We start from the raw sequence: 72,089 nt of genomic DNA, 5'->3' as shown, positions 1-72,089 counted from the left end.
CTACTCGAGTCATAGTCGATAAATCATTTACATCTCGAGCTACAGGACTTTAAATTAAGATCTGTTAATTTTCCCTGAAACTAGACTCATATATCTTCTTACCATAAAATTTCTAGAATTTTTGGTCTAGCCAATAAGTACAGTTTATTCTTCAAACTCTCCCCTATTTCGCTGTCCAACAGCTTTGACCTCTATCTACTAAAAATCAAATATCTCATAGTACGAGACTCAGATAATGTTCCTATCTCATTATTTTCAAAATAGACTTATTAAGGATTTCAATAATATAAATTCTAACTCATAATTATTTTTGTACAATTGCTAGTGATTTTCCCAATTCAGAACAGGGGATTCTGAACTTATTCTGACTCTGTCTCATAAGAATTCAAATATCTCATCATATGAGATTCCTTTTGTAACAGCCCAAAATTTACCCTAGTCGGGATTTGAGGTTGAAATTCGGCCAATAAGCTTGAAACTCTTAGTAGATGTGTTAATGTCATTAAAATGGATAGTAATGTAGGATATGGTGAGTGGTTAATTGCTTTTAACTTGAAAGTTGAGGTTAAAAGGGGTTAAGTGATTGCCGAATCTAATTTAGGGGTGGAGGATTGTGTTCATGTTATATTGGATAGGTAGAGGTTGTAATGAGGTTGAAATTGTTGAATTGTTAGCTTGGTAACTAATGAAGTAATCGGCCATATGGGGTAAAAATGGGATGTTCATTTTAGTTGTTGTTTCATTTTTGTGAGAAATGGGTCAAGTATTCATGAGATGAAATTGTGTGATTAGATAAATTAAAGGTAATAGTATAGTTGATGAATATATATAGATATACATATTCGGCCATCACTTAGGAGCTTATGTGATGTTGAGTTTAAGCTTTGCATATTCGGCTATATGTATATATACATATATATGTAAGCCCATTCGTGATATTACCTTAGGACTATGTATATATAACCGACAAAAAAATGGAGAAAACTAGCAAAGGTGAAGGCCGAATGAGCTATAGGTGGTGTGGATGCTTTAAATGTGTTATGAACAATTATAAGTTAAATTAAGGTTGCTAAATTACCATTGTCATTGCCGAATATACAAACATACATATGCATGTGTAATTGAAGTATGAATGTTTAGCAAGATGGTTAAACTAGTTAAATTATTGATTTAGCTCAAGGAGTTAAAGGAGGTGAATCGAGCAAAGGCAAAGAAAAGGTCATCGAGTAGCCGAGTTGGAACCGTCTTACCCAACACGAGGTAAGTCATTAAGCATGTAGTTGGTATTATTTCAAATGGTCATAATGTTTATGTATTGATGCTGAATGGAATGAATAAATATACATATATATATATGCATGTACGTATGTGATGATGAAATTGTTGAATGAAAAGAAAAGAGGTAAGATGTACTGAGTTGTTGATCTCGGCACTAAACGTGCGGGTATAACCATTTATGACCATGAGATTGGCGCTAAGTGCGCGGGATTAAATTGTACAGCACTAAGTGTGCGATTTGACTATGTTGCACTAAGTGTGCGAAATGAATATGATGCACTAAGTGTGCGAATTGACCATGCGGCACTAAGTGTGCGAGTTTGACTATGTAGCACTAAGTGTGCGATTTGATTACGTAGCACTAAGTGTGCGAGTTGATTATATAGCACTGAGTGTGCGGACTCAATATACATTCGTGAATCATTATGGACACTATGTGTGCGACACTATTGAGTCGATCGCGGACAGCGGATCGGGTAAGTGTCTTGAGTACATGGCTAATAGGTGCTATGCTTATACTTGGTGTTGAGCTCGGTAACTTTGAACCTATGTGACAAATATACTTGAAGTCACGTACATAAAATTTATCGTAGGATGGGTGAAAGGCCGTTTAGTCGTTTGATTGTAACGAAAATAAATTGATTTATGAAAATGCTTCAATGTCCTATTGATGAGTATATGGAATGTGAATGCATGAATTGATATGAAACTGAATCGATAGGTTGGAGGAACTATGGTATGGTTCGGTATGGATGGAGTAAATTGTCTCGTTCCATTTTGTTTCCTCTTGTGATAATGTTATTGATGGATGGTAGTGCATTGCTTATGACTTACTGAGTTATAAACTCACTCGGTGTTCCCTTGTCACCCATTATAGGTTGCTTGGACTCATCTATTTTTGCGGGGTCAGGCCGTCATCAAAGTCATCACACCGGATAGCAAGTTTTGGTACTTTCTTCTTAGTTGGCTTAGAAGAACATTTTGGCATGTATAAGCTATTACGTTGTGTTTGAACTTTGGCATGTAAACTTTAAGCCATGCGAAAATGGCACGAATGTTCGATTGAGTTGGATCAAGGGTAGGCATGAAATGGACCTAGTTACTTTCGTAACAGATGCTGGCAGCAGCAGTGTCATGAGATTGAAAAATCACTAAAAATAGTAGGAGTGGAATTAATTGATGAATAAATTATGTAATCGAAGCTCGATGAGTCTGTTTTCATGAGGAAGTAACAAAAAGATCATATGGGCAGTATATTAAGAGATAATCAGATTTTTGTGGGACAGGGCCAGAACGGTTTCTGGATTCCCTGCTCCGACTTTGGAAATTCATTATAAATTAACCAGAGATAATTAGGGGTCGTACCATATATGTACAGATTCCTCTCTGAGTCTAGTTTTCATAGAAACAAACGCCATCAGTATTGAAGCCCCGTGCAGGGAGATATCCAAGTCGTAATGGGCAAAGGTCAGTGTAGTCGACCCCTGCAACTTGGGAGACTTTGACTAATAAACTGTACTAATTGGCCAGACCAAAAATTCTAGAAAAAAATACATAGATGGGCACATGAGTCTAGTTTCTGGGAAAAATTACGCAACTGATTTTGAGTTACGAAACTCAAGATATGATTTTTAAAACGACTAGTACACAGATTGGGCAGTGTCTGGAAAATAAATTTTATAAGGGGTTAAAGTCAGTTAACACCTCGTGTTCGACTCCGGTGTCGGTTTCGGGTTCGGGGTGTTACATTTGATTGGTATCAGAGCTATGGTTTAGTCGTTCTAGGACTACCATAGCGCGTATGAGTCTAGCTATACATGCCGAATGTTAATGGTTAAATGTGTGATGACTTCTGACGGTTGAAATGTTTTTGTTTTGATTAGTAAATGGACCCCGGTGAAGAAAGAACCCTAGCGGATGACGTTGAGAGCGTAGCGGCTGCTCCTGCACAAGGGACGCCGCCTGTTGAACCTCAGTCATCTGCGAATAATCAAGGTGAAGGGGCTAAACAAGCCTTCTTTACCATGATGAATGAGTGGGTCGCGCAATATGCCCGAACCAACCCGGCTGTCCAACAATTCCCAAATTTGAATAATCCACCCCAAGAGCCTGTAATGCCATCAGTCGCTGATCCTGTGAGGCTGAGTAAGCCACCTGTAGACTTGATTAGGAAGCGTGGGGCCGAGGAGTTCAAGGCCATAGTAACTGATGATGCCGAAAGGGCCGAGTTCTGGCTTGATAACACCATTCGGGTGTTCGATGAATTGTCATGCACACCCGACGAATGTCTAAAATGTGTTGTATCTTTGTTGCGAGACTCAGCCTACTATTGGTGGAGGACCCTGATTTCCATAGTCCCAAACGAACGAGTAACTTGGGACTTCTTTCAGACGGAATTTCGAAAGAAATTTATTAGCCAACGGTTCATTGATCAGAAGCGTAAGGAGTTCTTGGAACTCAAGCAAGGCCGTATGACTGTATCTGAATACGAACATGAATTCGTAAGACTCAGTAGGTATGCCCGGGAGTGTGTAGCTGATGAGGTTGCTATGTGCAAAAGATTCGAGGAAGGATTGAATGAAGATTTAAAGCTACTAATGGGTATTTTGGAAATAAAAGAATTCGTAACACTAGTCGAACGAGCCTGCAAGGCGGAAGAACTTGGAAAGGAGAAGAGGAAGACTGAATTTGAAGCTAGAGATTATCGTAAAAGATCGACGGGTAAAGCTCCGTTCTCAGCTGTAAAGAAGTTCAGGGAGGACATTAATAAGTCGAGGGAGACTGCGGGAATTTCCATCAGGGCAAGACCATCGATGGGCTCCCGAGCTACTTCGGTAGCTAGTGTGGGCAATAATCGTCACGAGAAACCTGAATGTCCCCAATGTGGAAGACGACACCTAGGTGAATGTTAGGGCAAGTCTACTAGCAGGGCCTGTTACGGATGCGGTTCGAAGGACCACTTCATTAGAGATTGCACGGAGCTGGATGAGAAGAATAAGATTCAAGGTGCAAGACCTAGTGGAGTGACATCTAGAGGTAGACCACCGAGAATTCTAGGAGGCAGGGGTGGTAGTCAGAGGGGGGCCTCTGATACGGCCGATCGAGCCGAGAACCGTACTCCTGCTAGAGCATATGCCATTCGCGCACGAGAGGAGGCATCCTCCCTCGACGTCATCACTGGTACCTTCACTCTCTTTGATACTAATGTGATTGCATTGATTGACCCTGGTTCTACTCATTCATATGTATGCGAAACCTTAGCAACCAGTAAGACTCTACCTGTTGAGTCTACTGAGCTCGTAATTCGAGTATCAAACCCTTTGGGTCAATGCGTACTTGTTGATAAAGTGTGTAAGAGATGCCCTCTAATAATCCGAGAATCCTGTTTTCCGGCCGATTTGATGCTTTTGCCGTTCGACGAGTTTGATGTTATTCTTGGTTTGGATTGGTTAACCGCGCATGATGCGGTTGTGAATTGCAAAAGCAAGACTATCGATTTGAGGTGCGCAAATAACGAAATAATCCGAGTTGAGTCTGCGGACTTAAGGGGATTGCCAGCTGTAATATCAGCAATGTTGGCCCAGAAATATGTAAGGAAAGGGTGCGAAGCATACCTCGCGTATGTACTTGATGACAAGGAGTTAGAAAAGAAACCCGAATCGGTGCCGGTGGTTTGTGAATACCCGGATGTTTTTCTGAAGAGTTACCGGGTTTGCCACTTGTTCGGGAGGTAGAGTTTGGTATTGAGCTTGTACCTGGAACTACGCCAATTTCGATCGCTCCGTATCGTATGGCACTAACCGAGTTAAAAGAGTTGAAAGCTCAGTTGCAAGAATTGACGGATAGAGGTTTCGCTCGACCGAGTTTCTCACCTTGGGGTGCACCAGTGTTGTTCGTGAAAAAGAAGGACGGAACCATGAGGTTGTGCATTGACTATCGTCAACTGAATAAAGTGACGATAAAGAATAAGTATCCGTTACCGCGTATTGATGATCTGTTCGATCAATTAAAGGGAGCATCGGTGTTTTCAAAGATAGATTTGAGATCGGGTTATTATCAGTTGCGGATTCGAGATTCGGATGTACCCAAAACTGCTTTCAGAACGAGGTACGGTCACTACGAGTTCTTAGTGATGCCGTTTGGGCTCACTAATGCCCCTGCGGTGTTTATGGATTTGATGAATCGGATCTTCAGACCATATTTGGATCGGTTCGTAGTTGTGTTCATTGATGACATCTTGGTCTATTCAAGAGATGAGACCGAACATGCTGAGCATCTGAGGCTAGTGTTACAAATTTTGCGGGATAAGCAGTTATATGCTAAGTTCAGTAAGTGTGAGTTCTGGTTAAGAGAGGTTAGCTTCTTGGGTCATGTGGTATCCGCATCGGGTATTCGAGTTGACCCGAGCAAAATTTCAGCCATACTTAACTGGAAGCCTCCGAGAAATGTTACCGAAGTCCGGAGCTTTCTAGGACTCGCCGGTTATTACCGACGATTTGTCAAAGGTTTCTCGATGATAGCCACACCAATGACGAAGTTACTTCAAAAGGATGTTAAGTTCGAATGGACGGAGAAATGTCAGAAAAGCTTCGATCAACTGAAAACTCATTTGACTGAAGCTCCAATTTTGGTGCAACCCGAATCGGGTAAAGAGTTTGTCATTTATAGTGACGCATCCCTACTTGGGTTGGGTTGCGTATTGATGCAAGAAGGTCGAGTTGTGGCCTATGCGTCGAGACAATTGAAGCCACACGAGAGAAATTATCCGACCCATGATCTCGAACTAGCCGCCATTGTGTTTGCATTGAAAATATGGCGACATTATTTGTTTGGTGAGAAGTGCCATGTGTTTTCGGATAAAAAAAGTCTCAAATATTTGATGACTCAACGAGACTTGAATCTGCGACAAAGACGTTGGCTTGAGTTGTTGAAAGATTACGAGCTTGTCATTGATTACCACCCGGGAAAGGCTAATGTGGTTGCGGACGCCTTAAGCCGGAAATCACTGTTTGCTTTGCGAGCGATGAATGCACACTTGTCTGTTCTACCTGACAATGTGTTAGTAGCTGAATTAAAAGCCAAACCATTATTGACTCATCAAATTCGTGAAGCTCAGAAAGTCGATGATGAATTGGTTGCAAAACGAGCTGAGTGTGTTCCGAACAAGGAATCGGAGTTTCAGATTGATGATGATGGTTGTTTAAGGTTTAGAAGTCGTTTGTGTGTTCCAAGGAATTCGGAACTCATTCCGATGATTCTGAACGAAGCCCATTGTAGCCGAATGTCAATTCACCCGGGGAGTACGAAAATGTACAACGACTTGAAACGTCGGTTTTGGTGGCATGGTATGAAACGAGACATCTCCGACTTTGTTTCGAGATGTTTAATATGTCAACAAGTGAAAGCGGAACATCAAGTGCCTTCAGGGTTACTTTAGCCGATCATGATACCCGAGTGGAAATGGGATCGAGTCACAATAGACTTTGTGTCCGGACTACCATTGTCAACAAGTAAGAAGGATGCGATCTGGGTTGTTGTTGATAGACTGACTAAGTCGGCTCACTTTATCCCTGTGCGTACGGATTTTTCATTGGATAAACTAGCCGAATTGTATGTCTCTCAGATTGTGAGATTACATGGAGTACCTATTTCTATCGTGTCGGATAGAGATCCGAGATTCACCTCACGATTTTGGAAGAAATTGCAAGAAGCTTTGGGTACCAAGCTGCATTTTAGCACCGCTTTTCACCCCCAAACCGATGGTCAATCCGAGCGGATAATTCAGATACTTGAGGATATGTTGAGATGTTGCATCCTCGAGTTCAGTAGTTCATGGGAACGGTATCTACCTTTGATTGAATTCGCTTACAACAATAGTTTTCAATCAAGTATTAAGATGACACCTTATGAGGCTTTGTACGGTCGTAAATGCCGTACACCATTGTTTTGGACCGAGCTCGGTGAAAGTAAAATTTTCGGAGTCGATTTGATTAAAGATGCCGAACAGAAAGTAAGGGTAATCCGTGAAAGTCTAAAGGCAGCCACGGATCGTCAGAAATCGTATGCGGATTTGAAACGAAAAGACATTGAATATCAGGTGGGAGATAAAGTGTTTCTTAAAGTTTCGCCTTGGAAAAAGGTACTCAGATTTGGCCGAAAGGGCAAGTTGAGTCCGAGATTCATTGGGCCATACGAAATATCCGAACGAGTCGGTCCAGTTGCGTATCGATTAATTTTACCCCCTGAACTTGAAAAGATTCACGACGTCTTTCATGTTTCGATGCTTCGGCGCTATAGATCTGATCCTTCGCACATAATTAGTCCGTCGGAGGTTGAAATTCAGGCTGATATGAGTTATGAAGAAGAGCCGATGCGTATCCTAGCTCGTGAAGTGAAGGGGTTGCGAAACAAAAGGGTTCCGTTAGTAAAGGTGTTATGGCTCAAACCTATTTACCGGTAAGATTTTCGGGGACGAAAATTTCTTGAGTGGGGGAGAGTTGTAACAGCCCAAAATTTACCCTAGTCGGGAAGTGGTTTCGGGACCACAAAACCAAGTCATAAAATTTAGTTAAAATTTTATTTACATATCTTATATGTGTGATAGTACTTGTGTGAAAATTTGATGTTTTAATTTTTGTATTAGGAATGTGAATTTTGCTTGAAAGGATCTAGTTGAGAGACTTAGAAAATTTTGATAGGTAAATAAGTAAGGACCAAATAGTATTAAAATAGGAAAGTTTGGGCTTGCATGTCAAAGTGCCCAATTCTTGATAAGTGGCCGGCCAAGCATGACTCCATTCCTCCAAGTTTATGTTGTTTATTATTTAATATTGGTAAGTAAATTAAAATAAATTAAAGAAAGGAATTAAAAAGGAAGAGATGAATAAAATAAGGAGGGAAGAGGGAGTGTTCATCTTTTTTTCTTTGGCTATTGCCGTGAGTGAGGAGAAGGAAGGGAGATTTGGTTATTGGATTTTGGCTTGGAAGATGGCTAGAATGAGGTATGTATTGAATGATTCTTGAAAATCTATGCATGTTTGAGATGGTTAGTTCAAATTCTACTCATCCTATAGATTAGACTTAGGATTTTGAGGTTGAAATTCGGCCAATAAGCTTGAAACTCTTAGTAGATGTGTTAATGTCATTAAAATGGATAGTAATGTAGGATATGGTGAGTGGTTAATTGCTTTTAACTTGAAAGTTGAGGTTAAAAGGGGTTAAGTGATTGCCGAATCTAATTTAGGGGTGGAGGATTGTGTTCATGTTATATTGGATAGGTAGAGGTTGTAATGAGGTTGAAATTGTTGAATTGTTAGCTTGGTAACTAATGAAGTAATCGGCCATATGGGGTAAAAATGGGATGTTCATTTTAGTTGTTGTTTCATTTTTGTGAGAAATGGGTCAAGTATTCATGAGATGAAATTGTGTGATTAGATAAATTAAAGGTAATAGTATAGTTGATGAATATATATAGATATACATATTCGGCCATCACTTAGGAGCTTATGTGATGTTGAGTTTAAGCTTTGCATATTCGGCTATATGTATATATACATATATATGTAAGCCCATTCGTGATATTACCTTAGGACTATGTATATATAACCGACAAAAAATGGAGAAAACTAGCAAAGGTGAAGGCCGAATGAGCTATAGGTGGTGTGGATGCTTTAAATGTGTTATGAACAATTATAAGTTAAATTAAGGTTGCTAAATTACCATTGTCATTGCCGAATATACAAACATACATATGCATGTGTAATTGAAGTATGAATGTTTAGCAAGATGGTTAAACTAGTTAAATTATTGATTTAGCTCAAGGAGTTAAAGGAGGTGAATCGAGCAAAGGCAAAGAAAAGGTCATCGAGTAGCCGAGTTGGAACCGTCTTACCCAACACGAGGTAAGTCATTAAGCATGTAGTTGGTATTATTTCAAATGGTCATAATGTTTATGTATTGATGCTGAATGGAATGAATAAATATACATATATATATATGCATGTACGTATGTGATGATGAAATTGTTGAATGAAAAGAAAAGAGGTAAGATGTACTGAGTTGTTGATCTCGGCACTAAACGTGCGGGTATAACCATTTATGACCATGAGATTGGCGCTAAGTGCGCGGGATTAAATTGTACAGCACTAAGTGTGCGATTTGACTATGTTGCACTAAGTGTGCGAAATGAATATGATGCACTAAGTGTGCGAATTGACCATGCGGCACTAAGTGTGCGAGTTTGACTATGTAGCACTAAGTGTGCGATTTGATTACGTAGCACTAAGTGTGCGAGTTGATTATATAGCACTGAGTGTGCGGACTCAATATACATTCGTGAATCATTATGGACACTATGTGTGCGACACTATTGAGTCGATCGCGGACAGCGGATCGGGTAAGTGTCTTGAGTACATGGCTAATAGGTGCTATGCTTATACTTGGTGTTGAGCTCGGTAACTTTGAACCTATGTGACAAATATACTTGAAGTCACGTACATAAAATTTATCGTAGGATGGGTGAAAGGCCGTTTAGTCGTTTGATTGTAACGAAAATAAATTGATTTATGAAAATGCTTCAATGTCCTATTGATGAGTATATGGAATGTGAATGCATGAATTGATATGAAACTGAATCGATAGGTTGGAGGAACTATGGTATGGTTCGGTATGGATGGAGTAAATTGTCTCGTTCCATTTTGTTTCCTCTTGTGATAATGTTATTGATGGATGGTAGTGCATTGCTTATGACTTACTGAGTTATAAACTCACTCGGTGTTCCCTTGTCACCCATTATAGGTTGCTTGGACTCATCTATTTTTGCGGGGTCAGGCCGTCATCGAAGTCATCACACCGGATAGCAAGTTTTGGTACTTTCTTCTTAGTTGGCTTAGAAGAACATTTTGGCATGTATAAGCTATTACGTTGTGTTTGAACTTTGGCATGTAAACTTTAAGCCGTGCGAAAATGGCACGAATGTTCGATTGAGTTGGATCAAGGGTAGGCATGAAATGGACCTAGTTACTTTCGTAACAGATGCTGGCAGCAGCAGTGTCATGAGATTGAAAAATCACTAAAAATAGTAGGAGTGGAATTAATTGATGAATAAATTATGTAATTGAAGCTCGATGAGTCTGTTTTCATGAGGAAGTAACGAAAAGATCATATGGGCAGTATATTAAGAGATAATCAGATTTTTGTGGGACAGGGCCAGAGCGGTTTCTGGATTCCCTGCTCCGACTTTGGAAATTCATTATAAATTAACCAGAGATAATTAGGGGTCGTACCATATATGTACAGATTCTTCTCTGAGTCTAGTTTTCATAGAAACAAACGGCATCAGTATTGAAGCCCTGTGCAGGGAGATATCCAAGTCGTAATGGGTAAAGGTCAGTGTAGTCGACCCCTGCAACTTGGGAGACTTTGACTAATAAACTGTACTAATTGGCCCGACCAAAAATTCTAGAAAAAAATAAATAGATGGGAACATGAGTCTAGTTTCTGGGAAAAATTACGCAACTGATTTTCGAGTTATGAAACTCAAGATATGATTTTTAAAACGACTAGTACACAGATTGGGCAGTGTCTGGAAAATAAATTTTATAAGGGGTTAAAGTCAGTTAACACCTCGTGTTCGACTCCGGTGTCGGTTTCGGGTTCGGGGTGTTACACCTTTACTTGCATCATTTCCTTTATATAAAACTAGACCCAATAAGCTTTAATTTCATATCTTATTCAGTCTCTAACTCAATTTTCACAATTTTTAGTGGATTTTCAAATTCAGACTATTACTGCTGTCCAAAACTGTTTTAGTGCAAATTCATAGTAATTATCATAAGCTCATTAATCATGGACTCATCATTTCATGAAACCCATATCTCATTACACAATGTAAGTTAACATGATATTACAACACAATTCATAATCATAAGTATAAGGATGTTCATCTTTCAAACCTTTTTACTTGTTTATCATGTATACACATACATATGCATGAATTCGCTTACTCGTCATTTATCACATTTCAATAAGGCATCACTTATGAGTATAATGTACGTACCTGTACATATCCATAGCATATAAATTAACTTTACCTTTATCACCATGCCCATCTCGGGACTTTCATCGTATTATTCATTATAATACCCGTTGAATTTCTTGAAAATCTCGATGGATAGCTCATTTACCGTCAAGTCATACAAGTGATTATTTTCAAGCAAGCACTTCCGCGAACCTCACATATTACGGTGGGATTACCAGTTCAGGCTAAATCCCCCGTAATATAAACTTATAGAGCGATGTCAGGATTACCAGTCCATGCTAAATCCCTTGCGATGACATATTCTCAAATGAGATCGGATCTGAATTACCAGTCTAGGCTAAATTCAGATCCTAATTGGATTACCTGTCCGGGCTAAATCCTTAATGTATACATATTTTTCGGGAGGCTCAATCACTCAAGGAACACCCGTCCAGGCTAGATCCTTTTCTATATTTGAGATAAACAGATTACCCGTCCGGGCTAAATCCTTTTCTGCAACACATGCAAGATCTCAAGTCATGTAACCCATGGTTTATCCATCGGATTTCCCTTTTTATTCAACCGAGATTTTTCTCTTTTCATCAAGTATATCATTATGCATAGCTTATCATGCAATTTACATCCAATTCAACACATTTTCATGTTTATTTAGACATTAGTCCATGAAATAAACATGGTATTGCATACAATTATATTTAGGCATTTGTTACAATATATAATCTTTATATCAACTAAATAAATATCCATCACACAATGCTAACACATCAATTTAAGTTCAAGTATGAACAATAATATCATTGCATTATCATTGACATATGAACTTACCTCGGTTTCGAGTACAACTATTTATTTCGAGTTTGTGCTTAACCTTGTTCAACCTCGTTCTAGGCCCGAATCTTGTTTTTCTTGATCTATAATATCAAATTTAGCCTAATAATTAGTCACATTATTCATATGGGTCCAAAAATCATATTTTTATAAATTTGCATTTTGACCCCTAAACTTTTACATATTTGCACTTTTGCCGCAATGCTCGTAAAATGATTTTTATTTAATTTCCTTGAATTTCAAGCCTATCTGAATCATTTTCATAACTATGGAAGCCCCTAATTTCCACTAGATCGCCCTTTTATAACCAACTTTACAATTTTTACAAAACAGTCCTTTCAGACGTTTTCATCAAAAACCACTTAGTAAAAGTCATTTATTACACACCGAGCCTTCATATTCTACCTTTAAACATCAAAATACATGCATATAATTCATGGGTAAATTTTTAAACACAAACCCTATCTCAAATAAATTGTAGAAATAGTTAGAACATATTACTGGGACTTAAAAAATGCATAGAACGTTAAAAACGGAGCTCAGAATCACTTACTATTGAGCTTGAAAGCTTGGCCAAACCCTAAACATGGCTTCTCTTGGTACATTCAGTTGAAGCAAGAAGAAAGGGACACATTTGGGTTTTAAAATTTGTCTTTTAATTCATTTTACCCCTAAATGACCAAAATACCCTTTTTACTATTCTTTCAAATTTTACCCAACCAAGACCATTTTTGTCCAACAAGTTATAAAATGGTCTAATTACCATTTAAGGACCTCCCGTTTAAAATTTCATAACAATTAGACAGCTCTAACATTAGAACTCAACTTTTATACTTTTTACAATTTAGTCATTTTGACCAAATTAAGTGCCCAAGTGTCGAACTTTTCGAACAAATTTTCAAAAAATCATTCTGTGAAATCTAGACCATAAAAATATAATAAAAATAAATTTTGTTACGTCGGATTTGTGGTCCCGAAACCACTGTTCCGACTAGGCCTTAATTCGAGATGTTATAGATTCTAAGTTGATTAATTGAAATTTCTTTCTAATTAAACCCTTATTATTGCATTAACTCATGCTATGGATTCCCATATTAGATTTGACTCTAATTCGGTAGATTTATGCCGTCCTATTTCTAGGATTGCATGCAACTCCATTCAACTATGTAATATCTACTCTTAAATAGGATCTATTTAACCACTGATTTAAACACATCAAACATGGATCAATAATCTAAAAATATCAAACCAAGAATTAAGCACACATAATTGAGAACAAGAAATTAAGTATTTGTAACGGCCTTTTTTTTCAGTGAAATCGGAACAGTGGCTTCGAGACCACAAATTCGATCCGAAAATAAGCTTTATTTTTATTTCATTATATGCTCTGTATTATAATAGGCATGTCGTGTGAAAATTTTGATACGAAAATTTTATCAATTAAGTGTTTAATTACAAGGAGGACTAAATCGCATAAAATGTAAAAGTTGAATTCTAGTAGCTATAAGGATTAAATAACTATGTAATTCAAATCTAGAGGCCCTTATATGGTAATTAGACCATTAAAGAAAAGTATGTAGATTCTTGGTGACTTATCCATGGAAATATAGAAAAAGGGCAAGGACTAAATTGGAAATTGCAAAATACTTAATTAATTAAAAGATGAAAAGAAAATATCCTCTTAATTTCTCATCATCTTCCACCTAAAAACACATGGAAACCCTAGGAGAGAGAGAGGAAGCTTTCAAGGCCTAATTGGGTAAGTTTTCTTGTCCCATTCTTAGTAATTTTGATATTTTTGAAACCGAGATAATTTAGTCCCTCTATTTGAGGGATTAATTTGAAAAGTTATCAGAGTATGGAAAATGGTTTAAGGATGTATATGCTGAAAATTAGAAATTTATGGTAGAAAATGAAAGGTTGTTGATAGATAAACAACTTTTACAAAATGATTTTTGATGGAAACATGATTTAGAGACTAAAATGTAAACTTTTGAAATTAAAGAAAAAATTATGAATTTTTATGAATACAAGTGCCGTAAAATTTGTAATGAGATTTTGGTTAGGCTTGGAATAGGGAGTAAATTGCACAAGTTTTATTTTCTGAGCCTAGGGACGAAATCGAAATTTATAGAAAAGTTAGGGGCAAAATGATAATTTTTCCTAGGATGTAAATTGAGTCTTTTCAAATATGAAATGTGTGAAATTGATGATTAAATTTATTTATATAGATCTTGACAACACTAATTCAATGTTAGATCGAGGAAAAGAAAATGTTTTGGATTAGTAGATTTCTAATGCGAACAAGTGTCAAGGTAAGTTTGTGTTACTTAATCGGGCAAGTAAATATGTTTAAGTGAATGTTGTGTTGTATGGAATGTGATTTATATTGATGTACATTACTTGAATGCTATAATGAGAAATTTAATACATGCTTGAAATGGTGAAAAAGGGGTTAAGTCCTGATTGAATATTGGATTCCAATAATTATATGCGCTTGCTCGAAATGAATAAGGTCCTGCATTTGTTGCGGATAGGATTTAGCTCAAACGAGTAATCCTATTAATCTTGTTATATAAAGGATTTAGCCTGGATGTGTAATCTTGATATAATACCTCTCGAGTATACGTTACGATTAGGGTTTAGCCTGGACTGGTAATCCTAATTGAGTTCTTCTGAGCATAGGTTATATAAAGGATTTAGCCTAAATTGGTAATCCTGTTATAAGATATGTAGCTTGAGAGTATGTTTCTTGAGTTAGTGCCCTAATGGGTACCCTCAAGTAAGAATTGACGGGTTATGGAACCGTACACCTCGAGTGTACTACTTGAGCATCCATCGGAATTCCAATGATTCAACAGACATTAAACTCTTGACATGGTATGAGAATTATGAGATTAAATGATAATGACTTGAAAGAATATTGCATGATGAGCTCATCTATGTTTACTTGATTGTTATGAAGATTTTGGTGACTAACATGTTTGGTTGAATGCATGTGTTTAGGCAATGTTGCTAATGGATGGTAATATGATATTGTATGCTTAGATTTAATAACGGGATTGGTAAGTTTAGTTTCCGTTATACGAACTTACTAAGCATGTAATGCTTACTCCGTTTTATTTTTCCCCTATTTTATAGTGCTCGGAAGCTCGCGAGGATTGGAGATCACTGGAGCATTGTCACACTGTCAACTAGTCATTTTGGGTATACTTAGTAAAATCATTTTGGTATAATGGCATGTATAGGACAACTTGACCATTAATAGCTTGATAATGATGTTTTGTAACCTAGCCATTGGAATGGCTAGTAATGGTTCATTTTGGTATTACTAAGTAGGTTATCATGATATATATATACATAGGTGTTATGCTCAGTATATGTGAACAAAGGATGTTACTGCCTAGTTAATTCAAGGTAAGAATGTAAACACACATGCATGTAACGGTATGCTATGTTGAATGATGGAAATTACCTAAATTGAATGCTTGAAATGGTTGGTATTGGTTGTGTGTTTCAAGTGCAGGTCTTGGGTGAAATTTTGGGTGAGAAATGATGCTAGAAATGGCTTCTTTTTGTCTACACAGGCAGACACACGGGTGTGTGTCTAAACCGTGTGTGACACACGGCCTGGTAACATGGGCAGTGGTTAGGCCATGTGTCTCTTGCACCTCAGTTTTAAGAAACAGAATGCTCAGAATTGGGCACACAGGCAGAAACATGGGCGTGTGTCTCAATCGTGTGGTTGACACGACCTTGGACACGGGCGTTTTACACAACCGTGTGAAAACTGCACCTAAATTTCAAAAATTAAATTTGCCATACGGCTTAGCACACGTGTATGTGACTTGGCCGTGTGACTTCAAATTCTTCATGCCTTAAAAGTCAGAAAGTTACACAAGTTAGGGACATGGATGTGTGTAGTACACGGCTTGACCACACGGGTGTGTCCCTAGGCCAAACGGGCGTGTGAGCCTGCAACTTGGAAAATTTTTGAAATGTCCTGAAAAAAATTCTTAGAGGTTCCGATTAAGTCCCAACTCGTCTTTGATGCTTGTAAAGGGCCTCAAGGGTCCAATTAAGAGACGTTCTGAATAACCTCGAAAATGAATAGTAACTTACACGGATTATTTGTAAAATGTTCTAAAAATTCTGGTAATGCTCCGAAACTCTGTTCCGATGTCGGAGACGGGTTAGGGGTGTTACAATATTTGTTGCGTAAATAAGAATTAAACAACTGAATCCATCATAGAGGTCATCTCTCTAGGTATTTAGAAAACTAGTTCATGCTTGCAAATAAACACATCCAAGACATAGTATAACTGAAAAAAATAAAGAAACTCATGATAACTTCCTAAGAAATCAACTGGGAATCTTTAATCTTGACGGAAACCTACTTCAGAATTGGCTTTAATGATGTTTTTCGAGTTGTTTTCTTGAATATTATATGACGGCTCACGCATATCTTCTTATTTTTGTCATATATACGTCTTAAAATGCCTAAAAATCTAAAAATTGCAATTTTTTGTAGTTTGGTGTGCAATTATGTGAAAGTGACACAGCCTACCACACACCCGTGTAGGTCACACGGCTGTGTGGTCTAGCCATGTAGAATGGTTCAACTCGTGTGGGTCACGCAGCTTGCTCTAACACTCAAATTTTCACTCATTTTTCGTTCATTTTGCTTTCAAGTGCTCTATTAAGCATTAAAACATGAATTTAAAGGATTAAGAGTACAATATTCACAATTAACATAGGATAATCATCCAAAAACACATTAAGAATGAGGTTAAAACATGTTACTTTTAACACTTATTAAATATCCCCGCACTTAAATGTTTTCTTGTCCTCAAGCAAAGTTCTCAACCCACATTCAAGTTAACTTCCCTCGATTTATTGTTTCTACCGATAATGTCTTAAGATAATTTATAGATAATCATAAATTGGAAATTTAAACTCAAATGACACTAAAGAATATAAGCAATCCAAATAGAAACTTTTAAAGCATAAAAACATAGGCATCTGTATTGGAAAATGAGTTTGGAAAACGTAGAAGAAAATAAATTTAGGAAAAAACCAGAGTTTTAAAAATTTTTCCAAAACAAGATCTTGGTTGTGATATCTACAATAATAATCACTTAATCAAAATTGTACCTTTTTGATTCGTTTAGGATGAGAACTTTGACTGAGTAGTCTTCTTCGCTATCCTCAAGCTCATGTTTGCTGAATGTGGTCTCGCTTCGAATAAAAAAAAATTCACAAAAATTACCAGTGGGGTAATTTCGTAATTTCTCAAAAATTTTAGGTAAAGTTGTAAATCAGAAAAATATCTCTAGAATTTTTTTGAAATAGTATCTTTAGAGAATTTTCTCTTTACAATTTTCTCTTGAATTCAAGTATGTGTGAAATAATGACCTAATGCTCTCTTTATATAGGGAGAGTTTAGAGAGTTCAACTATGATTAAACTTAATCACTTTAATATTAAATTAATATAATATTTATCAAGATAAATATTTGATTAAATTTAATATTAAATCTTATTAAAATAATAAAATATTTAAACATTAAATTAAATTAAAATTTAAGATAATTAGGTTAATATTAAATTAATAAAATACTATTAAGATAAGTATTAAATTAAATTTAATATTAAACTATTAAAATAATATTATTTTTGGAATAGTTAATCTGAAATCAAATTCTCTGGTAGAGTCCCAGTAGGAGTGTAACTCTTTCACTGCTCAACCACCGAATACCAACCGATGCCAGCCATCGGGACACTGCCATCACAGCCACCGGTGCTGTTGTGTCTAGTGATGCAGGTGCGACATCCTTATGGCACCCTGAGCTAGTTCGGCTAATGTCGATTCAGTCTGGATCAATGAAAACTCGACCGATCTAATCTAGGCACCAGTTGGGCCGTCGGTCCAATTTCACTTATCGAGTTCGGTTCAACTAGTTTTTAGGTTTTGGTATCAATTTTGGGGTCTTAGGCCCAATTTATGATTTTAGGTCCAATTTTCTGGTTCAATTACCTATTGGGCCACTTGTTTGACTTCAAAATTAATTTCTCAAAATATCATATTAATTTTAATTAATTTGTTTAATTTTACTTGATCAAAATTAATTTTCCCAAAAATCACTTAGATTTTTCAAATTAAGTTTTCAAGAAAATTCTTTAATCAAGTTTTCTAGTTGAATTGTAACACCCCTAACCCGTAACCTTCGCCGGAATAGGTTAAAAGGCATTACCGGACTTGTAACTCAATTCAGAACAATCATGTAACAACCCAGTTTAAACCCTAGATAGAACAGTGGTTTCGGGACCAAAATTTCGAGGTCGAAAAAATTATTCTAATATTATTTTATGTGTTTACAGTATGTTAATTGATATGTGTGAAAGTTTTGTGTGAAAATTTTATTGTTTGTGTGTTCAATTTGCTAAAAGGATTTAATCGCGTATAATGCAAAAGTGACTTGCTATTTGTTAAAGTGCTATATTGCTATGGCTTTTATAATGTGAGGTCCTTATGTTTTTATGATACCATTGAAATTATGGATGGACACAAAAGCCTAAGGTTAGTGGAATTTAAATGAAATTAAAAAGGTTAAAATAGTAAATTATGTGTTAATATGATATTAAATAAAATAAAACATAAAAACATGGTCATGTTCATGGTTGTTGCTGAAATTTGAAAGAAAAAGAAAAGAAAAAGAGTTTCTAGGGTTCGACTAAGAAAATTTGTGATTAAGGTATGGTTTTTGATCTGTTTTTGATAATTTCTACGTTTTTTTGATTGTTGCTTTGTGTTCTATCAAGCCCATGCCCTAATTCATGAAATTGATTATGATTTTGAAAGATGTTATAGTTGAATTTGTGAGCTTTGTGATGTTAATTGATGAAATATGAAAGTTTGGTGTTGGGTTAATATGTTTTGTATTGGGATTTTTGATGAATTTGATTATTATGAGTTAATTTGTGAAAATGAGAAACTGAAGGGTCAAAATGTGAAATAAGTGAAAGTTATGGGTTCCTAGAGATATATGAAAATTTGGCTAAGCATGTGAAATGTGAAATTATATGTATTTTGTGATTTTATGAAATAGGGACTAAAATGTCAAAATGTAAAAATTCAGGTGTTAAATGCCTTAATTATGTGTTTGTGGATTGAAATGAATAAATGAGTCATTAAATTAGTGAAATCTCAATTTATATAGATCAAGAACGAAAGAAATCAAAATTTGATAGGGGAAAGTCGAAGGTTGTAGAATAATCGACTCATTTAGCCGTTCTCATTTTCGAGGTAAGTTCATATGCAAATAAACGTTATTAAATTGAATAATATATGTTTGATTGTTGTGGAAATGTATCGAATTGCTATGAGAGCTGAATAATTGAATCCAAGAAAGTATTGACAAAGTTACAATATCCAAAAGCCTCGTATGAAACATAGGAATAGCATAGGATACATATGTCATGACATAGGATTCCGAGGTGTGATATCGTGTAAGACCACGTCTGGGACATCGGCATCGACTTATGATTCACGTGTAAAACCATGTCTGGGACATTGGCATCATATATGATTTCGTGTAAGACCCTATCTGGGCGGCATCGATATTTGATTACATGTAAGACCATGTCTGGGACGTTGGCATTGTACGAGCTTTTCGGGCTTTTTGAGTATCCTTATTATTTCCAAACGGTTTAACGGGCATTATTGAGAAATAAGTGATCAAGTGAATGTGTATCCGATTTAGGTACGTACATAAGGTATATGAAATTTGGCAATGAGAGGTAAAAATGAATATGATCATTTGTGATGTGAACTATATGAAAATGTGATGTGTTTATAAGCAAGTGATTATGAACAAATGAGCTATATGAGAAATATGATCTTGTAATTGTGTTTTACCATGATTCATATGAATAAATTGGTCTATAATTGTTTATGTGATAAGTTTATTTGTATATGGCTTACTAAGCTTTGGAAAGCTTATTTTGTGTGTTTTTCAATTGTTTTATAGATTATTGACGCTACCGCGAGCTCAGGGATCATTAAGGATCATCGTCACACTATCGAACAATATTTTGGTACTTTTGAAATTGTAAATATTAATGTATGGCATGTATAGGCTAGTGAGTAAATGATATGTTTTGTGTTAAGATTATAGCCATGAGATTTGCCTTATTTTTGTTTGGAATTTTTATTATGTTTTTTTAGCTTTATAAGTTGGCCTAAGTTATGTGCTTGGTAAGTTTATTATATGATGTTTATAATGTCTTTTATGTTGGTTTGAATTGATATGTTTGGTTGTCTATAAGTGTGAAAATGGTGCTATATTGGTTGACTTGAATACTTGTGAATAGGGTGGCAAATTGGCTTTAAAATGGCTTATTTTTGTCCACACGGGGACGTGTGACTCAGCCGTGTGTGACACACGGTCATGTTAGACGATCGTGTGTCCCTTAGGGTAGTCCTACGATTAAAAGTCAGTTTCGAGCGTGGCCAAGACACACGGGCATGTTAGGTGGCCGTGTGAGGCACACAGCCTTGACATATGGGCGTGTGAGGCCATTTCGAAGGGTACACGGGCTAGACACACGGGTGTGTGGTCGACCGTGTGATCCAAGTCATTTTCAAGCACGGTTTTGACATACGGGCGTGTCCTTGGCCGTGTGGTACAAGTTAGAATGTATGCCCTGTTTTTACATGGCCTATGACATGGACGTGTCTGGTAACCGTGTGAGTCACACGGCTTGCTCACACGGGCGTGTGATTTATGAATGCAAAATTTTTTTTAGTGTTTGGAAACTTTTATATGTGATCGGTTTAGTCCCGAACCATTCTTAAGTATGATTTAAGGTTTCATATAACTTTGTAAGGAATAATATGAAAGTGAATAGTTTACAGTAATGTATGCATAAATGTATGTGAATGATGTGTAATATTCGGCAATGCCTTGTAACCTTATTCTGGCGACAAATACATGTTAAGGGTGTTACATTTATTGGTATCAGAGCTACGGTTTAGTTGATTCTAGGACTAACGTAGCGTGTGAGAGTCTAGCTATACATGCCATATATTTAAAATGCGATAGTGTGATGATTCCTGACAGTTAAAAATGTGTTTTTATATAGCAAATGGATCCCGAACGAGCCGTAGCTAAAGGTATTGAAAGTAATACACCCGCTTCCGCTCAAGGGGCAGTGCAATCTGATTCTAGACTTGTTTAGAGTAGCGACGAGGGAGAGGCTAAGCAAGCCTTTTACCAAATGATGAATGATTGGTTCACTCAATATATTAGAACTAATCCGGCTGTTCCACAATCTACACCCCCGCCTAATCCTTCACAAGTCCCTGTCATGCCATAAGCTATGAATCCGATTCGGTTGAGTAAGCCTCCGATTGATAAAATTAGAAAAATTGGGGTTGAAAAGTTTTGTGCTACTACTAATGATGATGCTAAGAGAGCTAAGTTTTGGCTTGAGAATACAATCCGAGTGCTTGGTGAAATGTTATGTACCACGGACGAATGTTTTAAATGTGCTATCTCGCTTCTGAGAGATACGATGTATCACTGGTGGAAAACATTGATACCTGTGGTTCCAAAAGAACGAGTTAATTGGGAATTCTTTTAGACTGAGTTAAAAAAGAAGTACATCAGTCAGAGATTTATAGATCAGAAATGCAAAGAGTTTCTTGAGCTAAAAAACAAGGCCGTATGTCTGTTACAGAATATGAAAGAGAATTTGTGAGATTTAAGTCAATATGCACGAGAATGTGTGTTGAACGAAACAATAATGTGTAAAAAATTTAAAGATGGCTTAAATGAAGATATCCGCTTGTTAGTTAAGATTCTGGAGATAAAAGAGATGGTGGTGCTTGTTGAACAAGCGTGTAAAGCTGAAGAATTGAGGAAAGAGAAAAGAAAAGTTTGTAACACCCCTTACCCGTGTCTAATGCTTGGACAGGATACGAGGCATTACCAGACTTGAACATACACTACTATGTAAAATCGGGCCATAAAATTTTGTTCAAATTTAAAATTTATTCAAAAACATGCATATCGTCCCTTACATGGGTCTACGCGACCCAAAACATGTATCGGGGGCGGTTCGGGACTAAACTGTGAACTTTAGAAAAATTTCCATAAACAGGGTCACACGCCCGTGTGGACACAAGGACACTCCCTTGTGCCCTTGACACGCTTGTGTCCTTAGGCTGTGTAACTTTCTGTTTATGACATCAGCATCAATTAACGGTCACACGGCTAAGTCACACGCTCGTGTGCTAGACCTTGTGTGAATTTAATTTTCGCATTTACGGTGTAGACTTCACATGGCCTGGGCACACGCCCTTGTCCTAAGGCCATGTCCTTGACACGGCTGAGACACACGGCCGTGTCTCTTCCCGTGTGTTTACTACCATGCATACTGACTTGAAAGTTTAGGGTGTAGGGGACACATGGCCGGACAACACGCCTATGGGGCTGACCGTGTGTCACATACAATCCAGACACACGCCTGTGTGTCTACCCATGTGGACGAATTTTGAGGCTATTTACCAAGTCCTTTTGTCACCCATAACAACACAAACACATTCACATGTCAATGGTGATAGATTAGGCAATGGTTAGGTTACTTAGACCTCAAAAACTTTACGCCATGCATGACATTCACATATCAAGGTATAAATGTTTAAAACTCCCCACTTGACAAGTTCAGTCATTTCTTTTCTTTACCTTTGCTCATATTATGACTATGCTAATTGGTTCCATTTATCCATCAAGCATGAGTTCTACCTTTTATCATTCATTGTTAGCAACCAATTTAGCACACACCACACGAATAATAACACATCCCATGCATGTATCAATATTTAGGAATTTTTAACCCAATAATCAAAAGAGCCATGTTTCATTGCCATATAGAAAATGGAATAATATACCAAAAGGGGCCATCACTTTGGCTAACAAATATGATACAAGTAACAAAATGCTAAGTCCTCTATACATGCCATACTAAAAAAAATTAAACCAAACATACCCTAAAGGATTTGTTGATAGTGTGACTCGAGCTCTGACTTCCACGATCCTCGAGCTAGCTTGGCGATGCGGAAAGAAAAGGGAAAAGAGAGAAGGGTAAGCACAAAGCTTAGTAAGTTGCATGTAAATAATAAACAACATAAGTCAAGATAATCATGGGTTAAACTTGTTATCAATTATCACCACAATGTCATATTGCACACATGAACATAGTCAAAATTGACATTAAATGTCATTAAACATCATGCTTATCTTACTCTTTTCTACTCATGCTAAACTTCCCATAATGAATTGAGTTCAATGCTCATGGGACCTGTACCATACATTCTTACTCATATCACTCCACTTCTTAACCCAAAATCTTGAATGGCCCATTAAACCACCCGGAATACTAAAGGACATTTGAGATTATCATACACCAAATAAAGTAGCAATGCCATGTCCTTGATATGGTCTTACATGAATCCACACATCATCGCCGATGCCATGTCCCAGACATGATCTTACACTGGCACATATATATTATCACCGATGCCATGTCCCAGACATGGTCTTACACTGGCACATATATATTATCGCCAATGCCATGTCCTAGACATGGTCTTACACAGGCATACATATTATCGCTGATGCCATGTCCCAAACATGGTCTTACATAGGCATACATATTATCACCGATGCCATGTCCCAGACATGGTCTTACATAGGCACATACTCAGATGCCAATGCCATGTCCTAGACATGGTCTTACATGGAATCTCATTTAGCACGGTGTCACGACATCCAAGTCCTAAGTATTCCTTCGGGTCACCCGGGGCTTCCGAGATACGAGGCTATCATTAAACTTCCATTAGATCATCACAAGTGAATTTCATTAAAGCATACATACATGTATCATATAACGTCAAATATTAAATACGTAACATTGGAGTTATTGAATTACTTACACACAACTTACCTCGGTGCAAAAAATGACAATTTGCGATTTAGTCCACAACCTTGCCTTTTCCTCGGCCAAGGTCTATCCCTCGTCCCTCTTGATCTATAATAGAACATTTAGCTCATTTAATACACGTACTATTCAATTCAGTTAAAAAATCACGATATGGAAAAATTACAATTTTGCCCCTAAAATTTTACAAAATTATGAAATTGCCCTAGGCTCGTAAAATGAAAAGTATCCCATTTTCCCATTACCCAAATCTAGCCAAATCATTTATTCTCTTATACCATCCCAAAATTTTCATTTATTCATACATTTACACATAGTTTTTACAACTTTTACAATTAGGTCCTTTTTATCAATTTCACAAAAAACCACCTAGTAAAAGTTTTTTATCACACCTCAAACCTCTATATTCTTCCATTAGACATCAAAGCACAAGCATGTCATTCATGGGTATATTTTTGAACATGAACCCTAGCTCAAATTAAGGTAGAAATAGTTAAATCGAGCTACGAGGATTTTAAAAATATAAATAACATTAAAAACGGGGCTAGGATGCATTTACTTTGAGCTTGGAAGATGAAAGAAACCCTAGCCATGGCTCGTTATGAAATTCGGCCAAGGGTGGAGAAGATGGACTCAATTTTTGACTATTTTTCCCTTTTAATTCTTTTAAATACCAATGGACCAAAATGCCCTTCCATTAAAACTTTGATATATTATCCCTTCTATGTCCATTTTTTGTCCATAATGACATATAATGGTCTATTTGCTAAATAAGGACTTCAAATTTCAAATCCCATCACATTTAAGTCCTTAAATCAACTAGAACATATATTTTTCACTTATTGCAATTTAGTCTTAATGATTCAATTGGACACCTTATCAGTAAAATTTCTCATTGATATTTTCACACAGTTATTTAATCACATAGTAGACTTTAAAACTTTATCGATATAAATATTTCTACGTCGGATTTGTGGTTTCAAAACCACTATTCTGTTTAGGCCCTCATTTGGGATACTACAAAGCTGACTCAGAAGCTAGAAAGGTATGAAAAAGATCATTGAGTAAGTCATTTCAGTTTGAATTAAAGAAATTTTGAGATGATTTTAGCCGTTCGAAGGTTACTGCGAGTTATTCTAGACGTGATCGAGACAGACCACCTGTAAGTTCAAAAGCTACCTCAGTAGCTAGTGTTGGTAACATTAGATCTAATCAACCTGAGTGCAAGTATTGCGGTAAACGACATCCCGACAACTGTAAATTGAATGATCGAGCTTGTTTCAAATGTGGATCATTAGATCATTTCATCCGTGATTGTCCCGAGTTGGTTGAACAAGAGATAGTGCAGAATATGAGGTCAAGTAACACGGCAGCTCGAGGTAGACCACCCAGAAATACGGGTAATGTGAGTGGCAGTTAGAGAATGACTAAAGACATGGTTGTGATATCTGAAGCCCGAGCACCTACCAGAGCTTATGATATTCGCGCTCGCGAAGAAGCTTCATCTCCAGATGTTATTACCAGTACTTTCACTCTCTATGATACTACTGTGATTGCATTGAAAGATCTAGGATCAACTCATTCATATGTATGTGAAACTTTAATATCCAGTAAGACTTTGCCTGTAGAGTCTACTGGATTTGTGATTAGAGTATCTAACCCTTTAGGCAGATATGTCTTGGTTGATAAAGTTAGTAAGAATTTTCTGTTTATGATTCAAGATTTCTATTTCCCGACTGATCTAATAATGTTGCTATTCGACGAATTTGATATAATTTTGGGTATAGATTGGTTAACATTGTATGATGCTATAGTGAATTGCAAACAAAAAATGATTAACTAAGATGTTAGATGATGAGATAATTCGGATTGAATCTAACGATTTGAATTGTTTGTCGGCAGTGATTTCTTTAATGTAGCTTAGAATTATGTGAGAAAAGGTTGTGAAGCTTATTTGGCTTATGTGCTTGACTTAAAAGTGACTGAAAAGAAGATTGAATTAGTATCTACTGTGTGTGAGTATCAGGATGTGTTTCCTAATGAGTTACCGGGTTTACCATCAATCTGAGAGGTTGAGTTTGGCACTGAGTTGATGCTGGGAACTACTCCGATATCAATAGCTCCGTATAGAATGACACCGATTGAATTAAAAGAACTGAAAACTCATCTACAAGAGTTGACTGATAGAGGATTTGTTTGACCGAGATATTCACCTTGGGGTGCTCCCGTATTGATTGTGAAAAAGAAAGAGCAAGGAATGATTGAATGAAATTATATAAGTAAAGTCCTAATATATGTTTGTTTAATGAGTGGATTATACATGTTGTTAGATAGGTAAATGGATATGTAATTGGTAGGTTTGATATGGCTTATAATGTGTATTGTAATGAGTATTTTGGCTGCCTATTGAGCTGTGAAATGTGGTCAACTATGTTTGTAAATGCTTGTGTTTTTAGGGTGAAAAAATGGCTTTGCAAATAGCCTATTTTTTCCGCACGGGAAAGGACACAGGCCTGTGTCTCAATCGTGTGCGACACACGGTCAAGCTACACGATTGTGTGTCCCTTGGGGTACTCTTTCGAATTAAAGTCGGTATACCTTACAGGTTTGACACGGCCTAGACACACGGGCGTGTCTACTGGCTGTGTGTGATACGCGTGTCTATAGGTTTTTAGGATGTCTCCCTAATTTTCTCACGACCTAGCACACGGGTGTGCCCTCAGCCATGTGGTACAAGTAAGTATGTATGCCCTGGTTTTACATGGCCTGTGACACAAGCGTGTTTGGTAACTGTGGCCTTTCGAATTAAAGTCAGTATACCCTACAGGTTGGACACGGCCTGACAAACGGGCGTGTCTACTGGTTGTGTGTGGTATACGGGTGTGTGACACTTGAAATGTGAAAATTTTTCTAAGTTTCTGAAAATTTTAATATGTTACGATTTAGTCCTGAATGAATGCTTAAAGCTTTGTATGCTCGATTTAATTACATATGGAATGTGAATGACTGTTATTGACTAAGATATGATGTTATTTGATATTTGATTGTTCTAAATTGTGTTACAAGTATGGTAATACCTCTTAACCTATTCCAGCAATGATTATGGGTTAAGGGTGTTATAGTACAGATAAGGGTCTAAGAGCATGGATGACAAACGCCATGGAAGTAAGGTAAAGGGTATAAGGTAGTCGGTGTAAAACCATAGATGAAAGATGTTATGGTAGCCAAGTATGATGAGTAAGACCATAAAACCATAGATGAAAGATGTTAGGGTAGCTAAGTATGATGAGTAAGACCATGAATGAAAGACACCATGACATCATTAGCTAATACGCCAAGATGGCAAAGCAGTGTAAGACCATGGATGAAAGACTCCATGGTGTCCACATAGAAGAAGCCTACCGAGATAGTAAATATGAGCTAAGTTTACTGGGATAGTAAACATGAAATAGAAATAGTCTGTCGAGATAGTAAATATGAGATTTGTATCGCCCTATATCCGACTCGATTTACCAAATCTGGGTACAAGACGTCACAATTATAACAACCAGTTTTTTAGTAGTGTTAGAAACAGTGGTTTCGGGGCCACAAATCTGACGAGTATGTTCATAAATATTATTATTTAATATTTATGAGTTAACTATGGTTTTAAAAAGGTTTTTGTTATGGTAATTTATGTGATATGAATGATTAATTAAGTTCAAGTGGTAAGACCTTAAAGTCAATTGGTTTTAGAAAATGAGGTATAAGGACCTCTGATGTGATGTCTCGTGATAAGTTTTAAATTTATAATTGATCGTACATGAAAACTAACTATTATCACCATAAAGGCAAGTGCACCTATCAAACTATGGTATAGTTTATAGCAAGACTAGAATGTCGAACCCACAGTAACTAAAAGAACTAGTATTAACTCTCTTTTTATTATCTAGCCTAAAAATAAAGGGGTTTGTTTTATCTAAATTAATTAACTAAACTAAGAATGCACAAGAAGAAAATTGGGGAAATACTTTTGGGAAAAAACTAATTGATTTGGACAATACGAAAGGAAAAATCCATCTAGACTTCATGTGGCAGCTTTAATTTGACCCTAGTCAGGAAGTGGTTTCGGGACCACAAAACTGAGTCACAAAATTATTTAAATGCTCTTTTCTATGTTTATTATATGTGAAGTATCATGTCTAAATTTTGTCATTTGAATGTGAAATTATGAAAAAGGACTTATGTGATAAAATTGAAGAATGTGTTAGGAAGAAATGAGGTGACCTAATAATGCATGGCTTATTAAAAGGGAGGACTTGCATGTCAAATTGTCCAATTTAAAGTTAGTGGCCGGCCATGATGATGATGATTTGTAATATATGCATTTTATATATATAAGAAATATAATTATTAAATGTTTTATAATAAACATAAGAAATTAATAAAAGAAAAGAAAGCCATACATCCTTGCCTTGTTCTTGCCGAATGTTTGAGAAAGAAAGAAGAAATATGCTTTGAGGATTTTGGCAATGTAGCAAGCTAAAAATTTAAGGTAAATTTCATGTAGTTTTTGTTAATTTTTAATAGATGTGTGATCCTTGTTTAATTAGTGTTAAAGCCCATGTTGAAATTTTGATTTCGGTCGAGGTAGAGAAATTTATGAATCTATAATTATAAGTGACTAAATGGTAAAATAATGAGTTGGAGGGACTTGTATGTGAAGAGATGGCATTCGGTTAAAAGTATCTTTGACAAATTTGGTTCTTGTTATTTTGCATGAACTTAGATTAATTTGTAAGGACTTGAAAATACTAAGAAATATTCGGATGAAGTGAAATAGATAGAATGTTGAGTAATTACATGTTAAGGATGTTAAGGCTTAATTGTTAATGTCCGAATTCTATAAAGGGGGCTGTTATGTGAATTAATTTTAAGTTGTGTTATTATATATATATAATATAATCTATAGGGTAATGTTAAGTGGATCAATTGATCGATTAAATAGTTTCTTTACTTTAATTCAAGTTCAAGACCCAAAGAACAGAGATTTGGATCGGGAAAGGCGAAGTTAGCCGAGTAGTCGACACTATTGTACGAAGTTGTCGAGGTAAGTTCTTAAGTAATTTAAATTCAATTCGGTATGCTTAGAACTTAAATAAACATAGTAAGGTAAAATGCTTGATTATATAGATGTATAAATATAATGTGATGGATGTATGTTTGGAGAAATGATTAGAGCCAAATGTGGCTAAATTATTAATCCGAAATAGACATAGAAATATAATGTGCTGCATGTGTGTTTGAATAAATAAATTGAGCTGAATGTGGCTATACTTTTTGAATTGAAATAGACATTGAGACAAGGTGCCGAAGGTATTTTCAAATGAAAGGATTGATGAAATTGATGTGTATCAAAGTAGTTGTGTTATGACTCATAGTATGTGTAATCTTAGCAATGAGCTAAGTAGTGAATGATTGTAACATCAGGCTAAAAGCCTAGCAGGCATATTGCCGGTGATATGATTCAGGTTATAATTCTAGTAGGCTACATGTTGGTATGATTTTTCGTGACTAAGAATTGATGTGTTATTGAACAAGTTAAAAATGAGTGTAAAGCCAAGTATGAGTTAAATTGTTATTAATTCGTAATAAGGTACGCATGTGAATAGTTATGAGAATTTTTGTATGTAATTTATGATTGAATGATGGCTATGATTTAAATGATATTGATTTGGTATATCCAATTGAAGTATAAGTTATGAAAGTATGAAAGATTGTTTATGGAAATGTGATATTTGGGCCTCGGCCTAGCAAGCTTTAAGCTGGTGAATAATATTATCGGGCTTCGGGCCTAGCAGGCTATAATACTGGTGAAATGATATCGGGCTTCAAGCCTAGCAGGCGAAATGCCGGTGAATGAGTTCAGACTTAAAGTCTAGCAGGCTTCGTGCCGGTGATGAATTTGGGTTTAAAACCTAGCAGGCTAAATGCCGGTGATTTTATAAAAGTCTAAGACTATGAGACCTTGTGTTAAATCGGCATTGAATTCGTTCAATACATTAAGTTGGCCAGGTATGTGATATATACTTATACATGTTAGATCGATTGGAATTGAATCATGAATGTGAAATGAGAAGCATAGGTGAAGATGTCATATGTGCATGTGTGTATTCGGTCATGGTGAAAGGTTATATGAATTATGTGAAATACCATTTAGATATGAATGACAAAAGTAATTGTGGTTATGAAATGGTACAATGGTTGAATTCGGTTGAATTAAAGTTGACACTGAAGTATTTAAATGCCTATGTCATATATGTGAGTAAGGGTAAAACCATCGTAAATTATCGATAAGTGTGGGCTATGTGCGGAACCATCTTATAATTACTAATTTGAATGGTTGTGTGCGAATCATTGAGCATAATGCATTGTATTGAGATTATGCTTAAGTGAAATTATAGATATGTGATGAAATTGATTGGTGATATACATGTTTAAATAATATTAATGCAAAGAATGTGTGAAAGTGTAAATTTGTAATAAATCTGCTTGGGACAGCAGCAGTAACGTGATTTTGGAAAATCACCATAAATTGTGGGAGTTGAGTTAGAAGCTGAATAAATTATGTAATTAAATATTAATGAGTCTAGTTTCTTATAAAAGGAACCGTGTAAGCAAAAGAATTTCTGATAATGAGATATTTGAAGTGGCGTGGGACAGAGTCAAATGACTTTGGGGTCCCCTGTTCTGTTTTTAGAAAATCATTATAATTTGTAAAAAAATGGTTATAAGATAAAATTTATATTATTATACTCCTTAATGAGTCTAGTTTCAAATGAAATCAATGAGAACATATTTTTAATTCTGTACAATGAGAAATTTGATTCGTAGTGAAGAGTGGTCAGATTAGTCAAACAGTGTAACAGGGGAAACTTTAAGAAAAATCTGGTATTGATTGGCCAAACCAAAAATTCTGAAAATTTTATGGATATAAGATATATGAGCCTATTTTTACGAAAAATTAACAGAAATTGATTTTGAGTTTCGTAACTCTAGTTATAAATAGTTTAGTGACTATTGCTCAGGAAGACAGCTTGTAGTGAATTTGTGATTATGTTGTAAACATTGATAAAACTTGTTAATGAGTTGCTTATTGTTTTCTTATGAACTTACTAAGCGTAAAGATTACTTCTCTTTCCTTTCCCATATTCCCTAGGGTTGCCAGGTTAGCTCGGATTGGAGGCCGTCAGAGATATTATCACATAGTCGAGTCTACGCTATCGGCGTAAGTAAATCTTAGTGTTTCGAGTCTATGGCATGTATAGGGTTGTAAAGTTGAGTATGTAATATTATGATTAAGCCAAAGACTTTGGCTTGTTATTAAGGTAGTTTGATTATTCATATGCTTGTATGTTATTATCTCCTGTGATGTGGTTTATAGCATGTATATTTAGAACTTGAATTGTGATTCATTGTTGAGTAAGTGAATGATACAAGACTAAGATATTGGTAAATATTTAGTAATACCTCATGAATGTTTTGGGGCCTTGTAAGCCGGGTTAAAGGATAATATACACGTACATGAAAAGTTTAAAATTGTTCAAAAATTTTTATGGCCTGGTTTTATATAAATGGTTGAGTTTAAATCTGGTAGGACCTCAAACCCTGTTCCGGCGAGGGATACGGGCGAAGGGTGTTACACTTCACTTGTTATTTGAATCTGAATCAGACGATTTATTCACTTGACTTAATCCGTAGAAATCCCTAAGTTATATTATTATCTCTCTCAAGACTAACAACGTCTAACTCTATGTTGATTAATTGAAATCTCTAACTCTAGGAAGTCCAGGCCGTGTCAATTTTTCACGTTGACCCATTTTCTTCGTTTTTGGCCCGTTTCTCTCTCTTTTTACTCTCCTATGCTCACCTACGTATAAAACATGAAATTAAAGGATTAGGAGCATCGAATTCATCAAATCTAAGGATAATTCTTCCAAAAATGTGCTAAGCATTTGATAAAAATATGTATAAATTATGATTTATCAAATACCCCCACACTTAAGCATTTGCTTGTCCTCAAGAAAAATCCTCAATTCACAATTAATAATTCATTTTTTTCAACTTATAATTCCTATCAATAATATCTCAAAATAAACCTTAAGTAATCATACATTGAGAATTCGACTAGAAGAACATCAAAGTTTCAAACATTCCAAGTTAAGCATTTTATCATGAAAACATTAGGTGTCTCCCCCCATCTAAGTAATCACCTTTGATTAAAAATATCACAGAATTCAACATCCTCACTAACGATTCACTCAAATCACTTGAAGTGTTTAAGGACAACAAATAAAGCACTCATTAGTCAATATGAAAAGTTATTACCATAGGCTTGCGTGAAAATCAACTCTCCACAACTATATATTGAGATGATACATCAATCAAAAGGTCTTTAGAGGGTTGTAACGTGGCTTTGGTTAGGGGGTGTGGTCATAAGCTGAAAAAGAAGGTTAGAAACGAGATTGAATTGAAAAATTACCTAACTAGAAAAATGCTACAATTGACAATTTACATTCCTAATTGAGCTTTTCTTCATGGATAACATCGTTTTAATCTAAGCATTACATAATTTCATAATAATTTTTTTAAGAACAAATCAAATATTATAGAACTTTGCTAAAAAACACATAGCTAAGCAATTTATTCAAATTGAATCTCGACAAAAATAGGGATCAAATTAATTGAGGGGATTTCAACAATAATGGGTTATGGGTTAATATTGAGGGTAAATTAATGAATGGCTTGTTAGGCTCAAGGGCGTTCACTAAGGGTTAATTATAGAGGTAGGGTTTTATGGAGTGAGTGGGTTAAACCTAGGTGCCTTTATCATCTCAACATATCAAATCAAAGGTGTAGTCTTGACATGCATAATCAAGCAAGTTCTAGAATAACAATTCGATATTGACGCACTCAAAGCAACAATAAAAGTGAGTATGAAAGAAATAATATATGCTTTAAAGGATCAAGATCTCACAAAAATTATGGCTTTTTGATGTTTAACCTGTGGATTTCAACTCAAGATAATACCTAAACTTGGGGAAACAACCTAAAAATATTAAATTCTTAAAAATCAACTTTATCATGCTTGATTCTCTAATTCCTTAAAGTCTAACAATCAATGCATAAATGCCTATGTTTTAATTCAAGACATATCAATAAAAATCATAAATTAATCAAAATTCATTCTAATAATGATATGAGAAGATTATTTGAGAACAAGACAAAATTCGGGGATTTTTCTGATAATGTTATAAATATCCCCCCACACTTAAGATGTACATTGTCCTCAATGTACAAAGTTAGATTTATTGAAAAATATAGATATAAGATCATAAGATAGGGAGAGAAGTGAAACTTCCTAAATGTTAAATGGATTCCTTGAATTGGAGTTATGGAAAGTAATCGGCCAAGGCCAGGATGAGATTGGAGGAGGATACTCCGGTGGTGGTAGAGGTTAGGTTCCACAAGTGCTGTGCCAAAAGAATATTATAACTAGTGGTAGCTATGGTCGTGGTCGAGCAAGGCATGGAAGTCGTGGAGGATGTTTTCCAATGGAGTTGCAAATTCCTAAGTAATAGTGAGCTTTGGAGCTCTTTATAACTATAATAAAATCAATAACTCTTTATGAAATATAAAGTAGCATGATTACTCGTAAAGAAATGGTCGAAAATATAAATTTTTTAATATAAATTATAAAACCTAAGGATGTAGTAAAAATCAAATTAAAGAAAAATAAAATAAAAAGTAGTTTTAAAAGATAAAAATAATAAATAAAAGTCTTTAAACATCTTTATCGCCAGATGGTTCGCAAGGAGGAGGCGGCAATGAGATGTAAAGGTGCTGACAAATCTGATGTAAAGTTGCATCAATGTGATCAAAGCACTGAAAACATTACTACTCGAATTGAGTGAGGTGCTCAGAGATGTCAGAGAGTGAAGCCGCCATATGAACTGGATGATGAATAGGTGGTGGCTGAGAGGTTGGATCCTCGTGAGGTGGAGGGACATCATCGATAATGTCCTCTGGGTTTTCCTGCTCGGCTGAGTGGACAAGGCAGTACTAGGGAGGATCAAATCCACGTCGTCGCTCGATCATCCTCATTGCAGCATACTCGAGATGCCCTGTGGGGACATCTGACCGATGAGAGTGAGGGAGGATACTCGCGCCACCGTGTTGAGGAGACCGAAGTACCGTGCCAGGTGAGTCACATAAGGGCCCATGGAAATGACTCCCTTTCTGTGCTACTCCGTCTGATGGCAAATGGCGAGGGCAATGAAATAGGCGAGGTTGAACATGTGCCCATACACCATGCTCCATAAAAAGTAGGCGTCATGGGTGTTGACAATGCCGGTACTCTCTCTGCCCTGTCAGGGTGTGGGCTAGGATGGTGTGTAAATATCTCAGGGATGGGGTGAGAGCCGATGCCTTGGAATGGCTGGGGTCATAAGTGGCTGAAGCAGGAATGAGGGCCTTCCAGCAGTTTGAAGGAGAGTAGTGGATGTGGCGATGGAGGCTGTCGAAGTCATCATCGTCCATGAACTCCTCTGTATATAGTCCCAGTGCGACTCTGAACTCAGGCACAATTAGCTAGCTAACTAAACCACTGAGACGGAACTGGACCGTTCTAGGATCATCGAACTCTGTCATAAAAATTTTGCTCTGTTCTCACACGGCTGTATCGCACGGCCGTGTCGCCTCCCCTGGTATGAGCACGACCTAAGGCATGCCCATGTGCCTGGCCGTGTGGATGTGGAAAACTTGAGTTTAAGGACTCAGTTAGTGATTTAGATGTTAAAAACTAAAATTTTAAAAAAATCAACACTGTTAGTGCTCGGGTTGCCTTCTGTGAAGTGCTTATTTAGAGTCTAAGCTCGACTTACCTCTCTTGTTGCGTGGTCATGGTGGTGCAAGGAGTTTACACTCCTCATTCCTGCTATCAATTTTATCAAAATAAGGTCTGAGTCGAGTATTATTTACCTTAAAAGTTTCGAATATAGTATGTGTTACCCTCGATTGTACCATGTGGGAAGATGTTCATTACCGTGAAAGGAGTCGCTCTATCCGTATTGTGCTCTAGAGTAGCAATTCGGGGGTCATTTTCATCTAACAATACTTTGTCCCCAATTTGAATTTGCTTCGTTTCATCCCTATGTTTATTATGGTGTCACTTCGATTTTTCGTATGCTTATGGTTTTTCCTTGACAGGTGTTCGCCATTCATCTAGTTCTTCGATCTGTAGCCTTCGTTCTTCATAGATGGGTCATTTGTTGTTACTTGAACAAGGCTCATTTATGCTCGTTGAACATGTTTCCTGCAAAGAAGGTTACACCAAATGATCAGTATTAGTAACACGATTTATACAACCACCCTCAATATTCAATTTGTTATTCGAATTACGAGCTTGAAGAGTGATTGTTTCATCACCCACACGAAGTGTGAGTTCACCTGTACCAACATCGATAATACTTCTAGCAGTTGCTAAAAAAGACCTTCCTAAAATTAAAGGCACGTCACTATCCTCTTTTATTTCTAGAACAACAAAATCAATTGGAAAGATAAATTTATCAATTTTAATGAGTACATCTTCAATAATACCCCTAGGAAATCTAATTGTCTTATCTGCCAATTGAATGCTCATCCTAGTTTGTTTAGGTTTCACAAGACCTAGTTGTTTAAACATTTTATAGGGTAGGAAATTTATGCTAGCCCTTAAATCAGCCAAAGCATTGTTAACGTTTAAACTACCAATTAAACAAGGAATCGTAAAACTCCCTGGATCTTTCAATTTGTTGGGTAGCTTATTCTGTAGAATTGCTGAGCAAACTGCGTTCAACTCTACATGCGACGCCTCATCTAACTTCCGCTTATTTTCTAAAAGCTCCTTTAAGAATTTAACTGCGTTTTGCATCTGTGAAAAAGCTTCAATAAACAGTAAGTTAATGTGTAATTTCTTTAATAATTTAAGGAATTTACCGAATTGTTCGTCCGTGTGGTCTATCTTTGTCGCACTGGGGTATGACACACGAGGTTTGTACTCTCTACTTACCGATTTTCGCTCACTATGGTCTACCTCAACTTTACCTTTACTTACCACAATTCCTTGCCTCAGTTTTGGTTCAGGTTCAACTAACCCTTCCTTATCTCGAATGGTAATTGCATTGAGTTGTTCCCTTGGGTTCGATTCAGTATTACTCGGTAGGCTACCTTGGGGTCATTAAGAAATTAATTTAGAGAGTTGTCATATCTGAGTTTTGAACCCTTGGATCGACGCTTGTTGCTTCTTAAGTGTTGTTTCGGTATTCTGAAAATGAGTTTCTAACACCGAGATAAATTTCGTTAGCATCTACTTAAGGTTCAGCTTCTTTTCCTATTGGTAAGATGGTCGTTGAAAACCTGGAAGATGTTGCCTTTGATTTCCTTGACCACCCCACGAGAAATTGGGATGGTTCCTCCAATCTGCAATATAAGTACTACTGTATGGGTTATTTTGAGGTCTAGAATTATTGTTACCCATATATTGAACTTGTTCCTCCTCGGTGTTGGGGTTGAAGGATTGATATTCTGTGTGTGCTCTTTTTCCATTTGAATTGCACCTCATCACTGAATGTACTTGAGTAGAACCATATAAACAGTCAATTCTTTTATTTAAAAGTTCTACCTGGTTAGATAGCATAGTGACAGCATCAAGGTTGAAAACACCGGCTACTTTTGTCGGCTTCGTTCTTATAACTTGCCACTGATAGTTATTCAGTGACATCTCTTTAATAAATTCATAAGCCTCTTCAGGTGTTTTGTTATTCAAAGTTCCATCGGTGATTGCGTCGATGAGTTGTCTTGTTGAGGGGTTCACACCATTGTAAAAAGTCTAAACTTGTAACCATAAAGGTAACCCATGGTGAGGGCACCTTCTCAATAGATCCTTGTATCTCTCCTATGCATCATAGAGTGTTTCTAGGTCCATCTACACAAAAGAAGAGATATCATTCCTCAACTTAGCCGTTTTAGCCGGCGGAAAATATTTAAGTAAGAATTTTTCGGTCATTTGTTCCCAAGTAGTGATTGACCCTCATGGTAATGAGTGTTTGGATCCTCGTCCTGCAAACCATCAAACTGAGCAAACTGTTGTATCATTTGAATTGTGTTAGGTTTCAGTTCAAAATTATTTGCAGCAATAGCAGGTCTAACTATACTCGATTCGGCTCTTGTTAAAGTAGATTTAGCATAATCATACATAGTATGAGGAGCAGGATTCTGATTTATTGGATCTGCAACAACCACAGGAGGAAGCTGATTATTCTGATTTTCAGCCTTCTCGTTGGTTGTGGTTTGAATATCGTCCTCTTGTCCTCCCTCTATGTCACGTAGGTTTCGCCTAATTTCTCTTCGGTTTCTGCGAGCTATGTGTTCTATCTCACTATGAAAAAGGAATGGTCCTGACGGGTTTCTTCTAGCCATAAACTATAAAAACCTGTCAGAAGGAAATAAAAGAAATTTTAGTAATATAAACAAAATTTAAATTGTAATAAAATAAATGGCTAAAGTAATAAAAATTAAGTGTTCCTAATATCTTAGTTCCCCGGAAACGGTGCCAAAAACTTGGTGTGATGTCTCGTGATAAGTTTTAAATTTATGATTGATCGTACTTGAAAACTAACTATTATCACGATAAAGGCAAGAGCACCTATCGAACAGTAGTATAGTTTATAGCAAGACCAGAATGTCGAATCCACAGGAACTAAAAGTACTAGTATTAACTCTCTTTTTAGTATCTAGCCTAAAAATAAAGGGGTTTGTTTTATCTAAATTAATTAACTAAACTAAGAATGCATAGGAAGAAAATTGGGGAAATACTTTTGGGAAAAACTGATTGATTTGGACAATAACCAAGGGAAAATCCACCTAGACTTCACTTGTTATTTGACTTTGAATCAGACGATTTATTCACTTGACTTGATCCATAGAAATCCCTAAGTTATATTATTATCTCTCTTGAGACTAAAAACGTCTAACTCTAGGTTCATTAATTGAAATCTCTTTCTAATTAAAACCCATAGTGTTGCATTAACTTGATCTATGGATTCCCTTATTAGGTTTCACACTAATCCAACAAAATTATGTCGCCCTATGTCAAGGGGTGCATTCAACTCCGCTTAATTATGCTAGATCTACTCTTAGACAGAGACTTTTGCTCCGTTGAATAAGCATATCAATAGTTGAATCAATATCCTGGAATATGAAAGCCAGAATTAAGAACTCATAATTAAGAACAAATCAAATATTTATCATATAATTCAGAAAATAATAACAAGATCCGTCTTAGGTTTCATTTCTCCTTAGGCATTTGGGGGATTTAGTTCATAAGTGTAAAAGAAAACATCTCAGAAGAATAATAATAATAAAAACATAAAGAAACCCAAAAATCCCGAAGGAAATCGGAGGGAAATCTTCAGTCTTGAAGGAGAATCTGGCTTCTGAGATGGATCAATCGACTTTCTTCGAGTAATTCCTTGCCTCCCACTCTGTGTGTCTTTCTAAATGCCTCCTCTGGGGTGTTAATATAGGCTTTAGAATGCCTAAGAATCCTCCAAAGTGCCTGTAACATCCTGATTTTGGGCTTAGTCGGAACAGTGGTTTCAGGACCACAAATTCGACGAGGAAAATTTTATTTTTATTATATTTTTATGGTCTACGATTTCATGGAATGATTTTGTGAAAATTTTGTTCAAAAATTTCGACGTTTGGGAACTCAATTTGGTCAAAAGGACTAAATTGTAAAAAGTGCAAAAGTTGAGTTTTACATGTTAGAAGTGTTTAATTGTTATGAGTTTTTAAATCAAAGGTCCTTAAATGGTAATTAGACCATTTTGAAGTTTGTGGACAAAAATTGGACATGGATGGAATTTTTTTGAAAGTTTAGTAGTAAGGGCATTTTGGTCATTTGTATATTAAATGAAATAAAATGGGAAAAATAACACAAAATGGTCATCTTCTCCATATGGAGGCTGAACTTAGCACGGGGGAAGCCATGGCTAGGGTTTTCAAGCTTTCCAAGCTCAATAGTAAGTCTGTTCTAGCCCCGTTTTGCAAGTTCTTTACGTTTTTAGAATCTCGGTAACTTGATTAAGCTTATGCTAGCAATAATTCAACCTAGGGTTCGTATTTGGAAAAATACCCATAGGTGAAATTTGTGTATTTTTGGTGTTTTATGATAGAATATGAGGTTTTAAATTATGTTAGACAACTTGTGCTACTTGGTTTTAAGTGAAAACGAGTAAAAGGGCTTAATCGGTAAAAATACATAATAGTCATAAGTGCATGTTAGAGTGAAAATTTGATGTTTTCATAGAAGGGAAAAATGATCAGCATGTCATAAAACATAAGAATAAGGGATGAAGTTTAATTCCCGAGCCTAGGGGAAAAGTGTAATTATGTAAAAGTTTAGAGGCAAAATAGTAATTTTGCCAAAGTTCGTATTAAAGGCTGTTTTGATGAATGTATGTATTAAATAAATTAATTTGGTATTATAGATCAAGAGAAACGAGATTCAAGTCGTGATCAAGGGAAAAACAAAGTTTACAAGGAATAGGCCCGATTGCTAATATTTTGTATCGAGGTAAGTTCGTGTGATAATAATAATGCAATGTTATGTTTGAATTATATTTCTTACTATTATTGCATATATTTTATGATTTAATATATTGGAAAAGTTGATGGAATGGTGTTTATGATGTGGAAATATGACATGAAAGAATGTTACATGAAATGCAAGAAAATGAAGATACATGACAAGTGATATATGAAATATGTGATATATGTTATATAAATTCTTAAAAGCTGATTTTCTATTTGAGTTGTGTCTTATTATACTATGAATGGACAATTGGTACTATAGATAGTGAGATCGACACTTCGAGTAAGTTCGTATATAAATAATCTATCGATTCTTTTTATGTTAATATATTTTGATATCATATGAAATGTGGCTGCCTATCAAATGATTATTTGATGTAAATTATGAATTTAAATTGATTACGGATAATTTAGTAAAATGTTGAAAAGTGAGGAATTTTCCGGTTGAACCTTCGGAATAGAAACGGTACCAATGAGCTATTGTGAGGTCACGTGTGTAATACTAAGTGTAGGCTACTACGTGTACTAGATAATTGGTCGCATGTGTAGTACTAAGTGCAGGCTACTATGCGTACCTGAAAACTTCGATCACGTGTGTAGTACTAAGTGCAGGCTACTACGTGTATCAGATGGTTAGGTCACGTGTGTAGTACTAAGTGTAGGCTACTACGTGTACCGTATAATTGGTCGCATGTGTAGTACTAAGTGCAGGCTACTATGCGTACCAGATAGCTTCGGCTACAAGTGTGGAAATGAGAAAATGTGCAGGCAATTGTGTATCTGTTATTATTCCGATGAGTTCAACGGGAAATCGATTAAGTGAAAATAAATGTGAAAGTGATTATGTGATGAACAAGTGCAAGTATATGTTTATTTGAATTTATGAGCAATATGCTCGATATTTGAGCGAACCTCGATAAAATGGAAGGGACTAAGTGAAATTGTACAAAAGTGAACTTTAGTAGTAAAACAGTGTTGGATAGCAACAGTGCCTGAATTTGAAAATTTACCAAAAATTGTGTAAGTTGAATTAAATTTAAAATAAAAATGCAATTAAATTTTATTGAGTCTATTTTCACATAAAGGAAACAGGGGAAGCAAAAGAATTCCATATTATGTGATATTTGAATTCTTGTAAGACAGTGTCTGAATGAATTCAAGATCCCCTGTTCTGACTTGGAAAGATTGTTGAAAATTATAGAAAAATAATTTTGGGAAATAATTTATATGCCTAGAATCTTGGATGAGTCTAATTTTAATAAAAACAAACAAGAACATGATCCGAGTTTTTTACTATGAGATAAATAAATTTTAGTGAAGAAAGGTCGAAGCTGTTAAACAGCAAAACATGGGAGAATTTGAATAATAAACTGTACTTATTGGCTGGAATAAAAATTCTGAAAATTTTATGGTGGAAAGATATATGAGTCTAGTTTTTGGGAAAATTTACGGATCTTAATTTTGAGTTCTGTAACTCTAAATATAAATGAATTAGTGACTATTACTCAAGAAAATAGCTTAACCAGAACATGTGTAAATGTACAAATGAGTTAGTTTTATTGTGGGAAGCATGTTAGTAAATTGCTTATTATTATTTCATGTGAGCTTACTAAGCATAAAGCTTACCCCCCTCTTTTCCATTTCTTTTAGTGTTGTCAGGTTAGCTCAGGGTTGGAGACCGTCGGAGGTAGCATCACACTATCAAGCCCACACCTTGACAGTATAAACACATATGCTAGATTTATCAAGTGAGTGGCATGTATAGGGACCTAATTTTATAACATGTGTTATTATTATTTGGCCAAATATATTGGTCTTTAGTGAGCTAATGATTCTGACTTATAAATCTAGCTATTTATGTTATGTTTGATATTGGTGATGTGCATATGCTTGGTTGTCATGCATGGTTGGTAATAAGTTGTTTAAGTTGTTTAATTGATGAATTAAGTTTAGTAACACTTCGTGCTTGACTCCGGCGATGGTCTCAAGTACGGGGGTGTTACAGTGCCCTTTTCCGATTAGAACTAGACTTGGGCCCGACAAAGACACACCCGTGTGGCACACCCGTATGCAAGTGCTTCATATCGTGTTAGAGTCTGTTGAATAGCCACGAGCTTGTGGTCTACCCGTGTAAGGAAGTCCAGGCCGTGTTAATTTCTCACGTTGACTCATTTTCTTCGTTTTGGCCCGTTTCTCGCTCTTTTTACTCTCCTATGCCCACCTAAGTGTAAAACATGAAATTAAAAGATTAGGAGCATTGAATTCACCAAATCTAAGGATAATTCTTCCAAAAATGTGCTAAGCATTTGATAAAAGTATGTATAAATTATGATTTATCAAACTCGTTTCTATAAACCAAATCGTAAATGTTTTTTATAAATATTTACAGAGTGTTATTAAGTTAGTATTAAAGTTTCGTTAAGAAATTTTAATGTTTCAATAGTTAATTAATTAAAAAGGGCTAAATCGTAAAAGATGTAAAATTTGATCACTATTTGATTTGAGTGATTAAATCGCTTATTGAATAAAGGAAAAGGGACTTAAATTGTAATTAAACCATTTAAAGAATTAGTGGAAAAATATGGACATGGATTTGGTATTTTACTTAATTATTAACCAAGGTTAAAATGGTAATTTGGTATATTAAAATAAAATAAAATAAAGACAAAAGGCTAATTTGTTATCATCCTTTTGGTTTCTTCTTCAACAATCGAATATCCATGGATTTAGGGATGGAGCTTTTGGCCATGGTGAAATTTCATGCATGGTATGTGATTTTGGCCTCATTTTTATTAATTTCTATGTTTTTGATATCGTTGCAATTAGGTCCAGCTAGCCCGTACCTTTGTTTTTGAAACTGTTGAAGATTTTAAATGTTTTCATTGATGAATATTTATTATTTTAGATGTTAAATGATGAATTTGAAGTGTTGGTTAGTATTTAGAAGTATTTTGTTAAATGATTTTTGATGAATTTGCCGATTAGGGACTAAATTAGAGAAATAGTAATAGTTCGACTTGATGTGAAATTGTTGCAAAAATGGGTTGTATTGGATGCCATGAATATTTAACTAGCATGGGTTTGCACTAAAAAAGGTTAATTTGCAAGTTTAAGGCTTAAGGACTAAATTGAATAGAACTGAAAAGTTGAGGGAATTTTGTAAAAATATAAAAATGACTAAATTGCATAAAATGGAGTGATTTTTTTTGTCTAAATTAATAAATTTAATGAAATTATTAATTTAGATCAAGATCGAGTGGAAAATCAAGAAGAATGGAAAATTACCAAAAAGCCCTTATACTTTGACATTTCTACAATTTAGCCATGTAAGTCGTATGAACTATAATCACTTAAATATTATTACTGTGTTGTTATAATGTAAATGATTCAATATATATGTGTTATTATGCAATCTATCATGTCATGAAACAATGGAAATCCAACAATGTTACGACGACTATCGAGCCCCGTTTGAACCTTAGAAATTCATAGGATACAAATGACATGTCTTCCATGTTTTGGGTGGTGGTCTTGAATGTCCTACCGATGGCTGAGGTTCGACATGTGTTGCGGATACTCCACAGCTCGTGTGAGTAGCATCGTATAGCTTACATTCTGACCCACAGCTCGTATGAGTTGGCCCATTTCATAGCTCGTGTAAGTAGACTCATTTCATAGCTTGTGTGAGAAACGATGTAAAAGAAAGGAAAGGTTATGATTATATGTTAGGACACTTTGTGTGAGCTATCCTGTGTATCCAATGATATTCTAAACAATTCAACGGACATGAAAAAGGAAATAAAAGGTATGTGTTCAATATGAACCAAGACATGTATTTACTGTGACAGCCCCAAATTGACCCTAGTCGGAAAGTGGTTTCGGGACCACTAAACCGAGTCATAAAAATAATTAACCGTCATAGTTGATGCTCATTATATGTACATATGCATGTGTGAAAATTTCATGTTTGAATTTTGTTAATTGTAAGTGAATTTTATCAAATAGGACTTATGTGAGAAAATTTAGAAATGTGCTAGGCAAATGTAAAGTGGCCTAATAATGCATGTTGTGAAAATGATGGGTTTGCATGTCAAATTACCCAAAATTAAAGCATAGTGGCCGGCCATGCTATGGGTGGAAACATGTTGTAAACATGTTGTGTAGTGTGTTATGTTAGAAAGAATAAAAAAAGGGGTTAGGATTAAAGTAATGCAAAGGGAGGAGTGATGAAAAAAAAATTGTCTCACCCATGCCCCCCCATTGCCGTGAATTGAAGAAAGAAAACAAAAAAAAAGTGTTCATCCTTGAACATCTTTGGCCGAAAATTTTAAGGAGAAAGGAAGAAGAAAGGATTTTCTTGCTTCTTGTTCGGTTGGTTGATGTTTAGGAGGAGGTATGTTTGGTGTTGTTCCATGAGATTCATGTATGTTTTTATTTTATTTTATTTATTTGTTAGCTTGAGTTCTATCTAGCCCATGGTTTAGATCTTTGCTATGTGATGGAGATGATATTCGGCCATGGGTGTTGTCTTCTTGGTTGATGTTTGATGTTGTGGTGATGAGGCATGAAGATGGGTTAAGTTTCGCTAAGGAGGATTTGTGATTGATGCCATTTGCATGCTAAATGTGAAGCTTTGTAATGATACATGTGGTGGTGGATTTTCTTTTTAGCATTCTTGAGTTAGGCCTTAAGTTCTTTGTTTAACCCATGACCAAAATTTAAGTGGTATGGTGTCTTGGTGCATTCGACCATGTTAGGAAGTAGAAGAGAAGCATGGTTGTTGATCATGTTATTTGGATGAAAATGGTAGTAAGGTGAAGTGCAAATGTTAGTATTTGATCCCTAGAGTTATATGTGTATTAGCCGAGTTTTGAACTTAAAACAAATTGGTATTTCGTCAATACAAGTAACCATAATTGTAGAATGTATTAAGTGTTGCAATCGGCCTCAACATAGACATGCATATTCGGCCATAGAAAGAAGATTGGTGTTGCATGTATTCGGTTAGAGGCAAGCATATTGATGCTTTTATTTTGGCTCAGACAATCGGCTAAAAGGGAGTGTGGGTTAATATGTTGAGTTGATTCATGATTTCATATGTATGCGACTTTAATGTCTAATTTATATATATGGGCTAAGTACTTTGAGTTCCTCTTTTCGATGCTCAAATGATTAAATCAATTTATTTGTTAAATTAAGCTCAAGAGCAAAGGGGAACTAAATCTGATAAAGGGAAGGAAAAAGTAGTCGAATAGCCATCGGAATCGTTCGACAACATCCGAGGTAAGTTTTCGAGTAACGAGACTTAGTTTAGATTTGATTAAGTCATGACGTATGAGCATAACAAATATACGGTGATATGATGATTCTACTTGAATTATATGTTGAGTTAATTAGTCTATACGTATGACGGGTAGCCGTATGTGCATAGAGATCGTGTCATAAAGCAAACTAAACCATGCTGTTTGTATGTGGCTAGTAGTACTTGTCGAGCGAGCTTGTAAAGCCGAAGAGCTTAGAAAAGAAAAACAAAAAGTTGATGAGGGAACTGGAGAGTTTCGTAAAAGATCCTCGGGAAAGTCTCTTCAACAGGCATCGAAGAAATTTTGAGATGATGCAGGCCAGTTTAGAGGCACTTCGGGCCTTTTTAGACGAGATCGTGATCGACCCCCTGTGGGTACACGAGGCACTTCGGTCGCCAGTGTTGGGAATGAACGTCGAGACAGAACGAAATGTCGATATTGCGGTAAATGGCATTCGGGGAGTTGTAGATTCCCTGACCGCTCCTGTTACAAGTGCGGATAAGTTGACCACTTCATTAAAGATTGCCCGAGGTTGTTTGAACAGAATGAAAATCAGAGTGGGAAACCGGGTGCTACCACTGCTCGAGGTAGACCATCTGGAAATACGGGCAATGCTAGTGGTGGTCAGAGAGGATCTAGAGATGCTACGACCAGATCCGAGGCTCGTGCGCCTGCTAGAGCTTATGCTATACGTGCCCGCGAGGATGCTTCTTCGCCTGATGTTATTACCGGTACTCTTACTCTCTTTGATACTAATGTAATTGCTTTGATTGACCCCGGTTCTACTCATTCTTACATATATGAAACCTTAGCATCCAGTAAGACTTTACCTATTGAGTCTACTGAGTTCGTAATTCGGGTGTCAAATCCCTTGGGTCGTTACGTGCTTGTCGACAAAGTGTGTAAAAAATGTCCCCTAGAAATTCGAGGTTCCTGTTTTCCGGCGGACTTGATGCTTTTGCCGTTTGATGAATTTGATGTTATTCTTGGTTTGGATTGGTTGACCGCGCATTATGCGGTTGTGAATTGCAAAAGCAAGACTATTGATTTGAGGTGCGCAAATAACGAAGTAATCCGAGTCGAGTCTACGGACTTGGAGGGGATGCCAGCTGTAATATCAGCAATGTTGGCCCAGAAATATGTAAGAAAAGGGTGCGAAACATACCTTGCGTATGTACTTGATGACAAAGAATTAGAAAAGAAACCCGAATCTGTGCCGGTGGTTTGTGAATACCCGGATGTTTTTCCTGAAGAATTACCGGGTTTACCACCTGTTCGGGAGGTAGAGTTTGGTATTGAGCTTGTACCTGGGACTACGCCGATTTCGATAGCTCCGTATCGTATGGCACCAACCGAGTTAAAAGAGTTGAAAGCTCAGTTGCAAGAATTGACGGATAGAGGTTTTGCTCGACCAAGTTTCTCACCTTGGGGTGCACCAGTATTGTTCGTGAAAAAGAAGGACGGAACCATGAGGTTGTGCATTGACTATCGTCAACTGAATAAAGTGACGATAAAGAACAAATATCCGTTACCGTGTATCAATGATTTGTTCGACCAACTGAAGGGAGGCTCAATGTTCTCAAAAATAGATTTGAGATCGGGCTATTATCAATTGCGAATTCGAGAATCGGACATACCCAAAACTGCCTTCAGGACGAGATATGGTCACTACGAGTTCTTAGTGATGCCGTTTGGGCTCACTAATGCCGCTGCGGTATTTATGGATTTGATGAATCGGATCTTCAGATCATATTTGGATCGGTTTGTAGTTGTGTTCATTGATGACATCTTGGTCTATTCAACAGATGAGACCGAACATGCTGAGCATCTGAGGCTAGTGTTGCAAATTTTGCGGGATAAGCAGTTATATGATAAGTTCAGTAAGTGTGAGTTCTGGTTAAGAGAGGTTAGCTCTTGGGTCATGTAGTATCCGCATCGGGTATTCGAGTTGACCTGAACAAAATTTCAACCATACTTAACTGGAAACCTCCGAGAAATATTACTGAGGTTCGGAGCTTTTTGGGGCTCGCTGGTTATTACCGACGATTTGTCAAAGGTTTCTCGATGATAGCCACACCAATGACGAAGCTACTTCAAAAGGATGTTAAGTTCGAATGGACGGAGAAATGTCAAAAAAGTTTTGATCAACTAAAAACTTATTTGACTGAAGCTCCAATTTTAGTGCAACCCAAATCAGGCAAAGAGTTTGTCATTTATAGTGACGCATTCCTACTTGGGTTGGGTTGCGTATTGATGCAAGAAGGTCAAGTGGTGGCCTATGCGTCGAGACAATTAAAGCCACATGAGAAAAATTATCCGACCCATGATCTTGAACTAGCTGCCATCGTATTTGCTTTAAAAATATGGCGACATTACTTATTTGGTGAGAAGTGCCATGTATTTTCGGATCACAAAAGTCTCAAATATTTGATGACTCAAAGAGACTTAAATCTGCGACAAAGACGTTGGCTTGAGTTGTTGAAAGATTACGAGCTTGTCATTGATTACCACCCGGGAAAGGCTAATGTGGTTGCGGACGCCTTAAGCCGGAAATCATTGTTTGCTTTACGAGCGATGAATGTGCACTTGTCTGTTCTACCCGACAATGTGTTAGTAGCTGAATTAAAAGCCAAACCATTATTGATTCATCAAATTCGTGAAGCCCAGAAAGTTGATGATGAATTGGTTGCAAAACGGGCTGAGTGTGCTCCGAACAAGGAATCGGAGTTTCAAATTGATGATGATGATTGTTTGAGGTTTAGAAGTCGTTTGTGTGTTCCAAGGAATTCGGAACTCATTTCGATGATTCTGAACGAAGCCCATTGTAGCCGAATGTCAATTCACCCAGGGAGTACGAAAATGTACAACGATTTGAAACGTTGGTTTTGGTGGCATGGTATGAAACGAGACATCTCCGACTTTGTTTCGAGATGTTTAATATGTCAACAAGTGAAAGCGGAACATCAAGTGCCTTCAGGATTACTTCAGCCGATCATGATACCCGAGTGGAAATGGGATCGAGTCACAATGGACTTTGTGTCCGGACTGCCATTGTCAGCAAGTAAGAAGGATGCGATTTGGGTTGTTGTTGATAGACTGACTAAGTCGGCTCACTTTATCCCCGTGCGTACGGATTTTTCATTGGATAAACTAGCTGAATTGTATGTTTCTCAAATTGTGAGATTACACGGGGTACCTATTTCTATCGTGTCGGATAGAGATCCGAGATTCACCTCACGATTTTGGAAGAAATTGCAAGAAGCTTTGGGTACCAAGCTGCATTTTAGCACTGCTTTTCACCCCCAAACCGATGGTCAATCCGAGCGGATAATTCAGATACTTGAGGATATGTTGAGATGTTGCATCCTCGAGTTCAGTAGTTTATGGGAACGGTATTTACCTTTGATTGAATTCTCTTACAACAATAGTTTTCAATCAAGTATTAAGATGGCACCTTACGAGGCTTTGTACGGTTGTAAATGCCGTACACCATTGTTTTGGACCGAGCTCGGTGAAAGTAAAATTTTCGGAGTTGATTTGATTAAGGATGCCGAACAGAAAGTAAAGGTAATCTGTGAAAGTCTGAAAGCAGCCACAGATCGTCAAAAATCGTATGCGGATTTGAAACAAAGGGAATTGAATATCAGGTGGGAGATAAAGTGTTCCTTAAAGTTTCACCTTGGAAAAAGGTACTCAGGTTTGGCCGTAAGGGCAAGTTGAGCCCGAGATTCATTGGGCCGTACGAAATCTCCGAACGAGTTGGTCCGGTTGCGTATAGATTGATTTTGCCCCCTGAGCTTGAAAAGATTCACGACGTCTTTCATGTTTCGATGCTTCGACGCTATCGATCTGATCCATCGCACATAATTAGCCCATCAGAGGTTGAAATTCAAGCCGATATGAGTTATGAAGAAGAACCGATGCGTATCCTAGCTCATGAAGTGAAGGAGTTGCGAAACAAAAGGGTTCCGTTAGTGAAGGTGTTATGGCTCAAACACGGGATCGAGGAAGCTACTTGGGAAACCGAGAGCTCGATGAAAGAACGATACCCAAACTTATTTACCGGTAAGATTTTCGGGGACGAAAATTTCTTAAGTGGGGGAGAGTTGTGACAGCCCAAAATTGACCCTAGTTGGGAAGTGGTTTCGGGACCGCTAAACCGAGTCACCGAAATGTTTGAATGTGATATTTATTGTCTAGAATATGTAATTATGAATGTGTGAAAATTTCAAGCTTCGATTTAGTCGATTGCATGTGAATTTAGTCAATAGGACTTATGTGAGAAAATTTTAAAATGTGATAGGTCAATGCGTAAGGACCTATTAGTGCAGGTGGAAAAAGGGGGGACTTGCATGTCAAATTCCCCCTATTAGTAGTGGCCGGCCATGACAAGCATGGTAGACCAAGTGTGATGGGCAAGACATGTCATAGACATGTCTTGTTGGTGCATCATGGGTGGAAAAAAATAAAATAAGGAGCATGGGCATAATAATGAAAGGAAATGTGATGAAAACAAAAAAAAAGTGTGTGGTTGCCCCCCCATTTTGCCAAAACTAGAAGGAAAAACAAAGAAAAAAAAGTGCTCATCCTTTGGTTCATCCTTGGCCAAAAATTTTAAGGAGGAAGGAAGAAGAAAGGTTGAAGAGGTTCGGCCATGCATGTAGCTAGGCTAAGGTATGTTTGATGATGTTCCATGAGATGCATGCATGTTTTAGTTGTTAGCTTGAGTTCTACCTAGCCCATGGTCTAAATCTTGCTATGTGATGGAAATGACACTCGGCCATGGATGCATCATTCTTGGTTGATGTTTGATGTTGTGGTGATGAGGCATGAAGATGAGTTAAGATTCGGCCTAGGTGGATTTTGTGTTAATGCCATTGCATGCTAAATATGAAGCTTGTTAATGATGCATGTGATGGTGGATTGATGATTCTTGAATCTCCTTTTTAGCATTTTTGAGTGAGTACATATGTGCATTGGTTGCTAGATGGGGAAGAATCGGCTAGCAAGTTGTGTGCTAAGGCCGAATATAACTCTTGTATGTTAATGAGCAATGCATATGTTAAATTGATGGAAAGGGAGGGGATGCTTTACTAGTGTATATATGTGCGTATTAGCCAAGTTTTGAACTTGAAACAAAAGGGTGTTTAGTCAATACAAGTGACCATACTTGTAGAATGTATTAAGTGTTGAAATCGGCCCCAAAATGGACATGCATATTCGGCCAAGGGGGAAAATTGGCTAATGTTGAGTTTGATTCATGATTCTGTACATATGTGACTTTAATGTCTAATGTATAAATATGGGCTAAGTGCCTTGTGTTCCTCTTTTCGATGCTCAAATGATTAAATCAATTTATTTGTTTAATTAAGCTCAAGAGCAAAGGGGAAATAAATCCGATAAAGGGAAGGAAAAAGTGGTCGAATAGCTATCGGAATCGTTCGACAACACCCGAGGTAAGTTCTTGAGTAAAAGAGCTTAAATTATAATTTGATCAGATCATGTTTTAAGCAAACCAAAATCATGCTCTTTGTGTGGCTATTGAGCCGAAATTGCAAGAATGATAAATGTCTTGTGTTTGAGTTTTACTAACGAAAACGAAATACGAATGTGCCATGATTTATTGTTAAATGTGCATGGTTATTTGAATGATGTCCGGGCTAAGTCCCGAAGGCTTTGTGCGAAGTGACCATATCCGGACTAAGATCCGAAGGCATTTGTGCGAGATACTAATTCCGGGCTAAGCCCGAAGGCATTGGTGCGAGTTACTAAATCCGGGTTAAGTCCCGAAGGCATTTGTGCGAGTTACTAAATCCGGGTTAAGTCCGAAGGCATTTGTGCGAGTTACTATAACCGGGCTATGTCCCGAAGACATTTGAACGAGGAGCTATATCCGGTTAAATTCCGAAGGTACGTGATTTGGGAATGAATGATCTTGCTGTAAATTACAGTTAATACTCTAGAAACATCCCAACATTGAGGTATGTTTCGTATGTGCTTGAATTTAGTTGAGCCCTTACAAATAAGTATTCGCTCAGTTGATAAACGAGCTACCGGCCTTTGGCTAAGTTGATCTTTTGTGTATGTACATAAGGGTTGGAAATGTGAAGCAAGTATGATATCGAAAATTTGTGCATATGAAATTATCCGTTTAGCTATATGAATGCTATACTTTGTTGTGCTGGAATTCCTTGCTCAAAACTTACTAAGCATAAATTGCTTACTCCGTTTCATCGCTCCTCTGTTTTATAGATTTGGTTCTCCAACTATCGGACTCGGGATCTTGAAGTCAAAGTCGCCCACACTATCAAAGCCCCCCCTTTTGGTACAATTTTGGTTGAACTTCGAAATGGCATGTATAGGACTACCCGTTTGTTGTGGGTCGTGGACCCTTTGGACTTGTAAAATTTTGGATAGCCATGCGAAAATGGCTTATATGTGTTTGAGTATAATGTTATAATCATTTGGTGTGGATATGCTTGACAAGGATTGGCCATGGGAATGGTTAATCACTTTCATAAATTGTGCTATTTATGCAAAAAGGGCTAGTTGAATCATGAAACCATGAAATAGGTAAAGTCTACCTTAAAGGCAGATGCTGACAGCAGCAGTGATGTAGATTTGGAAAATCACTAAAAATAGTAGGAATGGAATTAAATAGTGAATAAATTATGTAAACGAACCTTGATGAATCTATTTTCATAGGAAAGTAACGAAACAATCATACAGACAGTATGTTAAGAGATATTCAGGTTCTCGTGAGACAGGGCCAGAACGGTTTCTGGATTTCCTGTTCCGACTTTGGAAATTCATATTAAATTAACCAGAGATAATTAGGAGTCATACTATATATGTATAGATTCCTCTCTGAGTCTAGTTTCTATAGAAACAAACGAAATCAGTATTGAAGCTCTGTGCAGGGCGATATCCAGGTCGTAATGCGCAAAGATCAGTGTAGTCGATCCCTGTAACATGGGAGCATTTGACTAATAAACTGTACTAATTGGCCAGACCAAAAATTCTAGAAAAAAATATGTAGATGGGCATATGGGTCTAGTTTCAGGGAAAAATCACGAAACTGATTTTTGAGTTGTGAAACTCAACATATTATTTTTAAAGCGACTAGTATGCAGATTGGCAGTGTCTGGGAAATATTTTTTATAAGGGGTTTAAAGTCTGTTAACACCTCGTGTTCGACTCCGATGTTGGTCTCGGGTTCGGGGTGTTACAGTTGGAGTCCAAGTGGATTCTACTACAGGGGAGTTTGGATCAGTCTAAACGCTTGGATTAAGGAGTGATAAGGGGAGAGATTTAAGGGATTAGGAGAGAGGCTAGGAGTTGGCCGAATTTTGGGAATTGAAGAGGGGAAAATCGGCAGGGGGGTTTTGAGGTTAGTATTTCGGCACCTAGGGTATTGAGTGGTGCCGTTCTCTTTTGCCCAGACATCACAAGGTTTTCTTTTCTCTCTTTTTTCCTCTCTAGCCGAAACTACCACTTCCCCTATTCTTCTTTTTCTATTTTTCTTCCCCAAAGCCGTCCATCAAACCTGCTATTCATCAGCACCTTTGCCGAAGTCGCAAAAGCTGAAATCCTGTGATCACTGCTTGTGCCGATTTCTTAAAAGCCAGGTCCTTCTATGTTCTTTTGTCTTTATTAATCTATGATTATCTTTTCTTAATCCTAGATACCTGACGGCAATTCTACTTCAAGGTCATAGCCTCACATCGTCATCTCCTTCACCACCCAAAAGCCGAAAGTACCATTGGTTTAGGGGCTTATAGCCGAAACTTCTTCAACCCTTGGATTCGGGTTTTACCATTGTTCTAAGGATAAATCTGCACCGGATTACGTGGAAATCAAGTGGGAGTAAGGGGTAAGTACTTATCATCTCAGATCTGTTCTTATTTTACGATGTTAGGAAAAGCCGAAATCCCTAAAAATTAGGGAGGCTATCGATTTGAGCATAAGGCTTAAAACGATGGTAACTGATGTTTTCTTTCTGTGATTAGAGTCTTCTTAAGCATTGGATCAAAAGCGTTAATCATTGGAACAATCAGATTCGGAGCTAGCTATCGATTTTGGCAAAAAGGTAAGGGTTCAAAGGCTTTTAGGGATATGGTTCGATCATGGATAAGTAAGTTTTGGGGGTTTAGTGATTATGGTTTATAAATAAGAACTGTGCTAATAAATTGTAGGACATCGAAAGGGATCTCAGAAGCAGTCGTCGCGAATCAGGTGTGTACCGAACACCTTTTCTTAGTTCAATTCAGCAAAAGCCGAAATACCGAAATTCCGGCATTTCATGGGCTTGTGAGTATGCGAATGCTCTCAAAACGTGGAGTAATTGTTAGATCTAGCACCGCAAGGTGGTAAGTAAGTTTGTGTGACGTCTTAACGTACTTCGGGAAAAGAGGGCCTCGATGGGCCAAAACTGGGCCCAATGGGCTTACGGACCAATATGGGTAAGAGATGGGCAAAGTAGCCTGTTAGTTAGATGGTGGAACCAAATTGCATAAAACTGCTAAAATTACTGAAATAACTTGTGTAGTTGCGTAAGTACGAAATTACCCCTAAAGAGCATAATTACCGAAATACCCCTAGGGTTTAAATTAGCTAAACTGCATGATTGATTAATACTGTATTGTACATGATATGCTTTTTTAATATCTGTTGCATGGGATTGGGGTTTTGATGGAGGAAGTATTGAAAGTGGTTCATCCACGTACTGGAGGCTTTGCCTCAACTTACTGATATTTGAGCAGCGTTGCTGCAACTGTGGAGTGTAGGGCTGGGTGGGTTGAGATATTCCCCACATGGAGTGTAGGGCTGGTACGGGGCAGTGTAGCAGTTGGTGGGTTGAGTAGTCTCCCCAGATGGGTTTGCATGCATTACTACTATTGTTACCTATGTTACTGAACTGGGCCTATGGGCCACACTGTTATGTAAAAAGGGGCTAAGGCCTTGCTACTGTATTTGAAAAGGGCTTCGGTCCACTGTGTACTGTTATCTGAATGGGGCTTAGGCCCAATGGGCTCGAGCTGATTTGGGCTTTGGATGGGTTTCTGTATACACTGAGTTTTCCCAAACTCACCCATTTTTTTCCATCCTTGCAGGTGAGCCCTAGTTGGTGGACTTGGAGCTGGGCGGGATTCGGAGTGGCCACACGTTTTTTGCAAATTCGTTTTCTTCTGGTGAACTATATTTTCCATATTTTCGTTTATGGTTTTGGTTTTTTTTTTGTAATAAGGCCGCTAATTATTTTTATGGTTTGGGTTGTTTCTTTATTATTTAATTTATTATGATAAAACTAAACTATGATAACTAACGAAATGGATTAGCTCTAGGACGCGTTTTCAAAAACATTAAATGATTTCAAAATAACCCAAATACAAGTAAGACTTCCGCTAAGCAAACATTTTCAAACTTAATGATTTTCTTAAGATGGACATAACCAAACGGTTTTCTCAAAATTATACGAGATGTTAGAGTGTGGCAATGGCGGTGTGCATGTCTAGGATTGGATTCGAAGGGAGCTTGGTACTTAAGCAGTCCGACAGACTCACCTCCTCTTCTTCCTGGTTTCCTACCTGGTGCACAGCTTCCATTCACTTTAACCTACTTTTAAAAGTGTCTTTTACAACACCAACTAAGTTTTCCAACTAAGTAATACGGAATGTTTTGAACGCTTCGATGTGGTGCATCAGATCCGGTCATAACATCTAGGCCGGGTTTGGGGTGTTACATTTTATGGTATCAGAGCCTAGTTGCAACAACTCGACTGTGGATCGGGTCCGAAAATCTTTTTTAAAAAAAGTTTTTTCTATAAGTTTTTCAAATATGTTTAAAGTTTTTCTATTGAACGAGGTTAAATCAATAGTTTTAAAATAAAAGTGTTTTCAAATGAAATCTTTTTATTTTTGGTAAACAAAAACATGGGTTTTTTATGGACTGATAAAGAAGTGGCACACTGAATCCCCGGCACCAAGTCTGTAAGTGTTCTTTTTCTGCTTTAAATATTTATATGGAACTGGACTGGAAATAATACTATAGATAGTACTGAGCCTTAGAGATAGTGCTATTGATAAGGTAGTATTAGGGCTACAAAACTGGGACCGTAGCTAAATTGTGATTGCGCGAAAATAACTCTGAAACTCTATCTGTTCATAAGACATTCTGTAATAAACAGTGGAACCAGTAAACTAATGTCATAAAATTCGTAATCAGATAAATCGTTATGAGTACAAGGGCTACTCGAGGAAGAGGCCGTGGTCGAGGCCGAGGTAGCACTCAAGCTGGATCTGCATCATCTGAACACATGCCAGCTGGCGAGGCATGTCCACCACCGATTAATGAAAATGGGCCGTATGACCGGGCCACAGGGGATGACGCTCTGTCTCAGGCCATGTTGAGGGTTTTAGAAAGAGTAGCCGGAGCTAACATCGGGCCCATGAATAGGGGGTCCATTTCGGAATGACTTCGGGCCAACGGAGCTGAGATTTTTAGGGGCGTATCTGGAGTGGCCCCAAATGTGGCTGAGTACTGGTTGGAAGCCACAGAGCGGATCATGGATGACCTGGACTGCTCAGTAGAACAGAAGTTGAAAGGGGCGGTGTCGTTGCTGCAGGATGAAGCGTATCAGTGGTGGATTATTGTGAGAGAGGGTACCGCAGCTGAGAGGGTAACATGGGAGCTGTTTAAACAGACCTTTAAGGCAAAATATGTTGGAGCTAGCTATGTGGACGCACGCAGAAAGAAGTTCTTAAATCTGACTCAGGGAAATAAGACCATTGCTGAATATGAGGCGGAGTTTCTATGATTGAGTCGGTATGCTAATGGCATCGTTTCCACCGAATACGAGCGCAGCATTCGTTTTGAGGATGGTCTCAGAGATGAGTTAAGGGTGCTCATAGCTCCGCAGAGAGAGTGAGATTTTGCTGCACTGGTAGAGAAGGCTAAGATAGCCGAGGAGGTGAAATAAACTGAACGGAAGAATCGTGATAGGGATCGGAATCAGTTCAGAAGGGATGCTGGACCAGCGGGTGCTGCAAATCGAAATGTTAAGAGAGCTAGGATGGAGGAACCGGTTCGAGTAGTTCTGATGAACATAGGTAGACCGTAAGCTTGTGGGGATTGCGGCAGAATGCATCAAGGAGAGTGCTGGAAGCGTTCTAGGGCTTGTCTTCATTGTGGGTCTAAGGAGCATAGGATTAAGGATTGTCCTAGGAGGGCCACTCAGGCTCAGGTGGCCGAACAAGGGGCTGTGCGACCGGCTCAACCTGTGAGGGATGGACCGCCGCTGCCAAGAGGTCGTGGACAAGGTCGCGGTGGTAATGGCCGTGGACGTGGGGCACCCAACAGGGGTATTGGTAATGCGGATGCTCGTCAGCCAGCTTTGGTGTATGCTGCTCGTCACCGCGAGGAGGGTGACGCACCTGATGTCATAACTGGTACGTTTTTTATATATGGTGTACCTTATACTGCTCTGATTGATGTGGGATCAACCCATTCATATGTGGCATATAACATTTCTGGGGAACTGGGTGTGCACTCCGAGGAGACTGTGTGTGGGTGTCTGTGATAAGTCCTTTAGGTCATTCGGTTAAGGTAGAGAAACTCTTCAAGGAGGTGCCTCTGGAGATTCAAGGTGGGGTTTTCTATGGGGATTTGATGGAGTTACCGCTTGAAGAATTCGATTTGATACTAGGGATGGATTGGTTAACCAAGCATAAGGCAACTTTGGATTGTGCAGCTAAGAGGATGGTGTTAAGGACTGTCAATGATGAAGAGGTAATGATTATTGGAGAACGGAGGGATTACTTATCCAATGTAGTATCGGCGTTGAGGGCTGAGAAACTGATGCAGGGGTGCGAGGCATATCTGGCTTTGGTAAGCCAAGCTGAAACTGAGGATCTGACTGTGGAGACCATCAGAACTGTTAGGGAATTTCGGGATGTTTTTCCAGAAGAGCTTCCTGGATTACCTCCGAATCGGGAAGTTGAGTTTGGAATCGATTTGTTGCCTGGAACAGCTCCAGTATCTATTGCACCCTATAGGATGGCATCGAAGGAGTTGGTGGAACTGAAGGCTCAAATTCAAGAGTTGTTAGATAGAGGCTTCATTAGGCCTAGTGTGTCTCCTTGGGAAGCACCAGTCCTGTTTGTGAAGAAAAAGGACGGAACGATGCGCATGTGCATCGATTATCGCCAGTTGAACAAACTGACGATTAAGAATAAGTATCCACTACCAAGGATTGACGATCTGTTTGATCAGCTTAGGGGAGCTTCAGTATTCTCCAAAATCGATCTTCGTTCTGGATACCATCAGCTAAGGGTAAAAGAAGGGAATATTCATAAGACAACATTCCGAACTCGATATGGACATTATGAGTTTGTGGTCATGCCGTTTGGGCTGATGAACGCACCTGCAGCTTTTATGGATCTGATGAATCATGTATTCCAACCTTACTTGGATTGGTTCGTAGTCGTCTTTATCGACGATATCCTGGTATACTCTGAAACGGAGGCGAAGCATGATGAGCATCTTCGTATTATGCTGCAAGTGCTAAGGGAAAAGGAGCTCTATGCGAAATTCAACAAGTGTGAATTCTGGTTGAGGGAGGTAACCTTCCTAGGGCATGTGGTCTCTGCTGAGGGGATTAAGGTGGATCCTCGTAAAATTGAAGCGATTCTGGAATGGAAGCCACCTAGGTCAGTATCAGAAATTCAGAGTTTTCTAGGGTTAGCAGGTTACTACAGAAGGTTTGTGGAGGGTTTCTCGGTGATGGTGGCACCCTTGACAAAACTCATAAGGAAAGGAGTACCATTTGTCTGGACCGAGAAACAGCAAAAAGCTTTTGATCGGTTGAAAAAGGTATTGACCGAAGCGCCAGTGTTGATTCAACCGGTGTCTGGGAAGGACTTTACGGTATACAGCGATGCGTCGCATGTGGGGTTAGGTTGCGTACTGATGCAAAAGGGCAAGGTGGTCGCTTATGCATCGCGACAGCTTAAGGCTCATGAGGTGAATTACCCTACGCATGATTTGGAGCTAGCAGCGGTGATTTTTGCGTTGAAAATTTGGAGACACTACTTATATGGGGAAAAGTGCATCATATACACAGATCATAAGAGCCTAAAGTATTTGTTGACTCAGAAGGAGTTGAACCTTAGGCAACGAAGATGGGTGGAGTTGCTTAAAGACTACGACTGTTCGATAGAGTACCATCCAGGAAAGGCTAATGTGGTGGCGGATGCGTTGAGTCGAAGGGTTGTTACTGATTTGAGAGCCTTGTTCACACGATTAAGTCTGTACGACGATGGAAGCTTGTTGGCAGAACTGCAAGTAAGGCCTACTTGGACTGAGCAGATTAAGGAAAAACAGTTGAAGGATGATTCATTAGCTCTTCGGTTCCAGCAAGTTAAGAATGGTGAGAACAAGGATTTTGGGTTGAACACTGAAGGAGTTCTATGCTTTCGTGGAAGGGTTTGTATTCCAAAGGACCCTGAGTTGAGGCAGTTAATTCTAAAAGAGGCTCATGGTGGACTCTGTGCCATGCATCCTGGAGGGAATAAGTTATATCGAGACTTGCGAGAAGTGTACTGGTGGCCCGGATTAAAACGAGAGGTGACTGAATTTGTTGGGAAATGTCTGACGTGCCAGCAGGTTAAGGCTGAGCACCAATTGCCTTCGGGATTACTGCAACCTGTGAAAATTCCGCTATGGAAGTGGGAAAAAGTAACAATAGACTTTGTGAGTGGGTTACCTTTAACACCCACCAAGAAAGATTCGATGTGGGTGGTTGTGGATAGGTTAACAAAATCTGCTTATTTCATACCTGTTCGTACCGACTACTCACTGCAAAAGTTGGCCAAGTTATATGTGGCGGAGGTAGTGTGACTGCATGGGGTGCCAGTGTCGATAATTTTTGATCGAGACCCTAGGTTTACATCTCGGTTTTGGCAGAAGTTGCAGGAAGCGTTGGGTACACAATTGGATTTTAGCACTGCTTTTCACCCACAGACAAATGGACAGTCAGAAAGGGTTATTCTGGTTCTGGAAGATATGTTAAGAGGTTGTATCATCGATTTTCGTGGAAGTTGGGAGGACTACTTGCCATTGGCGGAGTTTGCTTACAATAACAGCTATCAAGCAAGTATTCAGATGGCACCATATGAAGCGCTTTATGGGCGAAGATGTCGTACGCCGACGTGTTGGACAGAGTTGGGTGAACGACGAGTTCTTGGACCAAAATTGCTGGCAGACACTGAAAGCAAGGTTAGGCTGATAAGGGATCAGTTAAAGGAGGCATCCGATAGACAGAAGTCATATGTGGATCTAAAGAGCAAAGAGATTGGGTTCGCGGTTGGGGATATGGTTTTCTTGAAGGTTTCCCCTTGGAAGAAATTTTGAGATTTGGTAAGAAGGGTAAGTTGAGCCCACGGTTTATTGGGCCATACCGAATTGTTAAGCGGGTTGGACCAGTGGCTTATCAGCTAGAGTTACCACCAGAACTGCATCGTATCCATGACGTTTTTCATGTATCCATGCTGAGGCGGTATCGATCTGACCTAACTCATATCATACCAGTTGCAGAAATTGAGGTACAGTCAGATTTAACTTTCGAAGAGGAACCTGTGCAAATACTTGATCGTGACGTCAAGGTGTTGAGAAGGAAATCAGTTCCACTAGTGAAAGTACTTTGGAGGAACCATGGCAAGGAAGAAGCTACTTGGGAGACTGAGGAGGCTATGCGTCAACAATACCCTCAACTGTTCTAATAAGGTAAAATTTCGAGGTTGAAATTTCTTTAAGGAGGGTAGAGTTGTAACATCCTGATTTTCGGATTTATTCGCAGTTTTCAGTATTTTGTAAAGACTTTAAAATTTTGTATTTGGATGTGAAATTAATATTTTGAGTAGGTAAATGGGCTTATAGAAGGCCCATGTGTTGGCCAAAACCTGGTTGAATTTTTGAATTTTTGGACTTAGGAGTTAGGGGTTCTGGCTAAGTGGCCCTTAAGTGGAGTGATGGGTAAATTGCATCACAAATGAGCTTCTGGTAAAGTGGCAAGCGTGACGCCACTAGGCTCCTAGAAAAGTGGCGTGTGGAGCATTGGGGAAGGCATGGGATCGATTCCCTATGTTGGCAAATAGATGCATTTATTTTTAAGTGCAGGAGGGGTAAGTGTTGAAGTCCAAGTGGATTATGCTAAAGGGGAGTTTGGATCAGTCTAAATGCTTGGATTAAGGAGTGATAACGGCAGAGATTTAAGGGATTAGGAGAGAGGCTAGGAGTTGGCCGAATTTTGGGAATTGAAAAGGGGAAAATCGGCAGGAGGTTTTTGAGGTTATTATTTCGGCACCTAGGGTATTGAGTGGTGCCGTTCTCTTCTGCTCAGACATCACAAGGTTTTCTTTTCTCTCTTTTTTCCTCTCTAGCCAAAACTACCACTTCCCCTACTCTTCTTTTTCTATTTTTCTTCCCCAAAGCCGTCCATCAAACCTACTATACATCAGCACCTTTGTCGAAGTCGCAAAAGCCGAAATCCTGTGATCACTGCTTGTGCCGATTTCTTCAAAGCCAGGTCCTTCTATGTTCTTTTGTTTTTATTAATCTACGATTATCTTTTCTTAATCCTAGATACCTGACGGCAATTCTACTTCAAGGTCATAGCCTCACATCGTCATGTCCTTCACCACCCAAAAGCCGAAAGTACCATTGGTTTAGGGGCTTATAGCCGAAACTTCTTCAACCCTTGGATTCGGGTTTTACCATTTTTTTAAGGATAAATCTACACCGGATTGCGTGGAAATCAAGTAGGAGTATGGGGTAAGTACTTATCATCTCAGATTTGTTCTTATTTTACGATGTTAGGAAAAGCCGAAATCCCTAAAAAATTAGGGAGGCTGTCGATTTGAGCATAAGGCTTAAAGGGATGGTAACTGATGTTTTCTTTTTGTGATTAGAGTCTTCTTAAGCGTTGGATCAAAAGCGTTAATCATTGGAACAATCAGATTCGGAGCTAGCTATCGATTTTGGCAAAAAGGTAAGGGTTCAAAGGATTTTAGGGATATGGTTCGATCATGGATAAGTAAGTTTTGGGGGTTTAGTGATTATGGTTTGTAAATAAGAACTGTGCTAATAAATTGTAGGACATCGAAAGGGATCTCAGAAGCAGTCGTCACGAATCAGGTGTGTACACCCTTTCTTAGTTCAATTCGGCAAAAGCCGAAATACCGAAATTCTGGCATTTCATGGGCTTGTGAGTATGCGAATGCTCTCAAGACGTGGAGTAATTGTTAGATCTAGCACCGCAAGGTGGTAAGTAAGTTTTTGTGACGTCTTAACGTACTTCGGGAAAAGAGGGCCTCGATGGGCCAAAACTGGGCCCAATGGGCTTACGGACCAATATGGGTAAGAGATGGGCAAAGTAGCCTGTTAGTTAGATGGTGGAACCAAATTGCATAAAACTGCTAAAATTACTGAAATAACTTGTGTAGTTACGTAAGTACGAAATTACCCCTAAAGAGCATAATTACCGAAATACCCCTAGGGTTTAAATTAGCTAAACTGCATGATTGATTAATACTATATTGTACATGATATGCTTTATTAATATCTGTTGCATGGGATTGGGGTTTTGATGGAGGAAGTATTGAAAGTGGTTCATCCACGTACTGGAGGCTTTGCCTCAACTTACTGATATTTGAGCAGCGTTGCTGCAACTGTGGAGTGTAGGGCTGGGTGGGTTGAGATATTCCCCACATGGAGTGTAGGGCTGGTACGGGGCAGTGTAGCGGTTGGTGGGTCGAGTAGTCTCCCCAGATGGGTTTGCATGCATTACTACTATTGTTACCTATGTTACTGAACTGGGCCTATGGGCCACACTGTTATGTAAAAAGGGGCTAAGGCCTTGCTACTGTATTCTGAAAAGGGCTTCGGTCCACTGTGTACTGTTATCTGAATGGGGCTTAGGCCCAATGGGCTCGAGCTGATTTGGGCTTTGGATGGGTTTCTGTATACACTGAGTTTTCCCAAACTCACCCATTTTTCTTCCATCCTTGCAGGTGAGCCCTAGTTGGTGGACTTGGAGCTGGGCGGGATTCGGAGTGGCCACACGTTTTCTGCAAATTCGTTTTCTTCTGGTGAACTAGATTTTCCATATTTTCGTTTATGGTTTTGGGTTTTTTTTGTAATAAGGCCGCTAATTATTTTTATGGTTTGGGTTGTTTCTTTATTATTTAATTTATTATGATAAAACTGAACTATGATAACTAACGAAATGGATTAGCTCTAGGACGCGTTTTCAAAAACATTAAATGATTTCAAAATAACCCAAATACAAGTAAGACTTCCGCTAAGCAAACGTTTTCAAACTTAATGATTTTCTGAAGATGGACATAACCAAACGGTTTTCTCAAAATTATACGAGATGTTAGAGTGTGGCAATGGCGGTGTGCATGTCTAGGATTGGATCCGAAGGGAGCTTGGTACTTAAGCAGTCCGACAGACTCACCTCCTCTTCTTCCTGGTTTCCTACCTGGTGCACAGCTTCCATTCACTTTAACCTACTTTTAAAAGTGTCTTTTACAACACCAACTAAGTTTTCCAACTAAGTAATACGGAATGTTTTGAACGCTTCGATGTGGCGCATCAGATCCGGTCATAACGTCTAGGCCGGGTTTGGGGTGTTACAATACCCTCATTTATTTAAAAGCCTATTGACGAGAAACAGGGTTATTCATTTAAAAATAAAAACTTTTGCTCAAGCTAAGGCTTGAACCCAAGACTTCTCAAACTCTTCCCAAGACACTTAACCACTGAAGCAGACATGCATTTGTGTGCAACACAACCATACAAAAATAAATACTTAGAATTCTTGGGATGTTACACATCCACTAACATATTAATAGGCTATTTACCACATAAGGACCTACACTTTAAGGTTCCCTAGCTATTAGACACCTTTAGCTAATAGAACACAACTTTTACACTTTATGTGGTTTAGTCTTTTTTATCAAATTGAGCATTCAAACAATAAAATTTCTTAACAAAATTTTCATACAATCATACTATCATGCTGTAGACCTTAAAATAATAATAAAATAAATATTTTGATCTCAGATTTGTAGTCTCTGAAACCACTGATTCGATTTGACTAAAAATAGGTTGTTATAGGTTCATTGGTTCTTTTAACTTTTCTATGAGGCATGTTCAAACAAAGAATCAAAAAAATCAATATTCAATAAAACAATAAAAATTTTGAGTTAGGAATCCTTAACCTCGAAGAAATATTGAAGTCCTTGTTGGTCTCATTGGTAAATGGTTCCATTATGTGCTCCATTCGCTTGTTACACCAAAAGATCTTGAATGATTAGGGATTCTTACTAGTTACAAGAAGGAGTTTAGATTTATGATTTTAGGGTTTGAGAATTTTTAGGAGATTTGATAGGATTAAGAGGTTAAGGGGATGTTAAGTATGTTTATAAGGGGTATTAGGGTTAAGAATAGGTGTTTTAAATGGTCAGAGTCAGCTAAAACTAAGTTTTAACCACTGGGTTGTGCAATTGGGTTGGGTCAACTCTATAGAAATATTATAGCAATGTCTGACACACGGTTCCATGTCGTGATATCTCTGGCAGTGTAACATTTTCATGACACAAGGGCTTCGTGTCATGACACATCCGTCAGTTTGGACATCTTGGGGAAACTGTTTACTATGTCGCAACATGCTGATGCCACGTCACAACATCGATATGCTTTTCATCAAGTTTCATATTCTGCACGTAGTATCGTGACACAAAGTTGTCATGTTATGACACCGACTGTCAAAAAGTGAGAATCTAAACTATGGGGTTAGTTAAATATACAAAAATTTAAGCAATCCAAATAATTTTGAGTTTTACTGCCAAATTCATCCAATAGTATTGTCGATTCACAGTTGGACGATCTTTTCATTCTATTAATATTAGTCCATCATCCGTTATACCATTCACCTTCTTCCATTTGTCTCTTTTCTTAAACCTTTTTATTCTGTCTGTTCACATAAGAGGATGTGTGTCTCTTAATCTAGAAACGTTAAAAATAAATACTTTTTAACACTATTCTCCTAACATTTTTTTACTTTCCTCTTCACTAGATTGATGGTTGCATTTAAATATTTCTGTCTCACCTTTGATTTTCATGGTTAACTTGTTCTTTTTAAAATCAATGGTAGACCTCAAAGTAGCCAAAAAGAGTCTTCCCAATAAGATCGGTATCTCACGATCTTCTTTGAAATCAAGCACCACAAATTTGTAGGGATAATGAAACTTCATATCTGTGACAGCCCTAAAGTGACCCTAGTAGAAAAACGGTTTTGGGACCGCTAAACCGAGTCACCAAATTATTTGAATATGATAATTATTGTCTAAAATATGTGAATATGAATGTGTGAAAGTTTTAAGCTTCGATTTAGTTAATTGCATGTGAATTTAGTTAATAGGACTTATGTGTGACACTTTTGAAATGTGATAGGTTAATCTATAAGGATCTATTAGTACATGTAATAAAAAGGGTGGACTTGCATGTCAATTTCCCCACTTAATTGGTAGTGGTCGGCCTTGACAGTGAGGGTGGACAAAATGTGATGGGTAAAACATGTCATAAACATGTTATGTTAGTGTTTTATGGGAGGAATGATAAAATAAGGAGCATGGGTAATAAAATAATAGTGGTTAGTAGGAGGAGAAAGAGAAAAAGAAAAAAAATGAGCTAGGCTACTCCTCCATTGCCGTGACTTGAGGGAAGAAGAGGATTTTCTTGCTTCATGTTCGGTTGGTTGGTGTTTAGGAGGAGGTATGTTTGTTGTTGTTCCATGAGATTCATGCATGTTTTTAGTTGTTAGCTTGAGTTCTACCTAGCCCATGGTTTAAATCTTTGCTATGTGATGGAGATGATATTCGGCCATGGGTGTTGTCTTCTTGGTTGGTGTTTGATTTTGTGGTGATGAGGCATGAAGATGAGTTAAGTTTCGGCTAAGGTGGATTTGTGTTGATGTCATTTGCATGCTAAATGTGAAGCTTTGTAATGATACATGTGATGGTGGATTGATGACTCTTGGATTTTCTTTTTAGCATTTTTGAGTTAGACATTAAGTTCTTTGTTTAACCCATGACCAAAATTGAAATGGTATGGTGTCTTGATGCATTCGGCCATGGTAGGAAGTAGAAGAGAAATATGGTTGTTGTTCATGTTATTTGGATGAGAAATGGTAGTAAGGTGAAGTGCAAATGTTAGTATTTGATTACTAGTGTATATATGTGTATTAGCCGAGTTTTGAACTTGAAACAAAATGGTATGTAGTCAATACAAGTAACCATATTTGTAGGAAGTATTAAGCATATAATTGGCCTCAACCTAGACATGCATATTCGGCCACATGAGATAGATTGGTGTTGCATGTATTCGGTTATAGGCGAGCATAATGATGAATCTATCTTGACTTAGATAATCGGCTCAAGGAGAATTTGTTAAAGTGCTTAGTTAATTGATATTAGGTTAATGATGTGTGTATTCGGTCATAAAGGTGCACATGAGGAAATGTTAGATTAATTGTATTAAATTGCTCAATGTGATTAAAAATGCGTATGACCATTTTGTATTTGAGCTAAAGGTGGCCATATGACCTATCAAACTCCTTGTCATATTCGGCCATAAGCTAGCATAATGAGACTTTAATAAGTTAAATTTGTTTGAATTAGCTCAAGAGCTTAGAGGACCAAAGTTGGATAAGGGAAAGGAAAAAGTGATCGAATAGCCGCCGAAATCGTTCGACAACATCCGAGGTAAGTTTTGAGTAATGGATCTTAGATTATGATTCGATTAGATCATGTTTTAAGTAAATCAAAATCATGCTCTTTGTATGTAACTATTGAGCCGAAAATGATAATGCTTGATAAGTGACTTGTGTTTGAATTCTAGTTATGAAAATGAAATATAGATGTGTCATGATTTATTGATATGTGCATGGATATTCGGATGATAACCGGGCTAAGTCCCGAAGGCAATTGTGCTAGTGACTAATTCTGGGCTAAGCCCGAAGGCATTTGTGCGAGTTACTATATCCGGGCTAAGTCCAGAAGGCATTTCTGCGAGTTACTATAACCGGGCTAAGTCCCGAAGGCATTTGTGCGAGTTACTATATCCGGGCTAAGTCCCGAAGGCATTTGTGCGAGTTACTATAACCGGGCTAAGTCCCGAAGGCATTTGAGCAAGTGGCTATATCTGGCTAAATTCCGAAGGTACTTGGTTTGGGAATGAGCGATCTTGCTGTAATAATTTCAATTAATACGCTCGTAAAATCCCAACGATGAGGTACGTTTCGTATATGCATTGGAGTAGTTGATTCCTTTTAAATATTATTCGCTCAGTCAATTAATGAGCTTCCGGCCTTTGGTTAAGTTGATCCCTTATGTGTGAATATGAGGGTTGGAAATGTGAAGTAGGACTAATTTTTGAGAATATGTGTATATGAAATTATCCGTTTAGTTATATGAATGCTGTACTTCAGTTGTGCCTAATTTCATTGCTCAAAACTTTCTAAGCATTAAATGCTTACTCCGTTCTTTGAATCTCTGTTTTATAGATTTTGGTTCGTCAGCTATCGGACTCGGGATTGTCGAAGTCGAAGTCGCCCACACTATCAAATCCCTTTTGGTACACTTTTGGTTGAACTCTGAAAATGGCATGTATAGGACTACCCTTTTTGTTGTTGGTCATGTACCCTTTGGTTTTGTATAAATTTGGATAGCCATGCGAAAATGGCTTATATATACTTTGAGCATAGCATTATAATCGTTTTGTATGTTGTCCATTGAGAGGTATGGAAATGTTTGGTAACGATTAGCCATTGGAATGGTTAATCATGATCATTTTGGTGCTTTGTATGACAAATTCTAGTTGATTCATGGAAAACCATGAAATAGGTAAAGTTTACCTTAAAAACAGATGCTGACAGCAGCAGTGGTGTGGATTTGAAAAATCACTAAAATAGTAGGAATGGAATTAAATAGTGAATAAATTATGTAATCTAACCTTGATGAATATATCTTCATATGAAAGTAACGAAACGATCATATGAGCTGTATTTTATGAGATGCTTAAGTTTTCGTGAAACAGGGCCAGAGCGATTTCTGGATCCCCTGTTCCGACTTTGGAAATTCACTATAAATTAACCAGAGATAATTAAAAGTCATGCCCTATATTTACAGATTCCTTTTCGAGTCTAGTTTCTTTAGAAACAAACGTCATAAGTATTGAAGCCCTGTACAAGGAGATATCTAAGTCGTAATGCATGAAGGTCAGAGTAGTCAAACCCTCAAACAGGGGAGACTTTAACTAATAAACTGTACTAATTGGCTTGACAAAAAATTCTAGAAACAAATTTGTAGATGGATATTTGAGTCTAGTTTCAGGTAAAATTTACGAAACTGTTTTTCGAGTTTTGGAACTCAAGATATGATTTTTAAGGTGACAGTGACGCAGTTAGCCAGCTTGTCTTGAAATTTTTAAAATGGACTGTGAAAATAAATGAATTAAGTCTGTTAGCACCTCGTGTTCGACTCCGGCAACGGTCTCGGGTACGGGGTGTTACAATTTTATTGGTATCAGAGCTATAGTTTAATCTATTCTAGGACTACCGTAATACGTTTGGGTCTAGCTATACATGCCATTATGTGATTATTTGATAGTGTGGTGATTTCTGACAATTGAAAATGTGTTTATTTATAGTAATGGATCCCGATCCCAACCGAGCGGTAGCTGATGATCTTGAGAGTGTAGCGCCTGCTCCCGCACATGGGACAGCGCCGGCGGACTCTCAACCTATTGCTAGTAATTCGAATGATGAAGCTAGACAAGCTTTTTATAGCGTGATGAATGATTGGTTCAACCAATACATTCGAACTAATACGGCTGTTCCACAACCTCCATTCCCGACTAATATCACCCCCGCACCTACAATACCTCTGGCAACTGACCAAATAAGGTCAAATAAGCCCCTAGTTGACAGAATCCGAAAACACGGGGCTACTGAATTTAAAGCTACGGATAGCGATGATGCCGAGCAAGCTGAATTTTGGTTGGACAACACTATTCGGGTACTCGATGAGCTATCTTGCACACCCGATGAGTGCCTAAAGTGTACTATCTCCTTGCTACGTGATTCTGCCTACTATTGGTGGAATACGTTGACTTCTGTTGTGCCCAGAGAGCAAGTAACTTGGGAGTTTTTCCAAACCGAGTTTCGAAAAAAGTATATCAGTCAGAGATTCATGGATCAAAAACGGAAGGAATTTCTTGAACTTAAACAAGGTTCCATGTCGGTTACTGATTATGAACGAAAGTTTGTAAGGCTTAGCCGGTACGCTCGAGAATGCATTTCTTCAGAAGCCGTGATGTGTAAATGTTTCAAGGATGGACTGAATGATGATATAAAGCTGTATGTTGGCATTTTGGAAATCCGAGAATTTGTGGTACTTGTCGAGCGAGCTTGCAAAGCTGAGGAGCTCAGTATGGAGAAAAGAAAAGCTGATACGGGAGCAAAGGAGTTTCGTAAGAGGTCTTCGGGGAGGCCCTTTCAACAGTCATCGAAGAAATTTAGAGATGATTTAGGCCGATCTAGAGAGTTCGGGTTTTTCTAGACGAGATCGTGATCGACCCCCTGTGAGTGCACGAGTCACTTCGGTCACCAGTGCTGGAAATGATCGTCGAGACAGAATGGAGTGTCAGTATTGTGGTAAATGGCATTCGGGGAGTTGTAGATTCCATGACTGCTCCTGTTACAAGTGCGGATCAGCTGACCACTTTATTAAAGATTGCCCGAGATTGTCTGAACAGAACGTAAATCAGAGTGGGAAACCTGGTGCTACTACTGGTCGGGGTAGACCATCTAGAAATATGGGCAATGCTAGTGGCGGTCAGAGAGGATCTAGGGATTCTACAACCAGATCTGAGGCTCATGCTCCTGCTAGAGCTTACGCTATACGCGCACGTGAGGATGCTTCCTCGCCAGATGTTATTACCAGTACTTTTACTCTCTTTGATACTAATGTGATTGCTTTGATTGACCCTGGTTCTACTCATTCTTATATATGTGAAACCTTAGCATCCAGTAAGACTCTACCTGTTGAGTCTACTGAGTTTGTAATTCGGGTGTCAAATCCTTTGGGTCGTTACGTGCTTGTCAACAAAGTGTGCAAGAAATGTCCCCTAGTAATCCTAGGTTCCTGTTTTCCGGCCGATTTGATACTTTTACCGTTTGACAAATTTGATGTTATCCTCGGTATGGATTGGTTGACCGTACATGATGCAATTGTAAACTGCAAAAGAAAAACCATCGATTTAAGGTGTGTAAATAACGAGATAATCTGAGTTGAGTCTACTGACTTGAATAGGTTGCCAGCTGTAATATCATCAATGTTGGCTCAGAAATATGTAAGAAAGGGGTGTGAAGCATACCTTGCGTATGTACTAGATGACAAAGAGTTAGAAAAGAAGCCTGAATCTGTGCCAGTGGTTTGTGAATACCCAGATGTTTTTCCCGAAGAATTACCGGGTTTACCACCTGTTCGGGAGGTAGAGTTTGGTATTGAGCTTGTACCTGGGACTACACCGATTTCGATAGCTCCGTATCATATGGCACCAACCGAGTTAAAAGAGTTGAAGGCTCAGTTGCAAGAGTTGACGGATAGGGGTTTCGCTCGACCAAGTTTCTCACCTTGGGGTGCACCAGTATTGTTTGTGAAAAAGAAGGACGGAACCATGAGGTTGTGCATCGACTATCGTCAGCTGAATAAAGTGACAATAAAGAATAAATATCCGTTACCGCGTATTGATTATTTGTTTGATCAACTAAAGGGAGCCTCGGTGTTTTCAAAGATAGATTTGAGATCGGGTTATTATCAGTTGCAAATTCGAGATTCCTTTTCGAGTCTAGTTTCTTTAGAAACAAACTTCATAAGTATTAAAGCCCTGTACAAGGAGATATCTAAGTCGTAATGCATGAAGGTCAGAGTAGTCGAACCCTGAAACAGGGGAGACTTTAACTAATAAACTGTACTAATTGGCTCGACCAAAAATTCTAGAAAAAAATTTGTAGATGGATATATGAGTCTAGTTTCAGGTAAAATTTACAAAACTGGTTTTTGAGTTTTGGAACTCAAGATATGATTTTTAATGTGACAGTGACGCAGTTAGCCAGCCTGTCTGGAAAATTTTAAAATGGACTGTGAAAATAAATGAATTAAGTCTGTTAGCACCTCATGTTCGACTCCGGCAACGGTCTTGGGTACGGGGTGTTACAATATCTTAACTAACACATCTTCTAATACCCCTTTTGGATGTACTAACACCTGCCCACCAACTATAGTGTTATTTGAATAATTTTAAGATCCCCTAACCCGAGTTTTTCAAAAATTGATAGAGGCATCAAATTAATACTAGCTCCTAAATCACATAGAGCTCTATTAAAATGAATACTCCTTATCCCTATAGGTATAGTAAAACTTCTAGATCCTTCAATTTTTGAGGTACCTATCTTGAAATAATCACACTACAGGAAGCATTTAAATTAACTTGTTCTCTTACCTTAATTTTCTTACGCCTAGCCATCATCTCCTTTAAAAACTTAGAGTACTTGAGAACCTTTTCAATAAACCCAATTAAAGGTATGATAACATTTAATGTTTTAAATATGTTTAGGAAACTTTCAAATTCATACTCATCCCGCTTTTGTTTTTCCTCTCTATTGGCTCATTTAATCCTTGAGTTTGTTTAATTTCTTTTGTTGATTTGGTTCACTCAGACTATACCTACTTGGCATCCGTTCTCATTGATTGCATCTCCCCTTCAATTATAGCTAGATGTTGACCACATGCAGTATGGTCATTTGGGTTGGCCCTATCCTAGGGTTTCTACAAATAAAGAGTTTGATAATTAGTGTTTTTAGCCTGATTTGAATTATTACCTACTCTTTGATTCCCTCCCCATCTCAGATTCAGGGACCTCTCTAGCCGGAATTATATGTATTCGAATAAGGGTTTCCACCCCTATTCCCAATGTAATTTACATCGACAGGATTTTTGATATAGTGAAAGATTAGTTTGTCTCCCCCATGCATAGATGATGTAGAAGTAGATTCGATATGATTGATTCTATCCACTAACTCCACTAACTGTTGCTACTTGTCATCTTCTTGGATAGCTTTTACTGTGGCGGGTTTTCGACCATATGGGAATAGTTTAATTGGCCACTGACAGGAGTCTAATGCCATGTTCTCAATGATTTCATATGCATCCTCATACGTTCTATTTATAAGGGCTCCTCTAGCTGATCCCTCTAATCCAGCTTGTGCATTCGCATCCAACCCATTATAAAATACCTGCAGTCTTATCAACTCAGGAAATCTATGGTACGAGCATTTTTAAATCAACATTTTGAAATGTTCCCACGCCTCATAGAAACTTTCTCCCTCCATCTATCTTAAAAAAACAATCTCTCTTCTTAGTGGAACTGCTTTGCTAATTGGGAAGAACTTTTGTATGAACTTTCTAGCTAGTTCATCCCATGTCATGATAGACCATAGTGCCCACGAGTCTAGCAAAGAAAAGACGTTATCAATTACAGAAAAGGGGAACAACTGAAGATGAATAGTGTCATCAGTTACCCCATTATACTTAAAAGCATCACAGCACTGGAGAAACCATTTTAAATGTTGATGTAACGACCCCAAAATCTCGAAACCCAAAAATCCCGAAATCTCAAATTTTTCTTTTTTTTTGTGTGCTTAGTATTTCCATTTAAATGCTAATTATGTGTTGGTAGGTCTTGGTTAAGGTTTGAGTTTGAACCTAGGGGTAAAAGAAATTATAGTTTAATTGTTAAAATTATTAAAAGAACCCTGATGGCAAGTAGGTGGGCTTTTGAATA

The 72,089-nt window shown here is 37.7% G+C and overlaps 2 non-coding genes across 2 annotated transcripts; both read left to right on the top strand.

The window, feature by feature from the left end:
• The first annotated feature begins 37,076 nt into the window (after window positions 1–37,076).
• Window positions 37,077–37,183, top strand: LOC121213206 (small nucleolar RNA R71). Its single transcript, XR_005908579.1, has one exon. It is a non-coding gene; the product is annotated as a small nucleolar RNA R71 (small nucleolar RNA).
• Window positions 37,184–71,563: 34,380 nt separating this feature from the next.
• Window positions 71,564–71,670, top strand: LOC121213373 (small nucleolar RNA R71). Its single transcript, XR_005908755.1, has one exon. It is a non-coding gene; the product is annotated as a small nucleolar RNA R71 (small nucleolar RNA).
• The last annotated feature ends 419 nt before the right edge of the window (window positions 71,671–72,089 follow it).

The sequence above is a fragment of the Gossypium hirsutum genome, chromosome A13, assembly GCF_007990345.1.
Source record: "Gossypium hirsutum isolate 1008001.06 chromosome A13, Gossypium_hirsutum_v2.1, whole genome shotgun sequence".
Taxonomy (NCBI): domain Eukaryota; kingdom Viridiplantae; phylum Streptophyta; class Magnoliopsida; order Malvales; family Malvaceae; genus Gossypium; species Gossypium hirsutum.
This window is presented reverse-complemented; position numbering and strand designations above follow the sequence as displayed.